The sequence below is a fragment of the Coenobita brevimanus genome, chromosome 62 (assembly GCF_032717465.1).
Source record: "Coenobita brevimanus isolate Jiangsu-jjx chromosome 62, ASM3271746v2, whole genome shotgun sequence".
In the NCBI taxonomy this organism is placed as follows: Eukaryota; Metazoa; Arthropoda; class Malacostraca; order Decapoda; family Coenobitidae; genus Coenobita; species Coenobita brevimanus.
The window spans coordinates 40,892,780-40,964,868 of record NC_137015.1 but is presented as its reverse complement, the minus strand read 5'-3'; the positions used below and the strand labels follow the sequence as shown (position 1 = coordinate 40,964,868).

Here is a 72,089-nt window from a genome sequence, read left to right as displayed (position 1 = left end):
TTACGTCGCCAACACGTTTCGCACAGATATAACAATGATTAGATGGATGTGCAATGCGTCCTTGAATGCGAGGCCTGGAAGGAGAGGGAGTGGGGGCTAGGATTACTATTAAGAGGAGGGATGGGACAAAAGTGTATTGTTGTGATAAGGAGAGAGAGACTGAGATGGTTTGGACATGTGGAGAGGATGGCGGATGACAATTAGGTAAGGAGAGAGAGGTGTGAATGTCGGAGGTAGGGTTGCGAGAGGCAGACGGAAAAAGGCCAGGGACGAGGTCATAGTGTGTGACCTCAGGGATAAGGGAGTGAATAGGGAGGCTGCAAAAGATTGTGCAGTGTGGAGAGCCGCCATTAGGTGACCAAGGCCGACGACGCATGCAAGCATGTTAGATCTTTTATAAAAGATACGATACGAACAATTCGAAGCAGGTAAGGTTCACGGATCACTATTTTATATAATTTATCTCCTGCCACTTTTGCCTTCCATCTCTACAGTATCCCCGGCCATCCTATCGCGTTGACGAGCAGGGGAATTTGGAGGAGGAACACGAACAACAACAGTCTACCCTCCTCCTCCCTGCCTGACTTACCTCATGCCCTCCCCCCCCTTCCCTCTCATGCCTCTCTCTCTCTCTCTCTCTCTCTCTCTCTCTCTCTCTCTCTCTCTCTCTCTCTCTCTCTCTCTTTCTCTCTCTCGCTCTCTCTCTCTATTTCCTATGTCTATCCCCACACTCCGACACGTCAGCTAAATATGACCGATCACCTGTTTAGTGGCTGTGTGTGTGTGTGTGTGTGTGTGTGTGTGTGTGTGTGTGTGTGTGTGTGTGTGTGTGTGTGTGTGTGTGTGTGTGTGTGTGTGTGTGTGTGTGTGTGTGTGTGTGCGCGCGCGCCTACGTGCGTGTGTGCATCAAAATATCCGAGCATCACTGAGTCCAAGCATCTGTGTGTGTGTGTGTGTGTGTGTGTGTGTGTGTGTGTGTGTCAGTATGTGCTTGAACCTGTGTGCGTGTGCATCATTGTGTGCGTGTATCTAAGTGCGTGTATCAGTGCCTGTGTGTATCACTGCCTGTGTGTATCTGTGCGCGTGTATTAGTGTGCGTGCGTGCTCTGATGAGAGCTTGTATCAGTTTCCGTGAATGAATACGTGCGTGCATTAGTGTGTGCCTGCTTCGTGTGCGCGTATACTCGTATACAATAGTGCGTACACGCCGCAGCGTGTGCGTGCATCGGTGTGTGCGTGCATCAGTGTGTACGTACTAAGTGTGTACGTAGTCAAATTGTGCGTGTTCAGTAGTCAAACTGTGCATGTTCAGTGTGTAGGTGTTCAGTGTGTAGGTGTTCAGTGTGTACGTGTTCAGTGCTTGCGTGTTTAGTGCGTGCGTTCTCAGTGTGTGCGTACATCTGTGCGTGCTGTGTGCGTATACCAGTGTGTAACTCAAACTGTATACATGTTTGTAAGAGTGAAGGTATGAAAAAATTTAATGATGATGGTGATGATGACTGAGGCGTCTGGCAGTAGATAGTAGCAGTAGATAGATGATGATGATGATGATGATGATGATGATGATGATGATGATGATGATGACGATGATGATGATGATGATGATGATGATGATGATGACGATGATGATGATGATGGCTATTATACTGGTTGTGGTGGTGAAGGTGGTGGTGGTAGTGGTGATTTTGATGATGATGATGATGATGATGATGATTTTTTCTTGTTCTTTTTAATCTACAAACTTTTATGTTATCAAGGAGGATTCTGTACTCTATTCCTTCCACCTTAACTTGGCCCAAATTTTCGTCCTTTTGCAGCTTTTCTCGTGTCTCAGTTGCGTCTTTGTAACAGCACTTTTTCGTGACTAGCATAATATTCTATTGTTACAACTAAGCATTCGAGATGATGAGATTGCAATTTTAGGCCAAGTAAGTGTAAAATGAGTATAGTGAAGGGGATGGGATGGAGTAGAGTGGTATACGCGAGGGTGTAAGATGGGGGAAGGGCAACGAAATGGCAGTATACGGGGCGACATGGAGACGATTTGTTTGTGGCCACCCCTTACGGGATTAAGGCGTCTGGCTATAGCTAACTAGACAACTAGGACTATAGCTATAGGTGACAAAACACAACTATTAAAATTACATCCATTTCCCTCATTTTCTACAATTTCTTTGGACTACAACGCTTCCTGGCTGACCGTAAGATATCCCCGCGTCCTAATTTAGTTAATGGCAAAAACTGCAAAACCCAACACTTGCAGCAAGAGGAGAAGCCTACACACCATCACTACCCCTTAACCAGCAAAACAACGTCTATTGCCCTCATCTGTTGAATCTGTTTGACCTATGTCACTTCGTGGTTGGTAACAAGATACCTCTGTGTCCTATGTGAATCATCTTAATGGCAAAAACAGCGAAAGTGAACCCCAAAAGAAGACATTTTTAACACTTACAGCAGGAGACGGAGCCAACGCAGCCTCACCCTCTTATCATCCGACGGCAACTAACTAACCAATGGAATGCCATGCTTGTTCAGCCCAGAAACTTGTGTGAAACTTTACCCAACTACTTTTACATTCACTAGAGGGCACGGAGACCCTCTCATCTTCAGGGTAACTCTACTATTTTATTCTAGCTAATACAAGGGACTATTATGCACCTGTGAGCTATTTATAAGTGTCTAAGGTCGTTAATGCTGTAAATATTAACCCTCCAATGATAGTGACAACTCTAGTACTTTTTTTTATTAGACTCCAGACGATTTTAGTCAGCTGGCCTTGGGCCATAGGAGCCTGAGTGCATAAGAGAAAACCGTCGTAGAGGAAGCATCAGGGACCGTAGCAAACAAAGTCAGAAATTATACTTAGATGTTTACCATATTCTATTCACTTTCACTTTGCCTAATATTGCCATTTTCTCACCTTAAATGCTGAGCTGTAAGGATACATTAACACTAGAATATAGAACAATACTCTCTTTTCCCTAAATGGACCTAAAATTACCATCTCTTCATCTTAAATGCTGAGTTGTAGCAACAATTGAACACCAAAATATGATGCTAGTCAGTAGTCACGAAAAAGTGCTATGTAAAGGATGTAGAGCCATACCATTGTCATTTCTTGGCACTGGGCCAAGTAAAATGACCTACACAAGGATGGAAATCTGGCCCGCGTCAGAGAAAGAACGGTATAGTCACGAAAAGGTGATGTGGAATGGATACAGAAATTCTCTTTAATTTGGCCTAAAATTGCCATCTCTCCATCTTGAATGCTGAGCTGTAACAGGAGCCTGACATTAAAATATGATGCTAGTCACGATAAAGTGCTATTGCACTCACGAAAAAGTGCTGTGCGAGGGATGAAGAGCCGTGGTATTGTCTTCCTCAGCCTGTAATCAGCTTTGGGAAATAAGTAGCAAAATGAAGATCTCAGCCATGTTAAGTCTGACAAACTATACATACAGGTTAACGGAACATTCTGATAAAAATTACAGCTATAAACTCATTCTACAACTCCCTAGCTCCTCTTACTTAGCGATTTATTATGCTAATTACACCTTACGCTACTATTGGACTGTAAAAACCCTTCAGACTTTGCCATACCCCGCATAAAAAAATGCACAAAACGATATTAACCAGCTTTATCCAAAAATATATCGTGAAGGAAGTCTTTATGTACGTGTGTGTGTGTGTGTGTGTGTGTGTGTGTGTGTGTGTGTGTGTGTGTGTGCGTGTGCGTGTGTGTGTGTGTGTGCGTGTGCGTGTGTGTGTGTGTGTGTGTGTGTGTGTGTGTGTGTGTGTGTGTGTGTGTGTGTGTGTGCGCGGGGACCAGTGTGTTACCATGGCAACCTCCCCACACCACCAAAGTTACAAACACACATTTCCCCACCACCAACTTCCGTTAGAGAGTATTGTGTGTGTGTGTGTGTGTGTGTGTGTCACCTCCAAAACACAAAACATTATCCGCAGACAATTTGTATTTTTAAGAGTACGAGCATCTTGGCTGTAGATGCTTTGTCAAAATTTAATAAAATTGTTAGAAAAGTGAATTTTAAAAATATAAAGTACATTATCATACTGAAAGGTTTAATGGGTCCAAAGCACAAAAGGTTAAACTTCAGTAGTTTCTTTAAATATATGCTGACTATTGCCAGATTATTTACATCAGCATTATATGAACCTCTAGTGATGAGGTGTCTGAAAGCTGCATTTAAATCCTCCAGTTACGTCTCTTGATATCTTGGCTGAGGTAAAAAATAAAAAAATTAAATATAAACCAATCAGATAGGTATATGTGAAGCTACAGAATGTGGTGAAAGTTTTTTGCCCTATCTGATGGTGCCAATTCTGTGGCCTTGAATGATGGGTGAATGGAGGCCTGGTCTATTGAAGTGGGCAAACTTAGGCTGGTCTACTGAAGTGGGCAAACTTAGGCTGTCTGAACATTGCTACTCCTCACCCTGCCCGGTAGGAAAGGAGGTCCAGATGATGATGATGATGATAAACCAATTAAGACAATTATATAATAATAATAATAATAACATCTTATATCACTCTCATCGTAAATGTCAGGATCAACTTGCCAAGCCCCGGGCTCCTACGCTCCTCATGAGGCAACATAGGATTGGATGATGGATGAATGGATAAAAACTATGCCAAAAATGCCATGCCAGATTTGTCAGTAAGTCCACCTGACAGACTATGCATCATCTAGATATCAGTGGAGTATCTTTACCTCGTGATAAATACACAGATGGGCACATACAAAGGTAATTGCATACACTGACAACAAGCACAAGCAGAAATGACTGAATTACTGGAAGCATTTACCAAGAGACAGTGCTTGTTTGGGTGACATTAAAGGCCTTGTGTGTTGCTGCTGCCCTTCCACAGTAGACAATGGGGAGGCCAGGGGATGAGGGGTGACAGGGTGGAGGAAGCGAGAGGCTCGCTGATCAGTTTCACCTGCCACACTAACAATCTTGCTCACTGGCTCAGATCCAATACTTGCCGAATGCCCTGTGGGATAACAAATAACTTTAACCCCTTTTCTGCAGTTACACAGATTTTCAGTAGTACTGTATAATCCTGCTATATACAGATGACTTTATTCTGCTTGGGTAAATATAACAAACTGGAGAGGTCAGACACACCACTACAACTGCCTGTTCATACATAGCATCCCAATATTTCTCCTCAATTCCTACCCGAGAAAAGGGATAAGGTAGGATCCCTCTTCCTCCCCACCAGAAAAAGAGAGTATAACAACCAAACAGCATACCCTGTGACATATGCCACAGTCATTAACACATCACCTAACAATCTGAAGCAATGGTTCAACCTTGTAAGTACAACCTGGTTAATCATCTGCCCTTTAGCACTTCTTAACTCTTACTGTAACACCTACACTTATAAAGTATCAAAGATACCACCCAACTTTTTCTCTACCATCCACACATACGCTGCTCAAATGGCAATGTGGTTACTCATCCTAAACCCTAATACAAAAGGGCTCCTGATGTCACGAGTAGATACGTTTATGGAAATCTGTTCGTATGAAAGAGAACATAACCTATGGGCAGAAATGGGAACTGTGTGTTTAACCACCAGCAACTTACACCTATTATGCTATACTGTATATACAAGGTAACTTTAAACAAGAGTTAAGGTTATTTAAATCTGAAACACACACACAAAATTAACATACGACTTATAATAATGCATTCTTACTGTAATGGATGTACAAACATACAAAGAAAAGCTATTGGAATTGAAACCACATCCTCAAACTCCTGACTCTGGCTACTGATTGTACACAACAGTTATAAACACGAGTGAGGTAACCCTTAAAGGATTAATGCTGCTGGCAATACATAGGAATAATCTATCTTACTAGTGCCAGAAGCCTTAATCCTGTATGGGGTGACCAGAAACAAACTGCTTCCACATTGCCCTGTCCTTTGACTGCCCTCCCTCCACCTCATATCCTCCTCTCTCATTTATCTTTCCAGTTCATCCTCCCATCTTATTCCCGGTCTCCCCCTCCACCTCATGCACACGCTTTCCTGTCCAGTCTCTTGTTCTTCATCCTCCCCACATGGCTAGTAATTTATGCCCTTGATTAATCCACCAGTTCACATAAAATTATTCCTAACAAGTTACAAAAATCCAGGATACTTGATATCTTAATCTTGTCCCAGTTGTTGTAATGTCTGAGATGATACACTGGCAAGTATTTATAAGGGTCCCTACCCAAATAAGAGCATGAACGAGCCTCCATAAGTTTACTATTAAGAAAAATGGTTTAGTTTCTGTTACTTTGATATTCCATCTAAACAACTTCCATTATGAAGTGTTTGTTAACGGTACCCTGTACGTGAAGACAGATGTAGTACACAAGCCATTTTACAAACAATTTAAGCTTAATAATGTATAATGTACTTCACATGATAAAGAGGGATGCCTTCATGTGGTGTACTGGTCAGCTCCACTGCCAGATTTGACAAACATTCCTCAGCTCCCTCCCTATCCCCAGAAAAGTGGATGGTGAGCTGCAGGAAGAGGGCAGCTTCAGCCCACAGTTCACTGGTTTCACATTTCAGATGTGCTTTAGGACACTACTACATGTGCTGTGTGGTGCTGGTGCAGGATCTGTGCATTACACTGACAAATTATAGTAAACATCACCTGTAGTGCTGCCAACCAGTTGGGTACGGCCTGGGGCATTCCAACAGACAGGTACTTGATTACAATTGTCATAAGTGCTGCAGTGAACCCATTTTCATTGTCCTCCTCTCCATTCATTGCTGCAGTCTTCAGATGACCCCACTGACCTGGATGATGCCGAAGATGGTTTGGCTGATGACGAGGATGATGTATTGGTTGACACTGATGATGATGAAGGTGACGTTCCACCAACTAACACATGCACCAGCTGAGCAGAGCAGCCACTGACCTAACTAAGTACACAGCTCTGGAAGTGTTGGGAATGATATAGTGTATGACAAATAAATGACTAACTACCTCAGCTCATCCCAACTCTTATTCACCCATCAAGTTAAATAAGTAAACTGAAGTGTCAAAGAAAGTGATGCATACAAGTACATAAAGGATTTTCACGTTAGGAAAAAAATGAATAAACACCAAGATTATTAAAATGAATGAACAACATTATTAACATGAATGAACATCACTCATCCACCATATCCCTCCACCTTCTCCTTGGCCCACCTCACCTCCTCCCTCCTTCAAACTCATTCAGATATACCCTTTTCACCACTCTGTTGTTATCGATTCTCTCCACCAGTCTAGCAGCAAACTCTCATCCCTTTTCTGTCCAACTCTCTAATGCGGAAGTTAACCGTTACTCCCAGTCCTTCATTTATGCAACAGGTCAACTCTGAACTGTCTCCCTCTGTCTGTGTTTCCTGCTTCCTATAATCAGTTTTTCAAAAGCAGTGTATCCAGGCATCTCGAAATGATCAGATCTTGAATTTGGCTCTGTCTTGTATTTTGTTTTTCTCTTGGAAGGAACAATAACTGCGGGCCAGTGGCCTGTGGTTCCTTCTTCCTCACATAAAAAAAAAAATAAATAAATAAAATAACCATACCATCTCAGTACACTCTCTTTGATTCTGGTGTTCACAGACTTCCTTACTACTATGGCACATTCTTCCCCCTCTGTGGAACATTATCCATTAGATTTTGGCAGCTTCTCCCATCTTGTCCTACAGTCTTGTCACTCCCTTTGGAACTCAACTATGCAAGTCTTTCCCGTACCACCCTAGGGCATTATAGACAAGATTCCTCCCCCAATTCACAAGCGCGGTCATCATCCCGAGCCTTGGATACTGCTCTAGTGCGTCTGAGAATAGGTCATACAGGTCTGGCATCCCATTTATATAGGATAAATATAGCCCTAAGTCCTAATTCAGTGGTGCCTGAATGTTGAAGACACTATCCACAATTTCCTGTTAGACTGTCCGCGCTTTCACTCCCTGCGATTGAGACTAAAGATGCTTTGGCTTCCATGGATATCACTACCCTCACTCTTCCAGTGTTGTTAGGTGGCTGCAGTCTGGCCACCACGGATCGAGCTGCTGTTATCCACCACACCCTGGAGTTCCTGAAGCAGTCGGGGCGCGTACACCGGCTGTAACATCCGCAAGTTACCATTGGTGCTGTAGCCTGAGATGTCCCTGGCGAGGGTGAATTTGACTACTGCCTACAACTCCCTTTAACTCAAGAAGAAGAAGAATGTCACCCGGACCACCATTCCCACCCCAGGGCAGGGTAAGGAGTAGCAATGTCCAGACAGCCCAAATTTGCCCAATCCAATGGGCCACGCTTCCGTTCACTCATTCAAGCCCCCGGAATCCTGGCTCTATTGGATAAACCAAAAACATTCACCACGTTTTGTAGCTTCACATAAACGTATCCGATAGAGTGAATCTGGATGCTTTCACGTTAAAAAGGGATGCCAAATTCCTGATAATGTGCTTCTCCTCACAACATTCATTCAGCCAGCTCGCTCGTGTCAGTGCCCAAGCCTCACCGACTTCCAAAAACCTCTCTTCCTCACGCACTCATCCACTGTACCTTTCCACCTTCTTGGCCTACCTTGCCTCCTCCTTCAAATTCACTCAGATATACCTTTTTCACCACTCTATTGTTATCCATTCTCTCCCCATGACCATACCAACTCAGTACACTCTCTTCGATTCTGGTGCCTACCAACTTCCCCACTCCACATCTTTCATGAATCACAGTATTTCGTATCCTATCCACCCTCTGTACTCCACAACACATTCCTCAGTAGTCCCATCTCCACTGCTCTTACTTCTGACTTTTCATTTTCATGCCACACTATAGGCTCACATCCATATGTTACAGTTGGCACTAACACTTCTTCATGTATGCCTCATGCAGCTGCAACACGCAAGCCTCTGTTTCTTATCAAGGCCTTCATTGCACCAACTACTTTTCTTGTGTCACTTTACTTTCCACTTCTTTTGCACATTTTCCTCACTTTTCTATCAGTGTACCCAGGTATTTGAACTCTCTCACCAATTCCAGTCTCTCTCCATTCACTGTAACATCACACTGGGAGTCACCTTCTCTCTCAATAACCATCACTTTACTCTTTTCTACATTTACTCTCAAGGCACAACACTCATAGACACCAGCAAAACTCTGCACTAGCCTACCAAGTTCTTTTTGGTATTTGCAAGCAGTACTGCATCATCGGCGTACAACAAATCTGAGATATATATTCCATCCATCACCATTCATTACCAATGCCATCCCTCTCTCCATTACTCGTGTTTTTACTTCTCTCATCACTCCATCCATATATATATATATATATATATATATATATATATATATATATATATATATATATATATATATATATATACTGAACAACCATGAGGACATCACACAACCTTGTCGCACGCCCTCACTGATCGTGAACCATTCACCTAGTTGTCCATTAACCATTACACAGGCATCACTACCATCATAAAAACTCTTGACAGCACCTAGCTGCTCACCATCTACACCGTACATGTGCAAAACTTTCCACAATCCTTCTCTGTCCACTTTTTCATACTCCTTTTCCAGATCCATGAATGCCATAAACACCTTATGGTCCTTCGCAACAACACAACATACTGTAAACTTGAGAGCTCTGTAGGAAAGCCTGGTCTCGGCCGTGGCCTTCCTTAGGGACTCAGGGCTGTTCGGCCAGACTGCCTAGGGAACAACTACCATTACTACCACCTCAGTGTATTTCTCCTAATGCTTTCTGTCACATCCACATCCACACCACAATGCTCCTTCACTTCGTGATGTGTCAGTTTGTTTCTATGTATCATTGTGATACCTGTATACTGTACATATGTCTTCTTTTACCTTACCTAAGAGACCCAACACCATGGTGTCTTTGTGTGCTGGTGTTCCATGTCATCAATGAGTGTTGGCACTAGTGATGGTAGTAGTATGGTGCTGAACACTGGAAGATGCCTGCCTTCTTCATAACTTGATAAGCAATCTCAGACAGTTGAGTCATTATATTTTCATCCTTCCTATTGGTAATGCCAGGAAAAAATATATACTGTATATATATCAATTATATTTTATAAAGTTATGTGCTTTCCTTAGTCAAAGTGTTATTACTGTTGTTGCTATTATAAACATCACTATAGATTAAAATTCTGCCCTAACATAGGGCAAATCAAAGGTCCAAAAAAATCTTGAAAGTTTATCAGCATAAGAAGAGAGAAGGACAACTAGATTTGTGTGGAAAGGGGGATTAATCCCCGAGCTAGACCTCATCGGATCATATAGCCCTGCTAGGGTTACAGGAGAGCGCTACCCCTCCCAGCACGGCAGCCACCAGGCGGGGCGCGAACTCGCAACCTGACGATTACGAGCTCAACACCCTACCACCGAGCTACCGCGCTCCCCTGATTTGTGTGGAATGGAACGTTAAAATAAGAAAGGAAATGGAAGATGGGTCATTAATCTATAACACAATGACAAGTAGTTCCACGGAGGAACCAAGGCAACATACACGATGATCACTGCCATGGCTAATAACAACAAATTTTAAGTACAAAATTGCACTCTGCATTTCATTTTTCCTCTTACCTATACTGCATGTCAAAATTTATCATATTCTTTCTTTCAGATACCATTACTTTCATTCAGAGTATCCATCCATTATCCAATCCTACATTGCCCCATAAGGAGTGTAGGAGCCTGGGGCTAGGCAGTTGGTCCCGACATTTACGATGAGAGTGACCAGCCTCACTCATCCCTGAGTGGCATTGCATGAGCAATCAACCCCAACCATCCCTTGGATATAAACCTTCACCGGCTCAATCCGATTGGAGCGCAATAATTATCCACTAAACCACCAGGCCCCAAAATTTGGTTATATGGTTACCACCCAGCGTAGTAACTCGTTTCCTGGTGCACAGGAAACCATTTGGCTTGTCACTCAGTATAGAGTCACCCACAGGCTGAAGGAAGTGGAAAGAATGAAGGAAAGACAGAAGAGGGAGTGTAAAGTCACCCGTAGGCAGAAGGACAAGGAAAGAATGAAGGAGACAAATGACAATAAAACAAAACTGATGATATCTAGGGCTAGTGGCAGTATTGTCAAAGCAGAGGGAGTGTGCCAGAGTGGCCATGTGCGGTTGCTACAAGAGTGTGGAAAGTAACTCCATCCTATGCAGCATTTGTGATATGCATGTGCTTATGCAGTGATATTAGAGGCAAACTGTGAAAAAATGCTGATTTCGTGAGTTCAGTGTGTTGGGGACAGCATGTACAAGTGCCATGTGTGAAAACATTGATCTTGCTGGAGAGTCTCTTAAATGTGTAGAGTTTGTTTTGTTATTTGGAGGACATGTTATGTGCTGAATATGGGGCTGAAGCTTGCTCTGTGGGAACGGTAAGGAGTGGTTCAAGGAAGTTCAGAGAATGGTTGCCTTTCCTGACACCAAGAGGGCTCTCCCTCTGTGTTAAGGGATCCTTGTATGCAGCTAGAAGTGTAATGTATGATAGTGAGACCTGGGCAGCAAAGGACGAGAATATTCGTAGGCTCAAAGGTAAAGAAATGACAATGATTGGCTGGAATGCAACGTCTAGGTGGAGACAGGATTATGACTGAAGAGTTGAGAAGGATAGAATTGGAGTGTACTGATCATGTGATGAGGAGGTGTTGACTGAGATGGTATGGGCAAGTGGAGAGAATGGAGGATGACAATGGGGTGCTGAAGGTGAGAAGTGTGAACGTAGGGGGAAGTGTTGCAAGAGGCAGACCAAGAAATACCTTGGAAGAGGTCATAGTGTGTGACCTCAGGGATATGGGACTGAACAGGGAGGCTGCCAGAAATCAAGCAGTGTGGGAAGCTGCCATTAGATGAACAAGGATGACACATGCATGCATGTTGGGGCCTTTATAAATGATTCAATACAATACAGCAGTCACATCCAATTTTATTTCTAAGTAAATTCTGTCCCTCAAAAGGAGAATAGTGGATGGCAGGAGGAAAACTTTAGTCCATATGAGAGAGGGTCAAGAAAACTACTCCATTTTCTGCTTCCTTTAATATCTTTTAATATCCTGTCACTATAAAAAGTGCTTCTTATATAAAGCTTAGAGAAAACTTTAACCAATAATGATGTACCAGGCAATAAGAATGACTTCTCTATGGCTCAATCATGTTAACACCACATATCACGACGACAAACCTGCCAAAAGTATTCAAAGATTTGGCAACACTAAAAATTACACGTCCAACTCAAAATGTTCTCTTGAGGATAAATTAATTCTAAAATGATTTAAAACTTATACAGTATTATTATAATACATTATGACTAAGTATATCCAGTAATTAATACCAAACATACACATTTCAAAACTTGGACTCTCCAGATTACAAAGAACTGCCAGACCCATACTAATTCCCATAATGTGTACGGTCTGAGGATTTGAGGGCAGATGACCAGCCTACTTCCCTTGATGGCATTACAGGATTGAAAAGCCTCCAGTCACCTCTTGGGGCCTGAACAAATGCAGCGCTGTCACTTCAACCTGGGGATTCTAACCTCAAGACCATCACTACTACTACAGCCACCATTGGTCAAAGTTAATTCTAGCATCCCTACAAAGTCACCAAGCATATGATCTACACCACACATGTACAAGTTACTTACAAAACACTTACATAAATAATTGCATTGATCAACTCTGTGCCCCCACATAACACAAACACTGCTGTGCAAATCTACCAGCATAACTACAATATATACAGCTGTACAAGGGACCACCACCAATCACTGGGTCAACCTGCCATTACCACCAAGATTGCAGCAAGATGGTTACCATGAACCCTGGAAGTTAGTTAGTACTATAGGAATGAAGTGTGGCAACGAACTTGGTTACTAATCACACAACCATCATTCTTAGGAAGGAGACTCAGCCACATGTTGAGTCAAAGCAGAAACTGACAGTTTTACAGATCTTTGTACACACCTCATATTTCATTTTTTCCCCACAACTATGAAGATTTCAATCACATAAATCCTCTAGCAGAGAAAAGGTTAGTGAAATCAATGCCAAACTCCAAAAGTCTCTCATACGGTGAACAAAAGCTTCTCAATATACCAAGAAAATAATATGGATGGAGGGAGGTGGTAACGCCAATGAGAAAGAACCACCTGTCTACAACTCCAATTTGGTAACGGCTGGTCAACTTGTAGGGGAGTATTCTTGTCAGCTAAGGATGCTACCAGTACATGATGCTTTATGCAAGGCACAGAAAATGTGAGATGGTGAAGTGTGACACACTCACCCAGCATCTCCAACTTTAGAACACCAACTTGGAAAATGGCAAAGGATATGTAACCTCTTCAGTCCTATGACGTATTTCCAAGATTATTTTGGCGACTGTGATTCATTCTAAGGAGAGAGATGTGGTAACTTACATGAAGAGGGAGGGTTAATGGGAATTGTTTCCAACCCTTCACAACATAAAGGTTCCTAACAGCATCTGGTGGTTGCACGTCTACATTAAAAAAAAATGTCACTGGATTCAAGGGGGTTGCCTACCATCACAGCAAGATCAGATAAAATGATGTAAATATAAATTCTAAGTCCTTTACACAGCTACAAGTATTTCTCAGTACTAGTGGTTTGTTTTGAACTACTGTTTTCATCATATCTGAGGGAAGTGTTACAAATTATCAATATTTTTTCATGGTGAACTGGGGAAACTGCCAAGTCCATTCTGGAAGTAGCAATGCCACTTAAATGGACACTAGTTTTTGCAAGTTACTGTGGGCTTGACGTCAGATAATGACATGAAAAAAGCAATAATAATATAATCAGGACTTATTACACTTTTAATTAAAATTTACTGAGAATGTGGGAAATATGGATAAGCAATATGCAGGCCTGTTCCATAAGAGAAAAGTGTATGGTCTAAAAAGCTTCCAATTTTCAAGCAGGAGAAGGAGATAGCTAGGATGGAGGCAGATGAGAAAGAAAGAGGTTGGATTAAGAAGGAAAGATGTGTGCAGAAAGAAGACATATAAAGAAGTAGGGATAGGATTAAACATATATATATATATATATATATATATATATATATATATATATATATATATATATAGTCCTTCCTCCAATTTTGCGAGAATATGGTCGACAAAAACCATCGCAAAATCAAATTTCGCAAAATTGAAACAATTAAATATATGAATTATAAGCAAATTGGTCAACATCACCCAACGGTAAGCACTCTTTCCCACTCTTTCTCTCGACTCTACCTCTTAATTTTACGATGATAAATGAAACAAACATGAACTGATGTACTGTACAGCAATATTAATAAGAAAACATCATAAGCAAGAAACATAAAAAAAAAAAAAATGCATTTACACTGATGTGAAGACTGGCATGGTGTACAGGACTGGTGGCGGGGCGAGGCTTTGGTACAGCTACTGTGGCCCCGCGGGGCCTACGTCATCACTATCATACCATCAAATTGAGCACCTCAGTTCTTTGCTGCTTGCTTGATTTGTTCACTGTTCTTTAAAATCATTCTCACTGTCGATTCACCAACACCAAACCCCCGACCAACAGCAGAGTTACCTTTACCTGCTTTTTTCCTTTCAATCATTTTCAAGTTGGTCTCCAAACTTATTTTCTTGTTCTTTTTACCCATTGGCGCCATAATTACACTCGTGCATGGTTAGACTGCTGGGATATTGCGAGGAGCACCACCAAATTGTGAGGGTCAGTGACCTTGGTTGGGAACAGGTGCAAACAAACGTGGCTGGGCGGCAGACCACTGAACCAGGAGACGCAGTACGCCCAGTGAACCAAGACGTCACTACTCTGCGTGGCAAAGTAGTGCGGTAAGACGACTCTCCCACCACCCGACCTCGCCAAGTGTGTGATTGCTCGCAAAGTTCATAAATGTTAAAAAATACATGACTTTTGAAACTACCTCGCAAAATTGGTGAATCGCAAAGATGAAATTCGCAAAAGTTGAAGGATGTACTATACTGTACAGTATATACACACACACACTACTGGCAGTGTTTTTTAGTACCGCTATTGGTGCCAGCAGTACTTTTTTGGGTTAGTACCGCTACTGGTACCACCGGTGCTTTTTTAGCCATTTCCTTAGTGGTAGCATTAATCAGTACTTTTTGGTGAGAATGTGCAACTTTCAGAAAAAGTGTCCGACAGCGACAGTGAACTCTGGTGGATGCCACCCATGATCAACGAATTGCTGCACAGCATCGTATACCCAAACCAGTTGAAAGACTATAATACTGTATAACTATTCACATCACATACAATTTTGAATAATTAATGCATAAGCAAATATTAGATTAAATTAAATTCAAACTTCATTTACTGCTTCAATAGGTTCAGCCACCTGTTCGATGACATGGAGTACCTGCTTTCCACTGTCCTCAGCCCTATGTTCAAACTGTCATTTTGGCCAGAGTGGCTTATCAACAACACAATGTGAAAGAAATGAAGAGGAAAGTAACAAACCAGTCAGTCAGTTTGTTGGAGAAAGCCAGTAAAAAGAAAGACATGCAGAGTAACAGTGGCAGGAAGCCTGAAGCAGAACAGTCTAAGAGGACAAGGTCAAGGTGGAAGACTATTTCAAAGCACTGTACAACAGCAGGGAATTTGGTGAGAACTTTCCTGGGAGAGGGGCCAGAGAAAGACATAAATGGCTACATGTTCACATGCAAAGCATTGTTGGATTTATTCATTGGGTCCAACACACCAATCCCCTCTACTGCTACAGTAAAACAACTGTTCTCCATGGGAAAAAGACATCCTTAAACCAAAATGACCAGGAATGAGTGATGATCACTTGGAAATGCTTGATTTTTTTCTATCTCCTGCCAGATGTCATAATCCTGTAAGGGATGGCCATTTGACTTTGAGTTGTTTGTTTTATAGGGAGGGGCACTAACCCTCCACCAACCTACTTGCTGACATGTAGGGAGCACCTATGATTTGGTTATATGGTTACCACCCAGCATTGTAAATGGTTTCTTGGCTTACAGGAAACCATTTGGCTTGTCACTCATGTAAAGCCACCTGTAAAGGAAACAAAATACAAAAGTACAAAGGTTGTAAACACGAATATGTGGAAAGTAGTGCACTGGTGAGTGACAAGTTTTATAAGATGTAGTACAGGTCTCCCCCATATTTGCGGGGGTTAGAGGACACAGAACCTCGCAACCGGAGGGGATTGCAAATTTAGAACGTTCCACCCAGAAAATGCCCATACAGTACCATATTTCCCCTTTAACCCCCTAAAAACCATTTTAAGGACCTGAAACCAGCATAAAACATCACAAACATATACTGTAACATTGTATATAATAGTTTAATCATAAAGAAGTTGTTAATGGGTATGGTTATAAGCAACTTAACTTTCTCCTCAAGGCTCATCACTTGCTTCTGGAGCTTAGGGGTGGTGCGCTCAGCACTAGCAGAGGCAAGTCATTTACAGCCCAAAGTTGAGAACAGTACCGCACACGTGGGACCACAAATTATAATACTAAAGGGCTTGAAAAACCAAAAAACAAGGCAGTTATTCACTCAACATTAGAGTACAGCACTGCATTACCAGTTATTGTAACCTCTGCACATGTGGGAGCACTACAAGGCACAATAAGGACAAAATTTGATACCTGCGGAAGGCTGCCATGTCAGTATACTTCTCTCACGAGCCAGCCCTTGATATGACCACCCATCTAAAGCTTGTTATCTGATGCCACTATACAAGATGTAATGCAGCATTAACTACCAAATGTTAACTCCTTTATATCATGCCCCGAATGAAAGAAAATAGTCAAATAATGTGACCACCACTTCGCATTTCACTCTCCCTCCCCTACCTACCCTCCTTCCCCTCTCTCACTCCACCCCTGCACCATCACTTGTCCCCCACCCACCTTCCTTTCTATCTCTGGCCCCTCCCTCTACGGCCTCTTACTCCACTGTGACTTGCCACACATCAAGGAGCCAGCCTGAGGCACAGGGTACCAGAGTATAGGTGATTATTTATGACCACGACAGGGGTACCCTGTCAGGACAACTACAGGGACATCCTCCAAGTGCACCTTGGCACTGTAGCTGCCCTGCCACTGTACACCCACTGACAGGGTAGCCTCCTGGGGTGCTACTCCCAGGTTCAAGCCTCTCTCTATTTGGCAGATGCAGCAATGGGAACAGCAATGCCTTGTACTCTCTGGCAAAGATCCATGCCCCATCCCATCCCGGTCCCAGAACTGAATTGGCTGGGTAGCTTGAACACATGTTATGGAACAATAAGACCATGCCCAGGACACACCCAGCCAACAAAGTCATTAATCCTTCTATAAGTGGAGGGTCAATGTGCTGAGGAGAAAGAGAGAGAGAGACAGACAGACAGACAGACAGAGACAGAGAGAGAGAGACAGAGACAGAGAGAGAGACAGAGAGAGAGACAGAGACAGACAGACAGACAGAATCAGAAGAGAGAGGATAGTCAAGAGAAGTATGTTCAGCCACATCGTTAAAGTAACATAGTTTGGACTACTGGAGTCTCCTTGTGGTAACAGTGAGTAGACTGTGACATGGGAGGATTAGAAAGTGGGAAACAGAAATATTTAAGGAGTCAGGTTTTTATAAGTCAAACAAACAAATATACCGAAGTAAAAAATTATGTTACTCTGGGAAAGAGGACAAAGTGGCAAGAAAGAAGGAGAGAAGGGCACTTTCCACATGAAAATATTTTCAATGTTTTTATAAAATTTTAATGTAATTATATGTCATTGTGAGCTAAACAACTGAGTTTTTTAAAAACATTAATTGCCAGAATTTTGTTGATTTTAGTTGCATATATTACCCTTATGTATTTAATACCATACAGTAGTGTAATACTGTGGAGAAGTGGGTTAGGTAACAGATCATTCGCTGATACTGTGACAAGGGATTAACCTTTACTTTTAGTCAACTTCATGTTTCAGATGATATTGAATTAGATGATGAGTGGAGTGGTTAATAATTGGCTGATAACTGGATAACATTCGAAAAAAGTTTGGGTTAGATACATCAGTTCTGATATTCAGAGACTCCTCATGTGTCACTCTGCTGAAGTTAAGTACTACATCTATTTAGGACTAAGAGAGAGATTATTGAGAAGTAATCCTGTTATACTTGTTTTTACATGCATTGTGGCACACAATCCCACAACTGGTTCATTCTGGCTTCCTTCCTATTATGTTAGCATAGTGACAGTCAGTAAAATACAGGAGGAGACTGACCATAATACAAACAACATGATGATAAAAACAGACTGGTACATTTTTTTGCTTATTACTGTAGTAAAGTGTGAGGTATCCAGCTGGCACCAACTGACATAGCATAAACTTATACACAGAGCCTTGGTATTTCCATCTTCTCTTATTACTGGATTCACACTACTGGATACTGACATACTGGATATTCTTGAGGTCCTTCTGTTTTGAAGTGGATCATGTAAAGAGGACTCATTTACTAGGCTTACAGGTGATTCATGCATTAGGTCATTAAATGGATTTATGTAGTGGAATAGAGTATAGTGGTCTGAGAGAGTCTATGCTGCTTGTTTTGCTTGACACTTATAGAATAACCAGGAATACAGAATGAAAACCCTTTGAGTTCTGCTGACTGTATCCTCAGAATTCCTTCCAAGTAACTCAGGATGCACATTAACTTGTTTTACTTAGTAAGCCTTAACTGGTATAATGATAAAGACTTATATATTTGAAGGTTAATTTGGTCCATGCATTCCTAATGCTATCAAAATTATATTTGAAAGACATGGACTGGAGCAACAATTGACAGCCTTTCCTATCCTGAATAAAACAGCCTGGCAGCAGCAAGAATAAACTTAAAAGAATATTGCCCAAATCCATGGAGTTAACTACTGTAGTCACCAAATCTCTGAAAACAGGAAGACTACCCTTGGCCTGGTCCAGTTTTGAAAGTCATGATAAGCTAAGATACTGGCTTGACCGTAAAGCTCTAACTCCCACTATAGCGCAGCTTTAATGGTTGTATATACAGTACGTTAATTATGTTCCCATCTACTTACTCCCCTTAAACCCACTACCTAGGGTGGAGACTCACAGTTCATATCATTTAACCCACAGGAAAATACCCTTGTCCATAGTAGTGGACTCCATGATCAAACGTCCATCTCTGACCACACACTTCTACTACCACTCCACCCTGGCATCTTGTACCATTAAATAAACTGGCATACTGGTAAACTCTGATCTTCAACCACAAAATAAACCTTCACACTGGTAAACACTGACTACTTAACTAAACTCCAGAGCCCTGCATACTGTTAAATTCTGATAATTCACCTACTCTGTTTCCTGGCTCCATATCCCAGTAATTGTGACTGCCTGAACACACAATTCTCTTGCCCAATAGACCTTTTAAATTCCAAATATTCAATCACTCACCCTAACCCTATCTCTCTCTCTTAATTCTGAATATTCAAGCACTCAATTCCTCAATCTCACATCTTTCTCTTCATTCTGAATGTTTAATTACAATTCTCTAGTTTGGCGTCTTCACACTTCAACATTCCCACCACTGCTCCTCAATCTCCCATCGCTCGAGTGTTGGCTGAGGTGCAATATCGTTCACTAGAAAAACTTCTTGCCTGGATTAGCGGCATGGTCAAGGAGTAGCTGGCAAGGCTCAAAGGTTGAACCATACACGCCTGAAAATTCCCTCATCTTCTCAACCAGCTTCAGGGCTCCATAGGTGTCAACAAAGCGGAATGGTCCACCGCTGAACGGGGGGAAACCCAAACCAAACACCGCTCCAACATCACCCTCCAGCTGTGGATGAAAAAATAACTGAAAACTGCAGAAGACAAACATGATTAACAATGACCACCCTAATTCTTCTTTCACCTCAAAGCCTTAAGACCTCAGGCTAGAATCATCATCATCATCATCTCAGCACTTATTTCTATCTAAAGCCTTAGGAATCCTAGCTATAATTTCTGTAATACTGACAAACTTTGCTTCTTGATCAACTGTTAAACATTCTTAAAATTTTAGACCCCCCCATTTTTTTAATGTATGGTCACTGTTTTCATTTATACAATGGCTAGGGTCCCTACAAAGCCTTGCATGCACTGACCTTAGTCACTTAATGGCAGCTCTCCATGCTGCTCGATCTCTGATTGCCTCCCTATTCTGTCCCATATCCCTGAGGTGACACTGTATGACCTCATCCCAAGTCTTTCTTGGTATGCCTCTTGCAACCCTACCCCTGACATTCACACTTTTCATGCAAGCCTAAAGTTGTCTGCCTGCTTCAAAATGGCCTCTGAACTCTGTCACTCTCGGCCATGTCATGTCAATAACTGAACAACTGTCTGGCAGTGAAGGTAAAGCACCAGGTGAAGTGTAGCACAACTACCCACCGAACTGAAAAGGATGATTATTTCTAAACTTATGTTATTGTTGGGTGGCTGACCTTCCAGACACTTATCTCCACTGAACCCATGATCTAATGCATTTGATTTATGACAGATTGTTATCAGATTAGATTCCCAGCAATGCAGCCCACTAGAATTTGGCTCTTTGTTATCTTGTTTTTATTTTATCTTGGATGGAAAAATCTTCCTTTTGGTTCCTTCTTCCTCGTAAGGAGGGTAAAAAAAAAAAAAAAAAGTTAACTGAGATTTGCCTGCATGCCTATTTCCCAAAAATGAAAGGGGTGAGAAAGAACCTGATACAACAAGTGGAAATCACACAAGTAGCACAGCTGCAGTGAGTCAACTAACCATCATAACCCTGTTTCTTAGTAGCTAATAAATGGGGTCAGTAGCATCTTAAACAGGAAATCACAGAAGTTGGGGCATCACAATCAGGAGAATATTTACAAGCATTCATTGATCCCTCAATGGCTGTGCCTTCAGAAAATTGTGTGCTCCACTGACCAGCCCCGGGAACATTTTTTCAGAGTTCTAAAATCTTTTTTCTTTTTTTTTATACAGATATGAAGAGAATCATCTGGCACACCCGGCAATGTGTTTTTTAGCTTCCTAAACCCACTCTGTGGTTCACTACAATCTATGGAAGAATTCATAATATTCTGGTGCATGTGTCATTAACATGTAAACATATGGGTGAAAACATCCGAGTTGAAGTGACCACCTGAGTGCTTGGGACGGTAGAGAACAGTTGTGTAAACATACCAGCAACCTTCATTCCCTTCCCATAATTGATTACAGTTATTCATAGCTTGCACTAACTCGACGTCACCAGTGCCGGTACGGTAAAGGGTCATTCAATGCCAGTGGCTATTAAGGGGTTGAAGTACCATCATCATAACCCATTCCCCCCCCCCCCACAGAAGGATGGAGTGACAAAGAATTAAGAAATCAAGACAGGAGACTAACTGGAAGGAATTATCAACAGCATTCATGTGAAATGGGCCAGATACTAAACCACCACTCATGATCCGGGAATCCTGCCTCCATCTTACAAGCTAAACTGTGTGTGTGTGTGTGTGTGTGTGTGTGTGTGTGTGTGTTTACACAATTGTATTTACCTTTGTGATATACAGGAAATAAGATACACTCGTGGGGTCCTGTCTCTCTTTCTCAACAAGTCAAATTTAGCTCTCTCTCTTTGTGTGTGTGTGTGTGTGTGTGTGTGTGTGTGTGTGTGTGTGTGTGTGTGTGTGTGTGTGTGTGTGTGTGTGTGTGTGTGTGTGTGTGTGTGTGTGTGTGTGTGTGTGTGTGTGTGTGTGTGTGTGTGTGTGTGTGTGTGTGTGTGTGTGTGTGTGTGTGTGTGTGTGTGTGTGTGTGTGTGTGTGTGTGTGTGTGTGTGTGTGTGTGTGTGTGTGTGTGTGTGTGTGTGTGTGTGTGTGTGTGTGTGTGTGTGTGTGTGTGTGTGTGTGTGTGTGTGTGTGTGTGTGTGTGTGTGTGTGTGTGTGTGTGTGTGTGTGTGTGTGTGTGTGTGTGTGTGTGTGTGTGTGTGTGTGTGTGTGTGTGTGTGTGTGTGTGTGTGTGTGTGTGTGTGTGTGTGTGTGTGTGTGTGTGTGTGTGTGTGTGTGTGTGTGTGTGTGTGTGTGTGTGTGTGTGTGTGTGTGTGTGTGTGTGTGTGTGTGTGTGTGTGTGTGTGTGTGTGTGTGTGTGTGTGTGTGTGTGTGTGTGTGTGTGTGTGTGTGTGTGTGTGTGTGTGTGTGTGTGTGTGTGTGTGTGTGTGTGTGTGTGTGTGTGTGTGTGTGTGTGTGTGTGTGTGTGTGTGTGTGTGTGTGTGTGTGTGTGTGTGTGTGTGTGTGTGTGTGTGTGTGTGTGTGTGTGTGTGTGTGTGTGTGTGTGTGTGTGTGTGTGTGTGTGTGTGTGTGTGTGTGTGTGTGTGTGTGTGTGTGTGTGTGTGTGTGTGTGTGTGTGTGTGTGTGTGTGTGTGTGAGAGAGAGAGAGAGATTAGGAGTGTTTGTGAGTGAGGTGGAGGATGAAAGGGGGAAGAGACATCCAAGGATGAGATGGGGGAATGAGGTGGATGGATATAACAATGGGAAGGGGGAAGGGAGGGGGCTGAGTTGGAGACAGGGCAGTCTGATGACAGAGGACAGGATGATATGGAAGGAAAACAATTTGTTTGTGGCTGGGGACTCAATTAAAAAGGTTGTGAACTGTAAGTGTATTATAAACAAATCTATCCGTCTACTGCCAGACATATTAATCCCATAAGAGGTGGCCACAAACAAATCGCTTCCATGTTGCCCTGTCCCCTCTCATTTCACTGTCCTCTCCCCAGCTTACACCCTTCTCTGCTCCATCCCACAATCATCCTCAGTCACCCACTCCCTCTCCCCCACCCCCCTCCACCTCACTCACATATACTCAACTAATTTCTCTCTCCATCAAAATTCAGTTTTGTATTTTAAAAAATATATAAATAAAAAAATATGGAAATAAAATACAAACTCAGACACCAGGATTAAAACCTCTGGCTACAGCTACATATATATAGACAGCCAACCTGCCAACCTACATAGGCCTACTCTAACATCCACAAATACTTACAGGACTGTTGAGAATGCCCTCCTGCAAACATAAGATGGCTTCATTGATGAATTTGGATGCCAGTCGCATCTGAATGCTTTCATCGGTCAGTGGCAGCTGTCGACAAAAACCAGAAGCTACAGCATCATCATCATTATGTCACCACCATAACTCTCATCACTACTATCATCTCCATTATAATCATCACCAAAACACTGAATTCATAATCCAAACTATTATTCCCACTCATCATTATCATGGTCACCATCATCATTATCATTAGTCACCATCAAAACTCTCATCTATCCATCTACAGCACAATGCCATAACTGTATAGGGGGTGACCGTTTGTCTTCAAGTTAGTCGTTTTATGGGGAGGCGCTCCACCAACCCACTTGCTGACTCGTACGGAACACGTATTGGTTGGTTATATGGTTACCACCCAGCATTGTAAATGGTTTCCTGGTTTACAGGAAACCATTAGGCTTGTCACTCAAAATAAAGCCACCTGAAATGGAAAGAAGAGTAATAGAAAGTGACAGGAATGATGGAAGAAATAGGATAAGAGGAGGGTAGACACAGAAACAGATTGATAAAAGTGAAGGAAGGAGTAGGCAACACAACATAATGGTCACTGCTCCGCTGAACACTCTGCCTGCATCCCTGCATCACTAAGGCAGGCGCGTAGCGTCCGTCTAGCAGCAAACTCTCGTCCCCTTTCTATCCAGCTTTCTAATGCAAGAGTTAACCATTACTACCAGTCCTTCATGTATGCAACAGGTCAACTCTGGAACTGTCTCCCTCTGTCTATTTCCTACCGCCTATGAGCTCCAGTCTTTCAATGCAATGTGTCCTGGCATCTCGAAACGAACAGATCTTGAATTTGGCTTTTTTTTTTTTTTTTTTTCCCCCCCCCCCCCCTTGGAGGGAACAATCTTGCAGGCTCCTGGCCTTTGGTTCCTTCCATCTTCCATAAAAAAAAAAAAAAAAAGTGTATGATGGTCTCCATCACCTACCATCACATTAACTCTCAACACTACTATCATCTCCATCATAATCTTCATCAAATCATTACATCTATAATCCAAATTATTCCCATTCATCATCATCATCATTAGTACCACCATCATAACTCTCATCACTACTATTACCTCGATTATAAACATCATCAATCATCATTAAAAATCATTATCCAAACCATTATTCCCACCTGCAAGACAGAGTGAGGCAAGATCCAAACAGAATAAGAAGAGAAACGAGAGTTATCATGAACTCATTGGCCACTAGTACGACTGTGATCTATAGGACTCCAATTTAGGAAAAAGAAAGCATAAAAGGACAACTAACAAAAAGGTGGCCATCAAAATGAAGCAAACATGCATTCATTTACCATTAAAAACATCCATTCACTCACCACTGACATATTTTTTAAACAAATTCTACTACATTAGATCACAGCATTGTTAGAAACTTACAAAAATTCCTAGCTCAAGTGTAATCAGCCTGTCGATCTGACCAATAACCAAGAAGGTTCATTCCTACTTCTCATCAAATTTCACACAGCCACAACTCAGCATTCAAGTTACAGATGTGGCTCCATTTGTCCAACTGTAAGACACTAATTATAATTTTATAATTTATCCATCCATCCATCCATCATCCACTCCTATGTCACCCAATGAGAAGCGTAAGAGCCTAGGGATAGGCAAGTTGGTCCTAACATTTAAGATGAGTGACCAGCCTCACTCATCCCTGAGTGGCATTATGTGAGCAATAAACTCCAACCACCCCTTGGATATAAACCTGCACCGACTCAATCCGACTGGAGCACATAAATTGCCCACTAAACCACCGGGTGTCATAATTGGCTATATGGTTACCACCCAGCATAGTAAATGGTTTCCTGGTGTAGCTACAAGAAAAACTATTTGGCTTGTCTTTCAGTGTAGTGTCTCCCACTGACAGAAGGAAGAGGAAAGAATGAAGGAAGGAAAGACAGAAGAGGAAGGATGGAAAGAAGGAAGAGAGGAAAGGGCAGGCACCCGAGAGCAGCACAACATCGAGTGAGTGGATGATGAACTCAAGTTCCTTAATCCCAACAGCTTCCAGCAACTGTTAGGGAGTAATCAGCTGGTATTGGCACTTGGTTTACTTTACAGGCCATAGAAAGGGTACAGCAGGAAAGGAAGGTTGTTGGCACACTGAAAGCAGTGATGAGAAACAGGGAGGTGGGTATGGAAGTTAAGAAGTCACTGCCTGATGGTATTGTGATCCCTACCCTGACATAGGGAAGCGAGGCGTGGACCTTGCAAGAGGGGAACAAGTCAAGAGTGAGAGCAGTGGAAATGAGTTACTTGAGAGGAGCATGTGGAGTGACATGGAGGGACAGGTTGACGAATGAAGAAGTGAAGGAACGTTGTGGGGTAGATGTGGATGTGGTTGAAAAGATTAGGAGAAATACACTGAGGTGGTTTGGACACATGGAGAGGATGGAGAATGAAAGACTGACTAAGAGGGTGTATGTAGGTGAGGTGGAGGGAGGGAGAGGGAGGGGTAGACCGAGGATGAGGTGGAGGGATGGAGTTGAGAGGTATATGAGGGAGGGGGGGGTGAGTTGGGGGGAGGGGAGTCAAATGGTGGGTGACAGAGTGACTTGGAGGCGTTTTGTCTGCGGCCACCCTTTGCGGGATTAGGGCGTCGGGCTATAGATAGATAGATAGAAAACATCAGCTGTACCACAACCAACCCAAATATGGGTATGCCTTGAGGGGACACATGATGTCATTTTATGTTGTTTCGTTTAGCAAGGCTCCAACACGCTTCCATACGTCAACCTTAGTCACCTAATGGCAGCTCTCCATGTTACCCAATCTCTGGCAGCCTCCCGATTGAGTCCCTTATCTCTATAACCTCACCCCAGGTCTTTTTTGGTCTGCCTCTCACAACCCTACCTCCAGTGTTCACACCTCTCACCTTTTGCATCCAACTGTCACCCTCCATCCCCTCTCTTACCACATCTAACATGGTAAAGGGGAGAGAGAGAGAGAGAGAGAGGCACAAAGATGCTTACATGGTGTTTACATGGTTATATACGGTCGCGTATGCATAACATCCATTAGCTTGGCGATAATGAACACCAAGCCTTAGAATACACGCTATGGGCGAGTGTGGGTCAGTGTGTGGGTAGCCAGGGACAAGTGAGGGACGAGGGAGTGTTGATCTTGCGGATTTACTAGACAGAGACTCCAAAGGGTGGAGTTCAAGCGCGATGCGTGACTCCACGACCATCCTGTGAAGTGAGTTATTGCTGTGAGGATATTATGCCCGTGAGGGACTAGTGTCGTGTACTTCACACCCCTACCCACACTGATACTGTAAGACGAAGATTGGACCTGCCACAAGTGAGTTGCCCTTGCTTACTTTTAAGAATACTTATTAATCTGCACGTGGTTGATGTTGTGACATAACCCGATTATAATGTAGGAAAGTAAGGACGAGAATTTAAAGCGATATGTGTATGACCAAGTGTTGGTAACAATGACGAGTGATGCCATTATAACATATTGAGTGAGCAAAATTGCGCTTCCAGGTATGACTGAGTAAATAGCAGAGTCCAGCTGGGCGGGTTTCATTAACCCGTTTCCCCCTCCAAGAGTGCAGGTGGCTAAACCCTCAACATGCCCAAACTATCTCAATCTACCCCTCCTCATCACAACACCAAGACACTGAAATCCCTCCTTCCTCCCAACTCTTAAATAGCAATCCTAGCCCCCACAGGCGCCGCATTCAAGGAATGCGTTACAATAAATGGCGACTGTGTTCTGTAAGAGCAGTGTGTGTTAAGAGTGACAGTAATGTGTGTAATAAACTTTACTTTCACATTAACACACACACTACTCTCCTATTACCATATGAAGAGAGTATGTTACCTTAGGTTCAACAGCATATTTCTTCACAATTTGAATGGCTCCTTCATTGACGTTTCGTTCCTTTACACCTGCCTCATAGACGTACACTCCTTTTCCAGATTTGCGGCCTGCAGAATACAATAAAAGAAACTGAAAACAGTATAGGTACCCTGGACATATAAGCGTCATCATCGTCATCATCATCATCGTCATCATCATCATCGTCATCACCATCATTATTGTCGTCCTCATCACCATCATCGTTGTCATCACCATAATCACCACCATCAGTCATCAACACCATGATCATTAGTGTCATCATCATCATCATCATCGTCATCATCATCATATACCATTTCCTGCCTAAAGATGGGCTGCCACAGGTATTAAGAACAAAACCAAGCAAATTATAAATCATCCCCATTACCACTATCATCATCACCACAATGCTCACTACCACCTTCCAACCTGAATTACAGAAGATCGCACACGTTCTTTGGAAATGCTGATGCTTTCAATACCTGTTTTACTTTATTCATGAGATGTAAATAAATGTAAGAGCTTTCTTACTATCTCCAGACATCTTATATGGTTTAAGATTAACTTTTTGAACTGGAGGGATTAGATTAGCCTCTCTTCACTCCTAACCAACTGTAAGTTCTTTATGATGATGATAAATTCATATGGTGATAGAATGAATTTAAAAAGATGTCATCTGCATTCATGTAGTTTAATGGTATCATCATCATCATCATCATCATCATCATCATCATCATCATGTGTGTGAAGATGGTGGTGGTCAAGAGATAGTGATGTAGATGTGCTGTGTTATAATGAGTGCTGTGGTGTGTTATCATGAGTTGTGGTGTGTTATGATGTTGTGATGTGATGTACTGTGGTGAGTTATAATGAGTTGTGGTGTGTTATGATGTAATGATGTGATGTACTGTGGTGTGGTGTAGTGGTGTCGTGTGGTGTGGCATGATGTGATGTGATGTGGTGTGGTGTGATGTAATGTAGTGTGGTGTGTGTAATGTAGTATGATGTAGTGTGGTGTAGTGTGGTGTGGTGTGATGTGGTGTTTGGTGTGCTATACAAGGTGCTATCCAAAATTTTCCGGACTAATGCTGTATGAAACTGAAAACTCACCAAAGTTCCTAAAGGCCATCATCACCCTCGAAAGAGTTCCCATGCGCATTAATATGCCGGTCCCAGCGCTTCCTCCATTGCTGGAATGCTCCCTGGATGTCCTTTTCGACGAGTGTCAAGCACCGCCTCCTATTCCTTCTGGATGTCCTCAGTAGTATCAAAACAACGCCCTTTCAGCTTGATCTTCATTTTTGGGAACAGAAAGAAGTTACAGGGGGCCTGGACAAGAAAGGTTCAACTTCTGAGGCAAGTCCAAGAAGCTCAGTGCAGACATCGACGCATTGCTGCACTTGGTAAGCCATCAGGAGCCTGGGGACAAATTTGGCTGTTGTGCAGAACATGCCTGATTCTTCTGTGAGAATCCTCTGACAAGTCCCATAACCAATTCCCACCTCCTCACAAACATTGTGACTGCTCCGACATCGATCCTAACTGACAAGCTGCTGAATTTTTGCAACATTTTAAGAAGCTGTGCTGGTTAAGGGCCCCCTTGTATGGTAGTCATCGTCAACCGATACCATACTCAACCAGCCTTGAACCGCACAAGCCGCTGAAACACTTGTGTCTGACCAAGAGTTTCCTCATCAAACACTTGTTGAATCATTGTCAGGGTCTCTGTTGCATTTTCCCCGAGATTCAGACAAAGTTTGATGCAAATTTGGTTCCTTTTTTAATATCCAACTCGAAAATCGCCTGACGACACGTGCACAACAGCAAACAAACAAACAAACATCACTACTCCCCATGACCACATAGCTCTGCACCATGTGGCACACTGACTTACAAAGCAAGTTAGTACAGTACTGCCACCCAGAGGCGCATTGCACTACTGCAACCCATTCAGGCATCACAATCCCAGTATGAAAACTTTTGGATAACACCTCGTAGGATGGTGTAATGTGGTGTGCTGTCATGATACAATACTCACCAAGGAATCCACTGGCCACCATGTCCCCAAGAAGCCTTGCATCACCAGTGATGATGCGGGAACCCAATGCTTTACTCATGCTCTCACCCACATGCTGGGCAACATCCACACCTGCAGCCAAAGCAGGGGTGCATACAATCATCAACACTGTACTGTATGAAGATAAAGGCACTGACAATAAAAGTGATTAAAATATTGAATTGCTTCAGGCTCAGTGGAGAACAGCACCTTCTCGCAGTGGCACTGATATACGCAGTTGGTTCCACTGCCCGGTTTTGCAAATGTCCCTCAACTCCCTCCCCATCCCCTGAAAAAAAAAGGTGGTGGACTGCATGATAAGGACAACTTCAGCCTGCAGTCCACCAGGTTCACATTCATATGAACTTAGGGTTACAACTATTACTCAGTTGGAAAAAAAAAAAAAAGTGGTTTTATAATTCAGTATACGGGTAGTGTCGATTTAACATGAGATAGGTTCCTTGAGACCACTTAAAACTGCAAATTGGAAGTGCTACTTTAATTATATTAAACAGTTTGCTACCTGAGAATATCATCATCATCATCATCATCCAGACCTCCTTTCCCACCCTAGAACAGGGTGAGGAGTAGCAACATCCAGACAGCCCAAATTTGCCCAATCCAATGGGCCACGCTTCCATTCACACATCATTCAAGTCCTCCAAATCCTGGCTCAATGTGATACGCCAAAAACATGCACCACATTCTGAAGTTTCACTTAAACGTATCCGACAGAGCCAATTCGGACGCTGTCACATTAAAAAGGGGTACCATATCCCCGATCATGCACTCCCTCTCACAACTGCCAGCTCAATCTCTTGTCAGTCCCACGGCCTCACCGACTTCCATATCTCTCTTCATCACACACTCATCCACCATATCCCTCCACCTTCTCCTTGGCCTACCTCGTCTCCTCCCTCCTTCAAATTTGCTCAGATATACCTTTTCACCACTCTATTGTTATTCATTCTCTCCATATGACTATACCATCTCAGTACACTCTCTTCGATTCCAGTGTCCACAGACTTCTTCACTTCCCACCTTTCATGAATCATATTTCGTATCCTATCCACTCTCTGTACTCCACATACATTCCTCATTAGTCCCATCTCCACTGCTCTTACTCTTGGTTTTCATTTTCATGCCACACTATAGTCACACCCATATGTTAAAGTTGACACTAACACTCCTTTTTGTAAGCCTCTTGCAGCTGCAACACTCAAGCCCTTGCTTCTCATCACAGCCTTCATAGCACCAGCTACCTTCCTTCCTTGTATCACTATAGTTTCCACTTCTTTTACCATTTTTCCTCTCTTTTTTATCACTGTACCCAGGTATTTGAACTCTCTCACCAATTCCAGTCTCTCTCCATTCACTGTTACATTGCACTGGTAGTCACCTTCTCTCTCAATAACCATCACTTAACTCTTTTCTACATTTACTTTCAAGGCATGACACTTACAGACATCAGCAAAACTCTGCACTAGCCTACCAAGTTCTTGTCCGATACCTGCAAGCAGTACTGCATCATCAGCATACAACAAATTTGAGATATTCCATCCATCACCATTCATTACCGTCATCTCTCTCTCCATTACTCGTGTTTTTACTTCTCTCATCACCCCATCCATGTATAATTATACTGAACAACCACGGGGACATCACACAACCTTGATGCACACCCACACCAAGCATGAACCATTCACTTAGATGCCCATTTACCCTTACACATGCTTCACTACCACCATAAAAACTCTTGATGGCACCTAGCAGCTTACCACCTACATCGTACATGCACAAAACTTTCCACAATCCTTCTCTGTCCATTTTGTCATATGCTTTTTCCAGATCCATGAATGCCATAAACACCTTATGGTCCTCCTCACAAGCCTTCTCCGCTATCTGTCTCACTGCAAATATTTGATCCACACTTTCTCTACCACTCCTAAAGCCACCCTGTTCATCACTCACTAGGACTTCTGATATCTCTCTTACTTTCTCTAAAATAATTCTTCCATATACCTTCCCTACCACACTCAATAAACTTATGCCACGATAATTCTTGCACACACTTCGCTCACCTTTATTTTTGTACAAGGGTACAATTACAGCCTTTTTCCACTCGCTGGCACAGTTTCACTCCTCCATGCCTTCTTACATATTTCCAACAAGCACTTCATACCACTCTCTCCACTACACTTAATCATCTCTGCATACACCTCATCAATCCCAGTTGCTTTCCCACTATTCAGCCACTTCACGGCACTCTTTACCTGTGCGAGTGTCACATCTCCTGGAACTGCAGTCCTTCTCTGCACACCCCCAATCCAATCATGATTACAGTCACTCTGTTCTCTCTATTCCTATTCATCAGGCTTTCAAAATATTCTTTCCATCTGTTCCTTACTTCATCCCCATGGGTTAATAATCTACTGCTTACACCCTTCACACCTTCACATTACTTTCCATTGTCATTTTTACATTTCCACATCTCTTTCCATAATAACTTCCTATTTTCAGAGTAGTTTGCATTCACTTTTCTTCCAAGAACATCATTTACCACCTCCTCTTTCCTCTTCACTAGCCTCTTTATGTGCTTCTTGCTATCAATATACTCACTTCTTATTTCAATTGAACCCCTGCCCTATAACCACTTTAGCCACTTCTTCCTCTTTTCCTCCACTGCTCTTTTAATCTCTTCATCCCACCATGCTGTACCTTTCTTCCTTGTTGTTACACTTGCCACAACACACACCAGTTTAGCATTCCTAACTAAGCAATCCTTATATGTATTCCACAGGCTGTCCTGATCCATTTAATTCCAAGTCACTGATTCTAGCTCCCCTACTTTGGTCCTGTATTCATCTGCCATTTCTTTGATCCTCAGTTTCTTGACTTTCAGTTTTTCTCCCTGACTGCTCCTCTCTCTCCTGGTCCACCTCACTCCTCTCAACTTGATCTTGCATACCACAATCATATGATTTTACTGACCTCCACATTGCCCTCTCATGGGGGGGGAGGGGGGGACCAAGGATTAGATGGAGGGACAGAGTGGTGAGGTGTAAGAGAGAGGGGGGTGTGAGCTGGGAGCAGGGCAGTGAAATGGCGGGGGACAGGGCGACATGGAGGCGATTTGTTTCTGGCCACCCCTTACGGGATTAAGTTGTCTGGCAATAGATAGACATTATTCAATACAGACCATAGAGATGATAATATCAGTCCAACCACAACTCTTCTGATGACAATGCACTGAGGCCACTTGTTAAAGTATGAACTATGTAGAAAAAGCCGTAACATTTTGGAGTACACCCATGATTCATAATGAAAACATCCTGTATTACCTCTACGGTCCTTTTCCCTTAACTTGGTCAAGATTTTTGTCCCCGCAGATCTTACTGGACATAACTCAATGGGTGAATAAGACAGCACCGCTCTATCCTTTCCATAACATTTCTTTGTGATTAGCGTCATACTCTCGTGTTAATTTATTGTTGCAACTCAGTATCAGCCTAATGTTAATCTCTGGTTGCAACAGTGTATTCAAGATGAATGGATGATAATTTTACACCAAAGCAGAGTAAAAGGGGATACAGTGTTGTGGATAACATACCAACTTCATCAATCAGTGTGGCAGACCCAACAGGCCATCCAAAGGCGCGAGTGACCTTGTCCATGCGTTTGGGGTCCACACCCTCCTGCAGCAGCCTCATGGCCTGGTCCATCATTACTGCCAGAATCCTTGTGGTGTAGAACCCAGGACCATCACCAACCACAATAACAACCTGAAAAACCATGGTGATGAATGAGGTGGAGATGCAGCAAATAACAATAGCGTGAGGTGGGGAGAAGGCAGCCTGATGCTGTAGGGGAGCGTCATTGTTTCCATTTTTAAAGGCTCGAACATGCTTGAATGTGTCAGCTTTGGTCACCTAATGGCAGCTCTCCATGCTGCTTATCTCTAGCAGCCTCCCTATTCAGTCCCTTATCCCTGAGCTCATGCTCATCCCAGGTCTTTTTCGATATACCTCTCGCAACCCTAACCCCAGCATTAACACCTCTAACCTTCTGCACCCAACTGTCATCCCCCATCCTCTCCATATGCCCAAACCACCTCAATCTATCCCTCCTCACAACACCAATACACTCCAGTCCCATCCTACTTCATAACTCTTCCGCCCAAACCACCTCAATCTATCCCTCCTCACAACACCAATACACTCCAGTCCCATCCTACTTCATAACTCTTCCATCATAAATTTAGACCCCCCCAGGCCTTGCACTAAAGGGCGATATGGTAGAGATTAAATTGTGACCACACTTTCTGAGATTAAGGCATCTGGCTACAAAAAATGACACCATCACACCCTCACACATACATACATAATCATTACAGAAAATGACACCATCACACCCTCACACATAGTGTACATACATAATAATCATCACTACCTGCAAAATGGCACTGTTATATCCTCACACATACAGGCAGGACCCAATTTCTGGTGTCCCATTTTACAGTTTTCCAGTTTAACAATAATCCATTTTTAACACCTTGTTCCAATAAAGAATAAAAATATATAAATAAATAAATAAATAAAAATAATCACAGTAGGTGGGGACGCTCACCATCCACTCAATCCATGTAATGCTGCTCATGGATGGCTCCCCTTTCCTCTCTTCCTTCTTTCTTTCCTTCCTTCCTCTTATGTCTTTCTTTCCTTCTTTCCCCTTATGTCCTTCTTTCCTCCTCCTTTCCCCTTCCTTCTGTCTACAGGTGATTCTACACTCAGTGACAAGCAAAATGGTTTCCTGTACACCAGGAAACCATTTACTGTACTATGTTGGGTGGTAACCATATAATCAAACTATGGCACCTGGTGGTTTAGTGGGTAATTAACTCTGAGACTCCAATGACTATTTCAATCGTCATTTAAAATCCAACCTCTGAGATTCCGATGACATTTTTAATCTTCATTTTAAGAAACTTTTGTAAAGTATTCACCATAAATCGCATTTACGCATCAAAACAAAGAGGCTCGAGCATGATGTCACGGAATGGTTGCTCTGTGTGTGGCGGTACTGCACAGCTGGTCTGACTCATGGCTTTGTTTCTTTATAACTTTATTCTTGGTTAAAATTTTTCTACAGCAAGGTATAAAATTTTTGGTTTTTGCACAACTTCAGCTCGTCGCTTTGACTTTTTATTTTCTTTGTCGTCCTTTTATGAACATATTACAATAAAGTACAACTATTCAGCATCAAAATAACACCACAATCAGCATCCTATCATAAAAAGTGTATTTACACTAACCGATCAAAGAAAAACATCGCGAAGCGAATATGTGGCCGAGACTACAATAAAATTGTGCATCTTTTTCCTTTTGCTTTACTGCACAATGAAATGCAAAAATTACCATAATCTATATATCAATGTAAAGGTAATTTATTGTGTTTTTGCATGGTTTAAACCAAATTTACATTCCTTTACTCTTTATTTTTTGCCGAATATTTTGCTAAGGCAAGGTATAAAATTTTTGCTTTTCACCTAACGTCAATCGTCATTTTGACATTTTATTTTCTTAGTTCTTTTTTAGAACATACCAAGATAAAGTACAATTATGCAACTCTAAAATGACACCAGACCCAACATTCTATCATGAAAAGTGTACTTACACAGAGTGATCAAAGTAAAATATTGGGATGTGAATATGTGGGTCAGCGTGAGTGGCTGACTCCAGTACAGATATAATCTGCTTTGGCCTAGAAACCTGATAGGGTTAAGGTGCTCCAACCGGACTGAGCCTGTGTTGGATTGTATCCAAGAGGTAGTTGGGGTTTACTGTTCACATAATGCCACTCAGGGATGAGTGAGGCTGGTCACTCTCATCTTAAATGTCAAGACCAACTTGCCTAGCCCTGGGCTCTTACCCTCCTCTTGGGGCAACACAGGATTAGATGATGATGATGATGATGAATAAAAATAAAACAATAAAAAAGTGGAATGGGTATAAAAATACAGATATTACGGATGTCACAAACCCTAAATAGGTTGCACTGTAGCTTATTCGATCTGCTCGCTAAGAGATGAGCCTTAAGCTTTTGAAAGCTGGCAGCTGGTTGGTTGTCCTAGTTCATTTGTTATTAACAATGTTTTTAAATTATTTTTATTATAAGAGCCATAACAATAGTTTAATATGAGTCTGCCCAATTACATATTATACATAGTTATTTGCACAGATTAATTTAAAAACAGGGCCTTACAAAGTTTATCAGATGGCCTAGACACATGTGAAATTTTAAATTCTGAGGAAATCAAAACAGGTAAAGTTTTACAATTACTGTACCCTGATTTTTTCCCCATGTTTATCCCATGGACTGCGACATACATTGTGTAGGAGTGTCTCGTAAAGCTGTGACATATCTCTAAAGAACGAGATTTTCATCAACACACCACAAAGGTTCTACAAGGATCAGTGTGACACAAAATTTATGGGGTAGTAGGGTAACTTGCAGCTCTCATTTCCACTCCCTATCTTGAACCCAGTTGCTAAGTTGCACCAGCAACGATGACCTAAAAATACGCACTTCGTAATGCATTTTCCGCAATATTATCATCCCACGAAAGGCAGTCATGGGTCAAAATTGTTTAGAATAACGAAATCAAATGTAAGGTCAATAAGAGGTATTGGAACAGGAGCAGGGTGGTAAATAATGGGTATAAAAGTAGTGCCCTAAGCTCATACTGAAGTGTGCGGAGCGAGCTGGCAACCCACCTGGCGAGCAGGGAGACTGGCAAAAGCCTGTTTACAGCCTGTCTCGTCGGCCTCAATACAAATCATGGTTCTCTCTCTCTCTCTCTCAAAGCATAGTTTTCATGTTCCTGCCAGAAATGCAAATTCTGACAATTATTTCTCCAAAACTACACCAGTTTCAATAGGAAAAAAAATTTTGTGGGTAGCGGCACGATGTAACCTCCTAGCCACTGATATACATTTCATGGAAATCTGTAAGAGTGCCCAAAATTGACATTTTGCTGCATCACGGGGGATGTTTTGATGATCCCTTGCTGCACCCCACGGGTTAACCAAATTAAGGTAAATTAGGCCATTACTGGTAAATTATGTAAAATCTAACTTAGTAAAATATCAGACCTGCAATGAAAAATGACTGGTAGTCATGGGTGATGAAGCTGTATGCTACCATCACTTTTAAATATCCAGCAGTCCATACCTTGTCACAGCTCTGTTTTAAGTTGAAACTGGATATTCAAAAGTAAAAGGACAGAAAACTTACTGATGATGCAAAAGTACAAAGCATGATATAAATTGATGCAACAGCAAAACGCACTCCAGTAAATTTGAACATTACTTTGCTTAGTCAAGTGGGACATCCCACAAGCAGCCTATCCCCACCCCCCTCTCCATGTCTACCATTTTTCAAAATTCAGGGAATGTTATTTTTCACTGCACATCTGATGTTTTACTAGGTTAGATTATAAATAATTATGCAGTAATGACATAATTTACCTTAATTTGCCTAAATATTTGGAAAAATCAAAGTACTCGTAAAACTTTACATGTACTGTACATGTTTTGATTTCTCCTGAGAATTCAAAATTTCACACATATCTAGGCCATTTGATAAACTTTGTAAAGCCCCATTTTTAAATTAATCTATGCAAATAACTACAATATATATATTATTTTATTTGGGCAAACTTATCGTCAAACTGATATCACCATTACCATCATCCGGACCTCCTGTCCCACCCTAGGGCTGGGTGAGGAGTAGCAACGTTCAGACAGCCTAAATTTGTCCAATCCAGTGGGCCACGCTTTCATTTACTCATCATTCAACCCTCAAAATCCCAGTTCCATCAGATAGGACAAAAAAAATTTCACTACATTCTGTAGCTTCACACATATATCTATCTGAAGGAGCCAATCCGAACGCTGTCAAGTTAAAAAGAGGTGCCAAATCCCTGGCTATGCACTTCTCCACACAAAATTCACCCATCCAGCTTGGTCTACTGTCAATCTCTTAGCCTCACCAACTTCCATAACTCTCTTTCTCACATACTCATCCAACATACCACTCCACCTTCTTCTTGGCCTACCTCACCTCCTCACTCCTTCAAATTCACTCATATATACCTTTCTCTCCACTCTATTGTTATCCATTCTCTCCACATGACCATACTATCTCAATACACTCTCTTCGACCCTGGAGTCCAGAGACAACCTCGCAACTTTCATGTTATCACATTTTTCCGTATACTATCCACTCTCTGCACTCCACATACATTCCTCAGCAGTCCCATTTCCACTACTCTTACCCCTGACTTTTCGTTTTCATGCCACACCATAGTCTCACATCCGTATGTTAAAGTTGACAGCCTCGTGCAGCTGCAGCATTTAAGCCTCTGTTTCTTATCAAGGCCTTCATAGCACCAGCTACTTTCCTTCCTTGTGTCACCCTACTATCCACTTTTTTTGAACATTTTCCTCTCTTTTCTATTACTGTACCAAGGTATCTGAACTCTCTCACCAATTCCAGTCTCTCTCCATTCACTGTAACAACACACTGGGGGCCACCTTCTCTCTCCATAATCATCACTTTACTCTTTTCTACATTTACTCTCAAGGCACAACACTCACAGACATCAGCAAAACTCTGCACTAGCCTACCGAGTTCTTGTCTGGTATTTGCAAGTAGCACTGCATCATCAGCATTCAACAAATCTGAGATATTCCATCCATCACCATTCAATACCAACGCCATCCCTTTCTCCATTAAGCGTGTTTTAACTTCTCTCATCACCTTATCCATATATATACTGAACAACCATGGGGACATTACGCAACCTTGTCGAACGCCTACACAAATCTGGAACCATTCACTTAGATGCTCATTTACCCTTACACATGCCTCACTTCCATCATAAAAACTCTTGACAGCACCTAGCAGCTTACCATCCACACCTTACATGCACAAAACCTTCCACACTCCTTCTCTGTCTACTTTGTCGTATGCATTTTCCAGATCCATAATGCCATAAACACATTATTGTCCTTTTCACAAGCCTTCTCCACTACCTGTCTCACTGCAAATATTTGATCCATACATCCTCTGCCACTCCTACAGCCACCCTGTTCATCACTCACTAAGACTTCTGATATCTCTCTTACATTCTCTAAAATAATTCTTCCATATACCTTCCCTACCACACTCAATAAACTTATGCCACGAGAATTCTTGCACTCGCTTCGCTCACCTTTATTTTTGTACAGGGATACAATCACAGCCTTCTTCCACTCTACCGGCACAGTTTCACTCATCCATGCCTTCTTACATATCTCCAACAATTACTTCATTCCACTCTCCCCATTACACTTAATCATCTCAGCATACATCTCATCAATTCTTTTAATAAAAATAATTGAAAATACAGGACATCATTCACAACAAATGCACTTGGACAACCAATCAGCTGCAAGTTTTCAAAAGCTTAAGGCCATTCTCTTCACAGAGTAGATCGAATAAGCTATAGGACTGTCTCTATCTTGACATTGTTGTTGTTGCTCATCAACTCCAGTCTGTCTGGCTAGGCAGACCAATCAACCACAAGTAAGCAACTTCCCCTGCAGGGCCATCCCATGCTGTGTGGTAAAGATATGCTATCAGCAGTGAATTATTAATGTGGTCCAATACTACCACCAAGATCCCCATTACATACAGCCTGGACTCATCACCATGGCCCAATACTGTTGTCAGCTGAGGGGGTTTTCAGGCACCTCTCTCTTACCAATTTATTTTGGTTATTACACTTCAGTACTCTCTCATGCTGCTTTTATCTTCTTTGTATTCATGCAGATTACATAAATAACCTACAAAAATATATCAATGTCCCAGACACAGAAGTCAGCTGGTTAAGAGGAGGTGCCAGACAGCCTCCTTAACCAATCAGAATATGAACTCAGTAATCTGCAGACTCAAGTTCCCCTTCACCTGTAGTCTGCTATCTTCTTTTTTCTGGGGCTGGGAGAGTACTGAGGGACACTTCTATACAATCAATAACAAAGAAAGGTCAGTAAAATAAACTGGTAAAACAAAGGAGACAGACACGAATGTAGCCAAATTCAAACAGCACGCTCTGTGAAACTGGCCACGCATCATTCAAGCATTCTGAATCCCGGCTCTACCTTATAAACAAAGCTATCCATACTCTCTCTCTCTCTCTGTAGATGCACTTGACAGTCAAATGGTAGTAGTAGTAGTAGTAGTAGTAGCAGCTGTTTCCTAGGCAGTCTGGTCGAACAGCCCTGAGTCTCTAACAATGAACATGACCGAAACTGGACTTTCCCACAGAGCTCTCAAGGAATTAATGTTGTGTTGTTGGCACGGACAATTGTGTGCAATGCAGTCTTCCATAATAGTATGGGGTGCTACGTTGCAACCTGAAAAGGCATCAGTGACAAAGTCATCCAGCCTCTTCTAATAACTCAAGAGGGATGGATGATGCCCACATCTCAGCCTGACCAGGTGGACCCTGTCCTCACGAGGGAGGTAGAATTCAGAAGAGTGGTTATCAAGAGTTCATGCATGTAGCTGTATGTCAAGTGACTGAATGGAGTGGCGAGTGATCTGAGCATGGATATTCTTCTGGAAGCTGGTTTGAAGAAGGTGAGGGTGGAGAGATGACAGTATTTGTGAATGATATCATGTGCTGGGAGTTGTTTTGATGTTCCCTGGTGTGTGTGGATGTGCTGCCATGTAGTATAATGGATGGTGTGGGTTTGTGGAGGCTGCAGCAAGAATCTGTGTGCCTCTCATGTCTAGATGATCCTTGACTTTAAGGACTTTGGTTTCTTGGTGTAGGTGGTCTGTAGGTGTAGTAGCTGTGCAGCCTGTGATTATTTTTAGGGCCTTGTTCTCTATGGTCTGTAGAGTGTTGTAGTGTGTTGTAGTGATATTAGAAGCCCAAGCAGGGCTTGCGTAATTCATCACCGAACATACAGTATACACTGTTTGTATACTGCAGTGGTGGTTTCTTTGTTGTGTCCAAATGTTGTATGGGCAAGTGACCTTAATGCATTGAGTCTCGGTGTTATTTTTAAATGTTTGTGATGTGTTGTTTAAATGACACTGATGCACTGTATGTTACACCAAGGAGTGAGTGAGTGAGTTTGTATTGTATGTTACTACCTTCACCAAGTGTGTGTGTGTGTGTGTGTGTGTGTGTGTGTGTGTGGTAGGGAAGTGTTGTTTATGGTGACATGTGGAATGTGACTACTGTATATTCTGCTGTCCAGTGTGTGAGAAGTGTCATTGTAGATTTGGCTGGGGCTATTATGAGTCCGTTCATGGTGAACCATTTGCGAAGTGAGTTGAGGTAAGGTTGGAGGATGTGTGCAGCTGTGTTTGCGATTTGGTGTGTACATATAAGTGTTATGTCGTCTATAGGAAGCAATATGTATTTGTGGTGTGTAGGTATGTTGTGAATGTATAGGTTAAAGAGTGTAGGGGACAAAACAGATCCTTGGGGGATGCTGTTTGTCAAGTTTCTGATGTTCAATGACTGACCGGCAAATATTACATATGCATATCTGCCTGCTAAATAATTTGCCAGCCAACTTTTTGTGTTATTGCACTTGTTTGCGCTGAATATTTTGTTTATGAGGCTGTGGCAGGGGATGGCATCAAAAGCTTTACTAATGTTTAGTGTGACTAGGAGTATTCTGTTTGGTGGTCTAGATGAATTGATGCCATCAAAAACTCTTTGTGTAAGGTCTGTAAGAAGAGTGTTTGTGGAGTGTGGAGGCCTAAAACCATGTTGTGATGGGGCTAGGGGGATGTAAGGCTAACTAACTGTAATAACAGTCGTTCAGTGACTTTGGAGGGGGAGCAGAGGACTGTGATGGGGCGATGTGAGGAAGGTAACATTGGGTCTTTGTTGGGTTTGGGAATGGTGATGTTAGTACCAAGCTTCCAGATGTTGGGTATTATGCTGTGTGAGTAGCTGTAGTTTGATATGTTGGTTAATGCTCGAATGCCTTGTGGTCCTAGGTGTTTAAGGTGTATGTTGCTTATGTTGTCTGGGCCATAGGCAGATGCATGCTTAAGGTTGCTCACGATGTGCTTCACCTGGCTTTAAGTGAATGGTGCGAAGTCTGGGTCTGTGGGGAACTGTCTCTTGCATCGGATGACATGTTGGTTTAGGTGGCTGACATGTGAAAAGTGACTGATGAGAGTGTTAGCTTGTTGTTTGTTTGAGGGTATGGTGTCTGTTGTTGTGATGGCAACGTGTGATTGTGTGGTGTTTCTGTTAGAGTGTGATGCTGTCTAGTGTTTTGTAGAGTTTGCTGGCGTTTGTTTTGTGATCAAGTGTTAGGAGATAATTATTCCAATTTAGTGTTTGCTGCTCTGATATTTTATTGTTTATATGTGTGTTGAGTTCTTGTATTTGTTATACAGTGTCTTGTGTATGGGGTGTTGGGGAGTGTTGTAGTGTGTCGCGTTGACTGATGAGGCCTTGAATTTCTAGTATGAAGTTAGGCTTGTGTCTCTTCTGTGGCCTCAGGGATGTGTCTTTTGTCTGCGTTATGAATAATTGTATTGAAAGTGTGCACAGCAGTGTTGATGTTTGTGAACTGAGTAATCTGTTTAATGTTTCAAAGTGTTGTTCTACGTCAGTTGTGAAGGTCTCCCAGCTGGCTCTCTTATAATTAGTGTATGTATGTCTGTGGCCAACTGGGTTGATTCTGGTTTTGGTAGTGATGACGACTGGGAGGTGGTCAGAGCTAAGGTTTTGACTGCTCTCCAAGATGTTGTAGGGGCGAGGTTTGGGGAGCAGAAGGTGATGTCTGGGGATGATGGGAGGAAGAGGGCTTGGTGTGGGATATGGGTATGTTGATGGAGACTGCTGAGAATGAAAAGATTATCTGTTTGGGATTGCAGTACCAGCCCTCTGTCTGTGTCAGGCTTGTTGACATGCCAGGCCGATGCTTTGGCACTGAAATCATCACCCAGGACGATGTTGAGTATGTTAGTGATGTGTGGTGTATTTGATGAAAGTAATTGGGTGGTACCGTGGGGGATGATTGGGGGGAATGTATGAATTGGCGACTTATGTGTGATTTGCTGCCGGTGCATATTTTAATTGACTGTATTTCTGTTGTGGTGTCATGTGCAGGGAGAAGTGATTTTGTGAGTGCACCAGTATTTGAAAAGTTGACAGATTGGTGTACCAGGGTGATGAGTCCATCGCCACCGCCGTTGGCCCAGTCTTGTCTGATGGTGGTGAAATTATGAAATTAGGTGTTATTTATGTTCTGCATGGTTTTGTTTCTTGTAAGATGGCAATGTGTATGTTTTTTTTGTTTGATGAATTGTGAGAGTTCTTTTTTCTTGGTGTTTATGCCATCTATGTTTATTTGAAGAATGTTAATGTTGTGTGTACGATGTGTGTTGGGTGCTGCAGCACAGGGGGGAGGTAGGGTGTGGGAGGAGGAGAAGTGGTAGAAGACTGCGATTAACATAAGGGTTGGGGTGGATTAGATTTGGATGGAATGGGAGGGGTTGGGGATTGGATGGTGTGGTAACGATTGATGGGTTAGGCTGAGGAGGTGTGAAGGAAGTAGGAGAGTGGCTGGTGGTGGGGTTTGAAGGTGAAGGGAAGGAGCATAAGGAGCAGGTCCAGGTGTTTGTGTATTGTTCTTTGGATGCAAGTGTTGTGCAGGTGAAATGGGTCCACTTCTTGCAAGAACTGCACTGAACTGAACTCGTTGTCTGTCCACTCAAAGTGATGGGTTTTGAGCATGTTGGACATAAGTATTTCTTGATGGGTGTGGACTGGTCTCAATGTCACTGGCTAGAAGAAGTCTTTGAGAAATGACTGCCAGGAGAGTCATTTCTCAGTGTAGAAAAAACAGTGTTGTTGTGTGTGTTGTGTTGAGAGATGTGGTACTTGCCCAGGCAACCAAAGTTGCTCCCAGGTTCTCGGGACCCGTGATGGGCAGGGGGGTCTGCGGTGGTTTGGCCCCCATGCTGTCCTCCTCCTCCACCTCTTCAACAGCCTCTTGGGGGTGGACCCACGAAAAGATGCCACCGCTCCAGGTCCTGGTTAACTGCACAGGTTTGATCCCCAAGAGGTGAGTGGAGGTTTTCAATCTGGTAACAAGATCAAGAGAAGTTGGCTGGCCATCTACCCTTTTATGTACTGGACTATACCTGAGGCACCATAGGATTGGCTTATTACCATTCTTAGAAGATGCAGCTCATGTGGAGGTGAGTGATATGTAGGAGGACTGCTGGGCCTTGGAAGCAGGCTGCAAAGCCTATGCCGTGTCGGACACATTAAAAGAAAGAAAGAAAAAAAAAAAAGTAACATCCTCATCATCGTCATCATCACCATTCATCCTCATCATCCTGGTCTTCTTTCCCACCTACAAATGGGGTGCAGCAGGGTTCAGAGAGCATTCTGCCACACAACAAAACATCTAAGTTCCATGGAAACTGAGCACTTTGAACTCCTGTACCAGAGTGCAAACCTTCAACCCAGGGACAATCTTTATCTATCTATCTACTGCCAGACATCTTAATCCTGTAAGTGGTGGCCACAAACAAATCGCCTCAATGTCGCCCTGTCCCCCGCTATTTCACTGTCCTGCTCCCAGCTCACACCCCCTTCTCTCTCGTATACCTCTCCATTCCATCCCTCCATCTCATCCTTGGCCTCCCCCTGCCTCTCCCCCTTTCCACCTCACTCACATACACTCTCCTTGTCAGTCTCTCACTCTCCATCCTCACCACATGGACAAACCACCTCCATGTGTTTCTCCTTACGTTTCCTATCACATCCACATCCACACCACAAATGCTCCTTCGCTTCCTCATTTGTCAGTCTCTCTCTCCATGTGACTCCAAAGGATCCTCTTAAATAACTCATTTCCACTGCTCTCAATCTTGACTTGTGTCCCTCCAACAACGGCCAAGCTTCACTTCCATACATTAGAGTTGGTATCACAATACTGTCATTCTGCAACTTTATCACCTCCATGCTCGCTTCCCTGTTTCTCATCACTGCATTCAAGGAATCAGCAACCTTTCTTCCTTGTTGCACCCTTTCAAGCACTTCACCCTCTAAACTTCCATCCTTACTCATCATACTACCCAAGTACCTAAAAGCACACACATTTTCCATTTCCTCCTCATCCAACCTCTCTGTACATTCACTGACTTCATTTCTCTCGAAGACCATCACTTTACTCTTCCCTACATTCACCTTTATATTCCATTTCTTAAGTAGGATTGGATGAAGGATGGATGGATGCACACTCTCCCAAACTCACCCACCAAGCCTTGCAAATCCCCTTCATCTTCACTTAACAACACAGTATCATCTGCAAACAACAGTACAGGGAGTTTCCAAACATTACCCTCTCTCATTAGGGCTGCTCCAACGTCCATTGCGCTAACTTGTATCTCTTTTATAACCCCATCCATATACAGACTAAACAACCATGGAGACATAACACATCCCTGTTTCAATCCAACCTTCTAACAGAAAAATTCATTCAGTTCACTATCCACATGCACTGCAGCCTTAGCACCCTCATACATACTCTTCATGACATTCAGCAACTTTCAATTTACTCCACATATTCTTAATACTTTCAACAATCCTTGTCTATCCACTCTGTCATATGCTTTCTCCAAATCCATGAAGGCCACATACAACTTCTTTCCCTTCTCTAGAAACTCTTCCACAAGATCTAAGAATATCTGATCTAAACAACTTCCTGCCTTCCTAAAACCTCCCTGTTCTTCTCCAACTAATTCTTCTGTTACTTCCCAAATTCTATCAATGAGTATCCTACTACATACTTTTCCTAGTACAAAAAGAATACAAATGCCCCTATGATTGTCACACACTTCTTTTTCCCCTTTTCCTTCATACAGGGGAATAATTATACTCGACGTCCAATCCTCGGGTACTCTACCTTCCTCCCAGGCCAATCTCCACATCTTCCACATCCATTTAACTACAGTACCCTTGCATCCACTACGGTATTTTTGTCAGACAGTACTACCGTATTGGACTAATTCCGTACTGGACAAACAACAGATCTTGTAGGAAAAATGAATAATGTCAGACAAGCCTTGAAGAAGTCCCCCCAAAATTCAACTTAACTAACATTTTGACACAACTAAGATTTTACCAACCTTTAAGGTGAGTGGTGATGGGCTTGGGGGGGAAGGGACAGGGGTTTCAGAGGCTGTAGGAAGTCCTACTGACCCTCTGGAGGGTGGCCCTCAGGATCCTGAGGAGGCCTCTCTGCCTGAACCTCCCTCATAGTCACACACTGACACATCATCGTCTTCATCATCAGGGGGAAGTGCAATACTGCAATTTGACTGGCACACGTCACGAGTCACGAGGAAGACGTACTGGACTGGCACGCAGTACTAGGGAAACGTTCCTCAATGTTGGCCATCTTCCTGCGCATGCGCGGGTAGTAGTACTGAAGGCAGCACATCGGTACTAGAGAAGAACTCCGCGGACTTGGCCCACTTTGCATGGCCAATCCGTACTAGCCCAGCAAATCCGTACTACAGTAATAAATTATTTAATTTTTTTGCCAACCGTACTGGATGAGAATAGTACTGGACAAACGCGTACTGGACGCGAGGGTACTGTACTCTCTCTCCCCCATGCTTCAGCATTTCACCACACACTCCATCAATTCCTGGGGCTTTCCCCACTTTGGCTTTCTTCAATGCTTCCACAACTTCCATCCTACTGATTTCTTCCCCTCTTCTCACATCCCTCCTTCTCTCAGCCATTCCCCAGCCACTTATACTCGTATTACTTTCATTCTCTATGTTCAACAATTCCTTAAAGTGTTCTCTCCATCTGCTCACTTTTTCTCCCTTCTCCATGAGTAATATACCACTCTTATCTTTCACTCCCCGACTAACTTCTTTGATGCCCTGTCTAACTCTCTTTACCACTTTCCAGAACATTTTTTTACATTCCCTCCACTTTACACTCAAATTCCTTCCAAATTTCTCATCCACTCTCTTCTTACTCTCTCTTACTAATCTTTTCACCTCTCTCTTTGTTTCTATGTATAATTCTCTCTTCCGTCTCTCAACTTCTTCCACACCTGTTTCTCATCCACTCATTATATGCTTTCTTCTTCTATGCCACAGCCTGTTACCTCTTCATTCCACCATGCTGTTCCTAGCATCCCCTTTTGTCTTCTCTTCACCCCACACCCCACCTCACATGCTGCACAGATTCCTTCTGTGAATATAAAGCACATACCTTCTACATCCCCCACCTGCTCCAATCCATATTTACCCAATCACTCCTCCACTTCTCTCTTATGTTCTGCCTTTTTTCCATCCTCCTGTAACATTTCCACCCTCCTTGTATGACCAACTATCTCGTGTCCTTCCCTTCTATTCCTCCATTTCATTTGGACCTTGATTCTCACCACCACTCAGAAAGTCCACTCCCCAACCTCTATATGCTCTTGCATCCATTACACACCATCTCATCCTTTCATCCACACACACATAATTAATCAATGCCTTCCATTTATTCAGTTCACCACCCACGCTTCTCATCACTCGCCACGTATACCTGTGGATCATCTTTATATATTCTTGCCATTTCCAAAATATTTATTCTTCTTAAGCAATATTTTCACACTGGAGGCTGCCTCATGAGGACATTTCTACTAGTTTATGATGGAAAATATGTGGCATAATCATTATAATAGCCGTGTTGCTCTCTCTCTCTCTCTCTCTCTCTCACCTTGCCCTGCTTGAGTCCAACATCTACAGCCTTAGCAGTGGTGTCCTTTGAGGTCTGAGGTGTGGCAATAATCTCCAGGAGCTGCATCTTGTCCACGGGGGAGAAATAGTGCATCCCAATTACCTGTTGTGGTAAAGAAAATGACAATAATAATAACATGCCGGCCAAAGTACCACTGATGCCATATTCATTGTTCGACAGCTTCAGGAAAAATACACAGGAAAGAAAAGGGATCTCATTTCATTTCATTTATAAAGATTCCAACATGCTGGAACGCATCAGCCTTGATCACCTAATGGTGGCTCTCCATGTTGCTTATCTCTGGCAGCCTCCCTATTCAGTCCCTTATCCCTGAGGTCACACACCATGACCTTGTCCCAGGTCTGTTTCGGTCTGCCTATCACAACCCTACTAGCCCTATCATTCACACTTCTCACTTTCTGCATCCAATTGTCATTCCCCATCCTCTCCACAAGCCCAAACCATCTCAGTCTGCCTTTCATCACAACACCAATGCACTACAGTCTCATCCTTCCTCTTAACTCTTCCATCGTAAACCCAGCCCAACCCCAGGCCACGCATTCAAGGACGCACTGCACATCCACCTAATCACTGTCATTTCTGTACATTTGAGCCTGTGAATATTCACTTCCTTTACTGCCCAGGTCTCACTACCATACAGCAATACAATCCTATCACATGCTGCATACAAAAATCCCTTAGCACAGAGGGAGAGCCCTCTCAATGTCAGGAGTGACAACAGTTCCCTGAACTCCTTCCAACCACTCCTCACTCTAGCCACAGAGCTAGCTCCAGTTCTACCTCCAGCACATAACATGTCTCCGAAGTAAAAAAAACTTTTTCCACACACTTGAAAGACTCACCAGCAAGATCAATCCTTTCACACCCAACAATCTCCACATGCTCTCACCGACACAACACACACAAAATCAGCACTATCTCACAGTCTACCTCTAGTACCACTACATCTCCTATGCACCCACTTATCACAAACACTGCACGAGATGAAATTACTTCCCATGCCTTTGTGATAAACCGCAGATGGCGACACTTCTTCTTCTCTGACAGTACTGCCACCAACCTGATACCATCACCTTTGTTTTATCTGCACTTACTCTCACGCCCTTGTGTCCCATACTATCTCTCCACTTTCTAAATCTTTCCTATGCCTCCCTTTCATGCTCTGCAATCAACACCAAATCATCAGAATACAACATCTCCCACAAGGGCCCATCTCTGAAGTCATGTGAGAGGGTTTCCAGCACCATGATAAACAATAAGGCACTCAAGACTGACTCCTGATGCATACCAACATTCATGGACAACTCATCACTCAAATTTCCATTCACTCACCTGGGTTCAAGCACCCAAATACATAGCCATAACCACTATATATAACCAGCCACTCCTCAATCCCAAGCTTTCTCATTGCCCACTGTACCACCACCTCCCTAAGGACTATTTCAAAAGCCTTCTCCAAATCAACATTATTACTATTAACATTTGTTTCATTTATAAAGACTCCACCATGCTTGCAGGCATCAGCCTTTGTCACCTAACAATGGCTCTCCATGCTGCTCAATCTCTGGCAGCGTCCCTATGCAGTCCCTTATCCCTGAGGTGAAACACTATGACCATGTCAAAGGTCCTTCTTTTTCTGCCTTGCGCAACCCTGCCCTCGACGTTCACATCTCTCACCTTCCGCACCCAACTGTCATCTTTAATCCTCTCAACATGCTGCTGCTTCCACCTAATGGAGAGCGGCCCAAATCTTGGAGTAATACCCCAGGAGGCTGCCTTATCACTGGGTGTACAATGGCGGGGCAGCTACAGTCCTATGGCACGCTTGGAGGATGTCCCTGTTGATGCCCTGGCAAGGTGCCCCGAGGCCACTGCCACAGACACTGGTCATGGCTGGTGGGCTTTGGGTCCCTGATCCTCTGCCTGGACTTGGAACTGTTCAGGCAAGCAGGGCCTGTGGTCCGTCTCCTCCTCTATTTACCCACCGACATGACATGTGCACATTATCAAAGACTTTGAAATTCTATGCTCCACTTGACTGGCAATGAACTATATATACCAGATTCACAGGGTAAATGATGCTCATGCAAAATCTGAGGTGAAACTGCAGTATTCCCATAACCGCTAAATTAAAAATGGACTGCAACTGCTGTCATATGCATCTCCATACATAATTCATCCATCCATTTCTGTTCATCAGTTCTGTTTCCTTAACTTCCACTTCTGCCTTATCTCATTCAATCACCATATGCAGTCATCATCCTGGCCTTCCACACACCTTGCCATCCTAAATTCACTCAAATACATCCCATCCACCAACCTATTTATATCTAATCTCCATATGACCACTCCATTTAAGCACAATCTGGTACCCACTGAATCACCTAGACATGAGAGGCACCCAGTTTCTTGCTGCAGCCTCCACAAACCCACAACATCCACTACAGTACATGGCAGCACATCCACCCACACCAAGGAATATCAAAACAACACCCAACACACGATACCATACACAAATACTGTCATCTCTCCCCCATCGCCCACTCAGACCAGCTTCCAGAAGCATATCCACACTCAGATCACTCGCCGCTCCATTCAGTCACTTAAAGACAACACACAGCTGCTTGCACAGCCTCCTGACATCCACCCTTCTGAATCCTATCTTACTCATGAGGACAGGGTCCACTTGGCCAGGCTGAGATGTGGGCACCATCCAGCCCTCTTAAGCTACCAAAAGAGGCTGGATGACTCCGTCGCTGATGCCTGTCCAAGATGCAACACAGCACCCCATGCTATTAAGCACATTATGGAAGACTGCATTGCACACAATCACCTACGCCAACAACACAATATACACTCTTTGAGAGCTCTGTGGGAAAACCCGGTCTTGGCCATGGCCTTCATAAGGGACTCGGGGCTGTTCGGCCAGACTGCCTAGGGAACAACTACTACTACTACCCACTGAATCAAGACAACTTACTCAACATCTTTCATGAACTTCAACCTATCCAATCCTTCTTATGCATCCCAAACACATTCTTCAACCTCATCAATCTGGCAATGTACTTTTATTTTATTCTATTTTATCCTTGCTACATAATTATGATTTGCTTCTTACTAAGTAGGGCTCTTGCTAACTGCCGATGGTTGCGAGCCATTTGGCTCCTAAGGTTTCAGGTTTAAAAGCGAAATAATTTTTAGTAGCCAAACTGACTCCGAGGCGAAATATTTTACGAGCAATAAATATTTTTCTACACACTGTGATGATTAGAATCATATAATGACATTTTAAATATTCACAATGGCAACAAGGAAAGACTTAATAATTGATCACAACGTGCTTTTTTTGTTCATTCAAGTGAGAGTTACTTATTTTGTAGCTTACTGGGTTTAGAAGAGGATGTATTTTCTCCTCGCCTAAAGGCGACTTAAATGTAAAATCTGTTCGCCGAAGGGAGAAAATACTGGCATTTGCAAGCTGTGGCTCGCCAGACAAGAGCCCTGCTAAGGAAAGTTTTTTGTGGTTCAGCATGTCCCTAGTTAACTTCTTCGCCATAGCAACTAAATTTACTTGCTGAATATAATCATCTGGTGATAGTTTGAATTAAAAAATAAATAAATAAAAAATGATAATAATAACAATAACAATAATAATAATGATAATAATAATGGGCCCTCTGAGGCTCTCCAAAACGTTTGCCATAATTAAGTGATTTAGATAGGGGTATCTGGGGGACACTTAACCTTGCCAGAAACCCCAGTTATATAGTTCCCACCCAGCTGAATCATCTTACCCTATATTCAAAGAATAGTTCCTATGTTAACACTTAGTATAATCACATTTATTGTTATTATCAAAGAGCCTTCTTTCCTCTGTTTTTTAATATTGGCCTTGTAACAAAAGGCAATCACTGGTGCCTGACTTGATCAAGATCAGTACAGGAAAAATACAGGCCAAGCAGACTTGATGCATCTGTACAATACACATCCATCACAATCTCTGTCTTCTTCATTTTTATTGTATGTATATAAAAAATAATCCATTTTGCTTTAAATCATGATTTTTTCACTCTGATTTAAATCATAACAACCCTGCTGCACCAAGGTGCTTAAGCTCTCACACCAATTTAAGTCTCTCAATTTACGAGCACCTACATAACCTTCTCTTCAACAATGATCACCACTCTATCTATATATCTGCAGCCACACACCTTAAGCCTGTACAGGGTGGCCACAAACAAATTGCCTCTCTGTTGCCTGTCCCCTGCCATTTTGCTACCCTACCCCCCAAACTTACACCCCCTTCTCTCATAAACCTCTCAACTCCATCCCTCCATCTCATTCTCAGTCTCCCCCTCAGTCTCCCCCCCCTCCACCTCACACATACTCTCCTAGTTAGCCTCTCGCTCTCTATTCTCTCCACACTGCTGTGCTCCTGCTCGCATTTATTTTCAAACCATGCTACTCAAAGACATCCACAAAACTCTGAACCAGATTGAAATGGTCCTGTTCACTAAACATATCAGCACAGTCTACATATACTGTATATCATACATTCTACATTGTGCACCAAACTCATTAACCTGACCTTTTTCCCCACCTAATGATCAGGAGAGGTGGGAGGTAAGATCCAAAAAATCAATCATTTCCTGTGGCACCCTCGGGGATGCATAGGGCCTCGATGAACTCACACCACCACATCCTATCTTGTGCTAACTCCTCAAGATCTCCCCAACACTCATCTCCAGCTTCCCGTCTCATTGTCCTCACCCACGTCTCTTTTGGCCTTCCTCTACCTCTCCTACCAAGTGCCACCCACCCTGGTGTACCTCATACTATTCCCTGTCTCCTATACACATGTCCTAGCCACTTTCATCATGAGAATCTAACATATTCATCGACCGGCTGCACTCCAGTTATTTCTCTAATTCTACTATTTGGTATCCTTTCCCACCACTTAACTCCTAATATTCTTTTAAGTGCTTTGTTTTCAAACACCAAGAATTTATTTTCCATAGTCACTGTGCTGTACCAAGACTCGTGTCCATAAATTAAGATACTCCTAACCATTACCTTATAAAGTTTGATTTTTGTATGCACAGAAAAATTGTTATTATTCCAAATATTTTTAAGCATTCCCATTGCCTGATTAGCCTTCTTTAACCTTTCCTCGAATTCAAAGTTCAAAGAACTATCCTTGGCTAAATAAGTACCTAAATATTTAAACCTATCAACTTGCTTTACAACCATACCTCCAATTACACATTCCTGCGCATTTTCCATATTCATATTGATTATTTCAGTTTTTCCACAATTAATAACCAAACCCACCTTGCGACCTTCACTCACCAAACAGTCCAACACTCTCTGCATCTCTTCTGGCCCATCACAAATCAAAACTCTATCATCTGCATAATCTAAATCCAAAAGTTTCCTGTTCTCTCCCTAAAGTATACCTGCATCGGTTTCTGTTCCAACACATTTCATAATGTAATCAATGACCAATATAAACAGTAAAGGTGATAGAACACCACCTTGAATTACTCCGGACTTGACTTCAAACGAATCACTCAGACAACCATCAACCATCACTTTACAAAATGTGTCCTCATGCATGTTCATAATGACCCTCACAAACTCCTCTGGTATTCCATAATGTCTCATGATCTTCCCCATAGTCTCTCTCGAAACACTATCAAAAGCCTTTTCAAAATCAACAAAACAAAGACTTAACGGTACTCTCATTTCATTAACTTGCTGCACCAAATGCCTAACTATAAAGATCTGATCATTGCAACCACGTCCCTTTCTAAAACCAGCCTGTTCATCCCTCAGAATACCCTCAACCACCGGCTCCAACCTATTTAACAACACTCTACTGAAAACTTTCAAAGTTATCGGTGACAAAGAGATTCCCCTCCAATTACCACATTCACTCAGGTCTCCCTTCTTCGGAACTTTAACAATTACACCGTTCTTCCAAACTGATGGTAGTAACCCCGTAACCCATATCTTATTGAATGGCTTGGTCAAGATCATTATTAATCTATCCCCCTCCACTTTAAACATTTCCGGAAATAAACCATCCTCCCCTGGTGCCTTATTATTCTTTAACTGTTTTACTGCTTTCTCCACTTCTGCAAGCCTCAACTCTCCTGTTTCTAAATTTAAATCTTCCTGAGCAGACGGTATATCCAGAAAATAATGGAAAAAAAATTATAGAAGAACTATAAACATTATTTCTAGTGGAAAGGCCTAGGCACTCATCTGCACATTATTCACATCCCTGAAATCCTGGCTCTCCCTCACAGACCTAACCACTCACTGCAGATATATTTTGAGGGAATATTTTTCTTTAAAGATGCATTTCACACTGGAAGTATTTTTTCTCTACAGATGCACTGCATATTACCTGCCCAACAGTAAATCTATGAACTATAAAGTTAAATAAAAAATGAACCAAACTCTTTTGTCAGGTGTTTCTCTGAACAATATTCATCCAATCAAATCATTCTCTATTTCAGTTCCCTAGCCACATCAACTTCCATAACAACTAGCGAATACTGTCCTATGCATGTGACAAACCTTGTCGGGTCGAGTGCTGGCCTTGGCAATGTCAGCGATGGGCAGTGCTGATGTATTTGTTGCAAATACACAGTGTTCTGGCAGCAGTGGCTCCACTTCCTTGATGACCCGGTGTTTGAGGCCCAGGTCCTCAAACACAGCCTCAATAACAACATCAACATTCTTGAAGTCCTTGTATGACACTGTTGGCTCCAGGTTGGACATGTACTGGTCTGCCACAAACTTGCTGAATTTCTTGCGCTTGACAGCTTTGTCCAGTCCAGTCTGCACCTGGTTGATGCCCCGAGCCAGTCCAGCCTGACTCACGTCCTTGATGATGGTGCGATAACCCTTGTCAATGGACACCTGGGCAATGCCAGCACCCATCAGGCCAGCACCCAGGATGGCCAGGGTCTTGGGTGGGTCTGCTGGCTTGCTGAATCGGTTCTTCTTACATTCAGTCTGGCCGTGAAACAGTCCAATTAGGCCTTTGGATTCAGGAGTCATGGCCAACTCTCCAAACAACTTGCGCTCTGTGGCCTCCCCCTCAACTTTACCTTTGTCCAAGCCGGTGCGGATGGCTTCAAGAATCTTGAGTGGTGCAGGGTAGAGGCCATTGGTCTGCTTCATGACTGTGGCACGTGCCTTCTTGAACACCTGGTCTTTAACAAAGTTATATTGCAGGGCCGTGGCCAAAGCCTTCTCCATCAGGTTCTTGGGGCCACGCTTGGGCCGCAGGTCTCCACTGGCCAAGTCCTTGGCTGTCTTGATGGCCACCTGCTCCAGGTACTCCAGTGTGGATTCATCTGGGGCGGTGACCCCCGGTCCAAGGGGATTGACAATGTGATCCACCAGGCCCATCTTCTTAGCCTTGTCAGCCTTGACAGTCTTACCAGTGAGTGTCATGTCCAGTGCATTGGGTACCCCAACCAGTTTGTGGAGGCGCTGAGTGCCGCTCCCACCCGGCAGCAGCCCCAGCAACACTTCTGGCAACCCCAGGCCGGCTTTGTCCTTCACTGCCAGCCGGTAATGGCAAGCCATGGCCACCTCCAGCCCACCACCCAAGCATGACCCCATGATGGCTGCCACAACTGGCTTCTTGCTCTTCTCAACGCAGTTCAGGATCTCTTGACAGGCACGAGACAACTCCTCCACCTCGGCTGCCGTCTTGCAACTCTCAATCATGCTGATATCTGCACCTGGTAATACATCATCATCATGAGTTTTTCTAACCTCAGGATGGGGTGAGTTAAGGTCCAAGGAATGAGAAAGCACAAAAGGGGGACAACAGTCAACAACATCCCGGTGAAACAGGCATGACACTCACGCACCATTCAGCTATACAGAATCCTGGCTCAATTTTACTTGCTTAACCTGAGAAAAAAAAAAAAAAGGGGGTGTGTGAGGAAGAGAGGAATGGAAGTCGGTGAGGCTAGGGAACTGACGAGATAAAGCTGACTGGATGAAAATTATGAGAGGTGCATGATCAGGGATTTGGCACCCCTTTTAATGTGACAGCGTTCAGAGTGACTCTATCGGACATGTTTATGTGAAGCTACAGAATGTGGTGAAAGTTTCTAGTGTATCAAACAAAGCCAGGATTCCGGGGGCTTGAATGATGAGTGAATGGCTGCATGGCCCATTGGATCAAGCAAACTTAGGCTGTCTGGACACTGTTACTCCTCACCCTGCCCTAGGGTGGGAAAGGAGGTCCAGATGATGATGATGATGATGACGATAAATGGTAGCTGCAATGGGAAGGCAGGCCCATTCTAAGCAGCTGCTATCTCAAGGTATCAATTTCAATTTAACAGTAAATCAAGGACAGCATAAAGGAAGGACATCCACCCGCTCACCATGCCTTCTGAAACTGGCAGTCAAATCAAAACACACACACACACACACACACACACACACACACACACACAGACTGTAATAACACAGGTCATAAGGAAATACATACAGCTGTGCTAGAACTGAAAGAATAAAATAGAGTAATGACATCAGACTTATGTTATGACTGCTTTAGACCTTTACACTGTTGAACAAATATAAATACTGAGCAATTAACCCTGCCAGACATGGGCCTGTGTTTCCAGTGTAATAAGTATGGTATGGATAAATATTCCATGACAAAATGTATGACTCAATGCCAGTACCTACAGTGAAAATTTAATATTCTGAATATATTTAGTTGGCAGAGTGCTTTTACTAGATTCAAAGTTCTTCATCAACATCATCATCATCATCATCATCAGCCATTGTATGTCCACTGCTGAACAAAAGCCTTCCCCAACCTTTTCCACAAATTCCTTAACTGAGCCAAGCTCTGCCACATTTTGTCTGCAAACTTCTCCATCTCATCTCTCCACCTCCTGTCTGGCCTTTTTCTGCTATGCTTACAGTCTCTTGGACTCCAGTCAGTCAGCCTCTTGCTCAAGCAGATTTACCTTATTCTTGCTATGTGACCTGCCCACCTCTATTTCTTTTCTTTTATAACTTCTGTTACATCTTTGAATTTAGTCTGCTCTCTCACCCAAGTTGATCTTTTCCTATCTCTTAAAGATATTCCCAACACTGACCTTTCCATTGCTCTCTGAGAATGGATTAGTTGATTTTCCTTTGATTTTGTCAGTTTCCATGTCTCACAACTGTACGTCATAGCTTGGATTATGCATTCGTTAAACTGTATACAGGAAGTCCCCGATAAACGAAACCCCAACATACGAAAATTCAAAGGTATGAAAGTGAAAAATTTAGGAAAAATTCCCCTATACGAAAGGCATATGCTTCGATGGTATAAAAACACTGGACATCGGATGAGTGGAGAAAAGTCATGTTTTCCGATGAAAGCACATTTCAAGCGTTCCAGGTGTGTTCTGCCAAGGTTCGTCACCATGCCTCCCATAGTCGATATGACCCTGCTTACACGGTGCTGACTGTTAAGCACCCACAATCAGTAATGGTATGGGGGTGTTTCTCAAGTGAAATGGGAAGGGGAGGCCTCCACTTTCTTCCCAAGAACTTGATGATGAATGGTGGCTGGTACATTCAAGTTCTGAAAGATCATTTGTTAAACTTTTTCCTACTCATGGGTGAGACTTTTGCTCCATGTCGCAAGTCAAGAAAAGTGACAAAATGGCTTCAGGATAATTGGGTTGAGGTCCTCGACTGGCCTGGCACAGTCCGGATCTAAATCCAAAAGAAAACTGCTAGACAAAGATGAAGAAAATTATGGCAGAGAAAAAGACACCCAATCTGAAATATTTCAAGACTGAACTGACAAATGTTTGATGCAAAGAAATGTCCTTAGATTACTTTAGAGATCTAAGTGATTCCATGCCAAAATGCATCCAACTGGTCCTGAAAAACAAGGGAAACATGATTTCACATTAATTAATGGCATTTCATGAAAAAACAATGTGATATATTATGATTTCTGTGTTTTTTAATACCTTGTGGGGGAGGTCCTAAGTCAATTTGCGGCAGCTGTAGTGCCAACTTTAACATAAGGATGTGAGACTATAGTGTGGCATAAAAATGAAAAGTCAAGAGTATGAGTAGTGGAGATGGGACTGCTGAGGAATGTATGCAGAGTACAGCAAGTGGACAGGATAATGAATAATGAGATACATGAGAGATGTGGAGTGAGGAAATCTGTGAACACCAGAATCGAAGAGAGTGTACTGAGATGGTCTGGTCTTGTGGAGAGAATGGATGACAATAGAGTGGTGAAAAAGGTATACCTGGGTGAATTTGAAGGAGGAAAGAGACAAGGTGGGCCAAGAAGGTGGAGGGATATGGTGGACGAGTGTGTGGGGAAGAGAGGTATGGAAGTTGGTAAGGCTAAGGGACGGACAATAGACCAAGCTGGATGGATGAATTTTATGCGGAGAAGCGCATAACCAGGGATTTGGCACCCCATTTTAACGTGACAGCGTTCAGATTGCCTTTATCACATAGAAACATGTGAAGCTACAGCACGTGGTGCAATTTTTTTGGCCTATCTGATGAGCCACAATTTCGAGAGCTTGAATGATGAGTGAATGGAAGCGTGCCCCACTGAACTGGGCAAACTTTAGCCATCTAGACATTGCTACTCCTCACCCTGCCCTAGGGTGGGAAAGGAAGTCCAGATAATAATGATGATGATGATGATGATGATATGTATCTCCCTGATACATGCCCTTCTCAATCTTAATTTTTTCTGAGTCTTTATGTAATTTAACTGTAGCAGTTCCCTCTTTATACATGTTTTCCAGCAGTTTTACAATGTTCTCATTTACTCCTTGTTCCCACAATGAATTTATAATTGCTACATACTCTACTGAATCAAAAGCCTTTTTGTAATCAATAAAACCTAGCCACAGTGGTTTATTATACTCTGTAGTTTTCTCAATTAGCTGATTCTTTGTAGGTAGATGCTCAGTTGTCGAATACCTGCTTTGGAATTCTGCCTGCTCACAAGGTTGGTTTTCTTCCAAATTTGTTGTTGTTTTGTTTGTAAGGTCTATAGTGAAGAGTTTGTAAATCACTGGTAAGAAACTAATGGGTCAACAGTTACAAAGATCTTTTCGGTTGCCTTATTTGTAAAGCAAAACAACTATTGCATTTACACCATGTTTTGGGAATTTCTTCTTCTTTACACAATGAATAAATTAATGGGCGAGCCTGTTATGTACTTTTACTCCTGCATTCGACAGTAAATCTGCTACTATTTAATTTTCTCCTGGGGCCTTCCCTCTTTTCATATTTTTAAGAGAGGATGGGGGATGATAATTGGGTGAGGAAGGTGAGAAGTGTTAATATTGGGGGTGGGGTTATGAGGGGTAGACTGAGAAAGACATGGGACGAGGTCATTAAGTGTGACCTTAGGGTTAAGGGACTGAACAGGGAGGCTGCAATGGATCGTGCAGCGTGGAGAGCCGCCATTAGGTGACCAAGGCCGACACATGCAAGCATGTTGGAGCCTTTAAAAACAAAACGAAACAAAAACAAAACTAAATGTTTACTTTGTCTGGTGTTACTACGGGTATTTCACTTCTGTCAACTGAAAAGTTAGCTATGGGTTCTATTGTCTTTGTTCTACTGTTTTTCTTTGTAAAATTCATAAACCCTCTTCACCATGCTATCTCTGCTATTAATGACCACCATTTTTGTTTTTCAGCAATGTACTTTGCTGCTTTCTTAGGGACATTTTACGTCACATCTGTTTCAGATTTTTCCCTGCTCTGATGGTTTCTTTGATCTGATCCATGTTTCCCTTCCTTTTTTCTTCTCTCTGTCCCCTGTTGATATGCTTACTTAATTCTGCTCATCTACTTCATCATTGTTTTTATTTTCATCTCAAGGGCCTTTTTGGGATACTTGGAGGCTCAAGATATCTCAAAATTAAAAAAATGAAAGGCTTTAAGTACAGAGAGTATCAAACTTACTGTAATTGGGAATTACAGTTCTATAGGCTACATGCACAGAGTCAAAATATCTGAATGGGTTAGGAAGGAGGCTGGTGTTCCTGTCATTAGAGACAATTAAAGGTCTTAAGAATAAGGGATACTCCCAGCTGCCATACACAGTCAAGACGGTATTAAACAGGGTCACTCACATGCCTCAACTCCCTCCCTAATTCCCCAAAGGGAGATGGCAGACTGCAGGGAAAGGACAGCTATAACCTGCAGTTCACCAAGCTCATATTCCTATAAGCCTGGGGTCACAAGTACTATTACATACACATACCAAAAAGTCAATCCATCTGCACAATCTGGAAGTACCCTTCTCCCTTCCTGCAGGCAGATGCTCTAATTTCAGAGGGAGTGGCCACAAACTGTATCTATGTCATTCTGTTCTCTGTCATTAACCTGTCCTTGCTCCAACTCACACCACCCTCATGCCACAGTAAACGACTCACCTGCAATAAAACATCCAGGCTTGCCTGAGATAAGTACACCAGCCTTGATCTCCGGATTGTCCTCCACTTGCTTGAGTACTGTTTCCACCTCTGCCATGACAGCCTGGTTCAGCACGTTGACCTTGCCAGGGGAGTTAAGTGTTATCACCCCCACACCATCCTTCACTGCCATATTAGTGTGAACACCCAGTGCCCTCGTTGTCGTCGACAAGAAATGCTGGCCTCCCATCGCTCCTGAGGGGTAAAATATAAGTATGGCTAGGTTACTATAAAACTGGTTAGGTAAAGTGGAGGGACTGTAAGAAAATGTTCTGGGGAAAGGTGAAAAGAGTAAGACAGGGTGGAAGTGAAGTTAGCAGGGGAGTGAAAGATAAAAATGGTAGATTACTAGTGGAGAAGGGAGAAAAAGTGAGCAGATGGAGAGAACACTTTAAGGAATTGTTGAACGTGGAGGATGGAAGTAATGCGAGTATAAGTGGCTGGGGAATGACTGGGAGAAGGAGGGAGGTGAGAAGACAGGAAGAAATCAGTAGGATACAAGTTGTGGAAGCAATGAAGAAAGTTAAATCAGGGAAAGCCCCAGGAATTGATGGAGTGTGTGGTGAAATGCTGAAGCATGGGGGAGAGATAGTAGTAGAATGGATGTGGAAGATGTGCAGATTGGCCTGGGAGGAAGGTAGAGTCCCGGAGGATTGGAAGTCAGGTATAATTATTCCCTTGTACAAAGGAAAAGGGGAAAAAGAAGTGTGTGGTAATCATAGGGGCATTTGTCTTCTTAGTACAATAGGAAAAGTGTATGGTAGGATACTTATTGACAGAGTTAGAGAAAGAACAGAGGAATTAGTTGGAGAAGAACAGGGAGGCTTTAGGAAGGGAAAAGGTTGTGTAGATCAGATATTCATTCTCAGATCTTTAGTGGAAAAGTTTCTAGAGAAGGGAAAGAAGTTGTATGCGGCTTTCATGGATTTGGAGAAAGCATATGACAGGGTGGATAGACTGGGATTGTGGAAAGTGTTAAGAATATGTGGAGTAGATGGGAAGTTGTTGAATGCTGTGAAGAGTATGTACGATGGTGCGAAGGCTGCAGTGCGTGTGGATGGTGAACTAAGTGAATTTTTCTCTTTGAAAGTTGGGTTGAAACAGGGATGTGTCATGTCTCCATGGTTGTTCAATCTGTACATGGATGGGGTAATAAAAGAGGTACAAGGTAGGGTAGTGGATGTTGGAGTGGCCCTGGTGAGAGAGGATAGTGTTTGGAAACTCCCTGTGCTGTTGTTTGCAGATGATACTGTGTTGTTGAGTGAAGACGAAGGGGAGCTGCAAGGCTTGGTGGATGAGTTTGGGAGAATGTGTAAGAAACGGAATCTAAAGGTGAATGTAGGGAAGAGTAAAGTGATGGTCTTTGAGAGAGGTGAAGTCAGTGAATGTACAGCGAGGTTGGATGGTGAGGAATTGGAAAATGTGAGTACGTTTAAGTACTTGGGTAGTGTGATGAGTAAGGATGGAGGTTTGGAGGGTGAAGTGCTTGAAAGGGTACAGCAGGGAAGAAAGGTTGCTGGTTCTTTGAAAGCAGTGAAAAGAAACAGGGAAGTGAGCATGGAAGTTACTACATGACAGCATTGTGATACCAACTCTAACGTACGGAAGTGAAGCTTGGACATTGTTGGAAGGACACAAGTCAAGAGTGAGAGCAGTGGAAATGAGTTATTTAAGAGGAGCCTGTGGAGTCACATGGAGAGACAGGCTGACGAATGAGGATATAAAGGAGCGTTGTGGTGTTGATGTGGATGTGATAGGAAGCGTTATGAGGAACATACTGAGGTGGTTTGGCCATGTGGAGAGGATGGAGGGTGAAAGACTGACGAAGAGAGTGTATGTGAGTGAGGTGGAGGGGGAAAGAGGGAGGGGGAGGCCGAGGATGAGATGGAGGGATGGGGTGGAGAGGTATATGAGAGAGGGGGGTGTGAGTTGGGAGCAGGGGAGTGAAATGGCGGGGAACAGGGCGACTTGGAGGCGATTTGTTTGTGGCCACCCCAAACGGGACCGAGGCATCTGGCAATAGATAGATAGAGATAGAATAGTTACATTAGCATAAAATTGATTAGGTTATGTCAGCATAATACTGGTTAGGTTTGGTTAGAAAAAATAAGCCTGGGATATCAAAACTTAGGTTAGGTCTGAATAAAGGGGCAATGATAAGGGCAGTTTTAAAAATGGCACTCTAATATGGTGTTAGTCTGTCTTCACACACCACAGGATGGCGCCTATTTGTAAACAAACACCACTTTTTAAAATGCTTTTCACCACTAAAATAAAAAATAAAAGCACTGAAACTTGAAAGTGCACTCAGAAATTACTAGACTCCCCTGAAGAGCTTAGGTATGGAAAAAAACAGAAGAGAATTTCAAAATAAGGTTGTCCTATGACTCTTTATGGACTACCAAAGTTTGTGTGGATTTCAAATCTTACTATGCTTTCAATTCTATACGCATTTTTCATAATTTCATAATGAATTCCCTACGTGTCAAAATGTAGGCTGAAGGAAGGGTTAGTGCCCTCCCTGTAAAACAACTATATCAAAAGACAAACAGCCAACCCACACACGACTGTGTCATCTGGCTATTGAGAGATACCGGTACTTAAATCGACATTTCAAAACTAAGAGATCCCTTGACTACATTTAAAAAACAGAGCTGGTTCAGATTTGCATTTTAGGTTTTAGGCCTATTCATTTTACTGTAAATATAAAAGGTACAAGTGGGGGCAGACACCATGAGCCACTTAGCCATAGTGCTCATTACTGTAACTCAGCTTTTCAGACTGTGATGGGTTTTAACCCAATGGGATATAGGGTCACTGCATCATGCAGGACTGCATAGTTACCTTCCCTACAGTAGGTGTTACACTAGGTATATACAGTACTTGTTTTACCTGTCTATCTCTAGCCAGGCACCTTAACTCCACACAGGGCGGCCAAAAACAAATTCTCTCCATGTTACCTTGACCCCTGCCATTTCATTGCCCTCCCCCCCAAACTTACACCCATTTTTTACCTACCAAACCATAAAGGGTGGATGGACACCAAAGTTGGGACACCAGCTGCTTGCACCTGAATTTGAACACTGGTATTTTGATAACTTTCCTTCAAGGTAAATGTTCAGTCAACAGGAAATTTGAAAAGCAGACATCACAGCTATTAATACAAGTAAAAAGGTTTTAACTGAGGTATAACACTGACCATCATTACAGGTCAGCCTAAAGGCAAAATGTTTTTTTTTTTTTTTTTTTACTTTCACTCAGGCACTTATTTTTTCATTTTTTTCTGATGAGTCCATGTGTTTTTAATGTTTCTGGTGCTTGTTTCTGTCAGAAATACCCTATTCCGCCATTCTCACCCCCTTCCCCCACCGTTACCACAGCAAAAAAAAGTTATTTCCAACAAAAACTGAGCATCACAAACCAATCAAAGCACATGAAAAGCAGTCAGAAAAAACAGGGCACCTTACTGGGAGAGGCAATGCTTCCCACACCCTATCCCCATGATATTAACTGGGAAAGGCAATGCTTCCCACACCCTATCCCCATGATATTAACTGGGAGAGGTAATGGTTCCCACACCCCATCCCCATGATATTAACTGGGAGAGGCAATGCTTCCCACACCCCATCCCCATGATATTAACTGGGAGAGGCAATGCTACCTGCATCCCATCCCCATGTTATTAACTGGGAGAGGCAATACTTCCCACACCCCATCCCCATGTTATTAATACATTACCCGCGTTTGCGCAATATGAGTTCTTTCCCAGGCCGCGTTTCACTTCAGAACACTCTCCCACTAGTCTGCATCGAGCTATCACAGCGAGAGGATTTATGATGCTTTACTGAGTACCAGTGAGGTATATGCCTTCATAAAAGTAGTGCATCTCTGGTGGCACAACACGTGGTATCCTGATATTTTCTTCCTGCATCGCGTGATGCACCACTGGTGGATCACTGAGGTAGTGTACTATTTTGACCCAGGTAGCGCAGTCTCCACTCACCATTACCTGGTGCTTCTGTTCTCTCTGGTTTGTTACCATCCCATTCTCTGTCATGACATTCCAGGTGGCACCTGGCTATTTAGGTAGTTGAAGGAAATCCAAGCAAAAGGTCCAACACTACCTTTTTTTATTATTATCTTCTTTCGTCTTCCCTTTTCCTCCTTCTAATCTCTTCACCGGCCTTCTAAAGGTTTTCTGCATCGATGAAGGCATTGTTTTTTACAACCAAGCATCGTGACAGCTGCGTATGTTGAATGCCGTAATAGTAATTGGCAATATCCAGCTATGGATAATTATAAGTACCATAATTAATTATTGATTATAATTAATCAGAACAGCCATGCCACGTTGAGTACACCGCTTCCCGTCCGATCAGCGAAGTTAAGCAACGTTGGGTCTGGTTAGTACTTGGATGGGTGACCGCCTGGGAACACCAGATGCTGTTGGCATGCCTACGTGTCAAGTGGGGTTGGTGGTGGATTAGTGCCCCTCCCTGTAAAACAATTAACTCTAAGCCCTTGACCACCCCATTTGGGATACATGGCGTCTGGCAATGGATGGACGGATGGAATTATAAAAAATTTCTAATAACCATAAACATCCAGCACTTATCTTTCTTTTTTTTTGTCTGTTTCCTAACAAAGTAAATGCAGAACCGTTCAAAACAAGAGTGATTACTCCATTTTCTCTTCCAGTAAAAAATCACAAATATTTATCATTAGTGTATGTAGTTTTTTTTTTTTTTTTCCCCAAGAAAAGTGTATTTGCATCTCATGGCCCTAGTTTTGCAACATGGGGTTGTTTTTTCAATGTTTTTGTGCAATTAATAGTATTGTTTGACATTTAAATGAAATGTAATAGTCACTACTGGAAGTCTGATAAATGTTCTCTAAAAAAAAATAGGCATTTCTCTAATCTTATATCATTACCCTATTCAATATGTTTTCTACTGTAGAAAAAGCAACAAAAAATCTGCCCAGTCAATATTCGTGAAGATGAAATAGGTGAAAAAGTGAAAACAAATTATTACTCATAATTGTACCTTCAGTGTACCAACGTGCTAGGTAAGAAGACATCAAATGGTACAGAAGTGGCTCAACACGCATGTAACGTGTTAACTGGGAGAGACAATGTTTCCCACATCCCATCCCCACAATATTAACCGGGAGAGGCAATGCTTCCCACACCCCATCCCCATGATATTAACTGAGAGAGGCAATGCTTCCCACACCCCATCCCCATGATATTAACCGGGAGAGGCAATGCTTCCCACACCCCATCTCCATGATATTAACTGGGAGAGGCAATGCTTCCCACACCCCATCCCCATGATATTAACTGGGAGAGGCAATGCTTCCCACACCCCATCCCCATGATATTAACTGGGAGAGGCAATGCTTCCCACACCCCATCCCCATGATAAAAACAATCAGGACCACTTTCTTTGCTTGTTTTATTCTAATGGTTTTGTCACACTCTTATCGCAGTTGCCTAGATTGGGCCAAGTGGACTACTGCAGTTACCCTCTCTTGTTCTAAACCTAACCTAGAAAGCTACTCATACTTTCCATGTCTTTACCATCTCAGACCTGACTCCCCCCACAAAGATGCATTTACAGTACCAGTACTATGGAAATTTTGGTAAATTTTCTTAAATGCACCCAACTCCTTAAGAAGATTAAAACAACATTTTTCTGAAAGTTTTTTGTGTGTTTTGTTTGAATCTGATATGTTTCTGTCAGAAATCACTCGTTTTTTAGTTATGCCCCCCCAATGGTAACGAGGGACCTGTGGGAAACTGGGGTTTTTGGGTGAGGGAAACACAAAAATGAGGGATTTATGGTAGAAATACAAATCAGAATCAAATAAATCATGCTGAAAACATTACAAAAAGAAAAAGAAAAATAAGCTTCATTATTAAACTAACCAAAAGCCCATCCTAACCTAACCAAAAACCTAACCTAACCTTCCAGTAACCAATCTCTGCCTATACAAAATAGACCTATCCAGTCTAGACCAGAGTATAAAGGGAAGGATCTCTCTGGTCCTGGGGAATAACTATATTATAAATTTAATAACACAGTAACAAGTGATTTGCAACATAGGTCCTGTACAGGAAAAAAGCTTAAACTGCCTAAAGTATGAGTAAACCCAACTGACTGTCATTTACTTGGGTGCATTTCCGACATAACACCGAAATTTCTTGGCATACACTGAAAATACCGTAGGAGCATAATGAGTTAGGCTTTATAGAAAAAAATAAATAAACAGGCCTAAAAGGCTGACCTGTACTTCATGACCTAATTACAGCCATAATCCACACTAACTTATTAAGGTTCCAACATGCTCAGTATGATGATGAAGCAACTAAATGAGTCGCAAAGGTAATAGCTGGTATGGTTGTGTAATTAGTACCGCAATTACTACACTCAGTATTATCTGTGAGGAGGCCGGCTACAGTAAGAGTGTCAGCTGATGCCCATCACACCTCTGCTCTCAACATCATATCTCACACTCCACCTTATCTAATCACAAAACTCGTGCTACCTCTCAGTGTGGTCAGTCTGGGTAAGTTGAGCCGGCACAGGGCCCCGACAGCACGAATGCTAGCCATTTTCCCACAACTATATCAACTTTGTCCTGTCGCGGCCACTTGCCGACTGAGTTCAATTACGACGTTCAACTGCCCTCAAAATACACACTAACAAAAGTTAAATATTGATCTTCACCTATTTTAATCAACCCAAAATCAATAGCTTATTACTTATTAACTAATGTGAATACCTTCCCATTGATGTGGTGATCTATTGTATTTTTGGAAACAAGTTGAACTATCATACAGCACTATCGCGGCGATCTTACGAAAACCTGTTGCCGCGGTCATTGTATTTATTTTTCAGCAAGTGCCTCTCAATTAGCTGTCCTTTGCTACGTCATTGGTCTCTCTAATTGGTCCCCAGACACTATGTTCAAAATGTTGGGTGGTGATAGGGAGGGAGAAAGGGAGAAGTTACCTCTAATCATTTTTTTCTGCCTGCCATCTTTCAGCTAATACACTATTTCGTTCCCTTCTTAGTTCTACGTTTACTGCCTTTTCTGGTATTGAAAGCTTCTTGTGACATCTATTATTTTTGTAACTTTTCCGTTCACGCAGTGATACCAACCCCTCCAAAAACTATTTACTTTCGTGGGTGATAGGCTAGACAAATACTTATCCCTTTCCCCCCGATGACGCTCCTTTCACTCTATCCTCCTTCAAAGGGTTTTGAGACCATGAAGAGAAACAACGTCCATTAACCACTTCACTACGAAGACTTTTTTTCGTTGCCACCAAATGTTTTTATTTCTGTTCAGTATGGACCTTTTTTTAGTGAACGGGTTAGAACTGCCTTATTAACTGCATGTTTTCAGTATTCTTGGGAGGCCATTCAGTGATCCAGAGGAAGTACCTCAGCTTCACCCATAGCCCCCTTCTTTTCAACATAATTCTTCATGTCCCAAGCATTTCCCTCTTAGTCCACAAGAACGACGTTTCCTTCCTCTGCGACGTGAATGCACTATAGGTTGCTCAGGTCAGCTTCTAACAAGCATCTGACATCCTTGTTGCCTGAGCCTCAGTGTGCACATAAGAATCTCCTAATGTGTTTCACTAAGTCAAAGCTCCCTTTGCTCCCATAGGTTCGCATCATTGGCACCCCTTTCACTCCAGACCAGTCATGCCTTTCTCGGTCTAACCTGGCCACCATATTGATTACATTGGGTCCTCCTGCCTCTCTTGACTGGATATCGTATGCATCACTGTGTTGGGGAGCTAAGCTAAAGGGGGACGCTTCTTCGCCTTTACTCAGAGTTCATCCTGAGTTGAATCTCTCATGGGTCCTCCATGTAGCCTACAGCTCTGCCTCCTCCTGTCAGGTGCAGAAGCTCGAAGTTATCCAGAATATGGCCCTCCGTATCGCCCCTGGGGACCTTTAAGTCCTCCGTGGTTGTGTCCCTTCATGCGAAGTCTGGGGTGGCACACCATCCTGCTTCTAGGACTCAACAGTCAGCTTGTACACCATCTCTTCAGCTACTTCATCACCCCTCCCAGTCCTGTACTCCCATGCCCCATAGTATGTCACCCCCACAGTAACCTCAGGCAAGTCAGTCTTTTCCATCCTGTTCTTTTCTTCTTTCATTGACCCCACTCTTCCCTACCACCCATGGTTTGACCTGTCCCCCATAATATCCATTGACCTCCCTGTTCCATTCTGGAAGTGTGTGTGTGTGTGTGTGTGTGTCCCTTTCTGGAAGTGTGTGGCACTGTTCCACCACTTGTAGACCTACTGTACCTTGACATGGATACCTCTCTTTAGGGTGACTTCTGAGTCTTCATCCAAGGTTCCTACTTTCCACCCACCCTTTTAGCCTCCACGGTGTATTTGGAGAACTTTCCCTTTGCCGAACTATGACCTTGTTTGGCCCCCCCATTCTGTTATCACAGAACTCAGTGCCATAAAATTCAGTGGTCTTAGTTGTGTGGCCGGCATGAGTCCTTGTTGCTACTCAGATCAGTCCTTTGGTATGACAACATCTGGCCAGCAACTGAGCAGGAAGGTGTTAGATTTTTGTCATGTGAATTAAACTGACAAAACCAATCCTTTCCTGCATACAGCACCAAACCACTGTCTAATCTCCACCAGTGAACTCGTCCACCACACTGACCATGAATTTTTCTTCACATTTACTCTGACTGTATACCACATCCCTCCACTTTCTTACTTTTTCCACAGCACCCTCCCTGATATCAGCAGCCAGTACCAAATCAGCAGCAGCAACAGCAGCAGTAGTAGTGACAGTTACAACTCCAGGCTCATCTGAATGTGAACTCACTGGACTGCATACCGAGATTGCCCTTCTTTTGCTGTCCACTCTCTTCATTCTGTGGGATAAGGAAGAGATTTATAGACATTTGTACAACCCAGCAGAGCCACCAGCCAGCCCTGTTGGTGCCACCATGTGAACATGTCCCTTCCAGTTACCCCACAGTAACCCAGTGTCTGTCTGACAGTTACACTCAGCATGAGAGAGACCTTGCATACTGGTCAGAAAATATTACCATTAATCCCCTCTGTACAATTGCATCATTTTATTTTATTCTTGTAATCAGAAATTTTCATCCATGTTCAGGGAGATCTCTCATAGTGGTCAGAAACTATTACAGTTATCCTAGGCAATACTAAACTGTGCATTTACCTAAAGCCAGATGCCCTCGTCTCAGAAGGGGTGGCCACAAATGAAATAATTCCATATCACCTTACTCTCTCCCCAGCTCACACACTCATCCTTAAATATACCTCCCCACTCCATCCTTCCATCTCACCCTTGGTTTAATCCTGCCCCACCTCCACTTCAGTCATATACACTGTCCTAATCAGTCTTTCATTGTCCATTCTCTTCACATCCCCATCTATTTTTTCCTCTTACAACTGCTACACAATTTTTTTCCACTTAAGCTGGAGTCATTAAAGTGAAGGAAGAAATAAAATCTTAGGCTCACTAAGGGCTGAAAAACAAACTAGCTCTCAATATTTTCCATTTTAATTGCAAATGTCTTACAGTTACAAGGTGGTGTTGCACTATACACATACAGACAGGAAGGGATCTCATACACTAAAAAGTCATTGTACATTGTTCGCGCATCACTCCAACTGTCTGCACATATGTCGGTTTTGGTGGCAGCACTTTTTCGAAATCATCATCATCATCATCATCACTATGCTTTCCCTGTTCCCAGTAATAAATGGGGTGGGTAGGAGCCAGAAATATGAATTGGAAAGCACAACACTGAAGAAATGTCAATGAACTTCAGACTGTATTTTGGAGCTTCTCTAAATTGTGGGAGCATTTTTGGTACTTAAAAAATATCACAAAGTTAGTTAATGCTACCCATGCCATTTATTACTGGGAAATAGGGTTAGGATAAATAATAATAATAATAATAATAATAATAATAATAATAATAATGCCCACAGTAAAAACTTTCAAAATACTCCCGAGGTAGTCAGCATTATACTGTACGAGAAGGAGGTTGAGTGTCTCTGCCCGAGCCTGTTGTCCCATCTAATATAGGTGAGAATCATACAGGTTTGTGTGTGGGGCGACCTCTCTGATTATCTGTCTGTCATTCTGTTTACTGTCCAGTCCCAGAGTTTATCCAGGGTTTTTACAACTTGACTGTCTTCAAGCCACTCTGTCGTCATCCATCACTACTCCCAACATTCCGAGTCTTCCTCTGTAAAGCCATTCCCTGTCTTTCCATTTCTTTGTCAGTCTTCTTCCTCTTATTCTTCAATCAGCCATCTATTTTTCTACTGCATGAGAAAAGGCTTTCATTTCCTGCTAATTAAAAATGCAGTTCCTCACCCCACATCTTCCTGCATAAACCCCTCCAGCCCATATATTCATCGCTTCTCATTTTCATACTTCCTTTCTATTTCCTTCTCAGTTATCTACTACCATATTCCTACTTCACACTCATTACAGTACAATCAATTCTCTTTAAGTTGTGGATGTGTACCAATCAAATGATACTGTACACTGGGAGAAATGGGCAAATCTCATTTTTCAGATAGCAACTGAAATTTAACAGGTAACTCTTATACAGTACCCTCGCGTCCAGTACGCATTTGTCCAGTACTATTCTCACCCAGTACGGTCGGCAAAAAATTAAATAATTTATTACTGTAGTACGGATTTGCTGGGCTACTACGGATCGGACACGCAAAATGGGCCAAGTCCATGGAGTTCTTCTCTAGTACTGATGTGCTGCCTTCAGTACTACTACCCACGTGAGCAGGAAGATGACCAACACCGAGGAACATTTCCCTAGTACTGCTGCGTCAGTTCAGTACACCTTCCTTGTGACTTGTGATGTGTGCCAGTCAAATTGCAGTATTGCACTTCCCCCTGATGACAAAGACGACGATGTGTCAGTGCGTGACTATGAGGGATTTATGAGGGAGGTTGAAGCAATGAGGCCTCAGGATCCTGAAGCTAGAGAGACCTCCTCAGGATCCTGAAGGCCCTCCTCCAGGGGGTCAATAGGACCTCCTACAGCCTTGGAAACCCCTCCCCCTTCCCCCCCCCTAGCCCATCACCACTCACCTTAAAGGTTGGTAAAATCTTAGTTGTGTTAAATTTGTTATTAAGTTGAATTTGGGGGGAACTTTTTCAAGGCTTGTCTGACATTATTCATTTTTCCCATAAGGTTTGTTGTTTGTCCAATACGGATTTAGTCCAGTACGGTAGTACTGTCTGACAAAAATACCTTACTGGACGCGAGGGTACTGTTTAACTTACAGCGGATTTAACTGCAAATACAGTAAGACCTCACTATAACGAACTAATTGGGGCCCAAGCCATTTCAAAAAACGCGAAATTCCAATAAAAGCGACATCTGGACTTCCCCCTGCTAACCCAGACTTTTTCCGATATATCAGACATTAGTCCGGATCTCATAAACAGTTTATAAACTGTTTTGACTACCACTGCAGTACTGTACTGTATATAACTTCACTACATTTATCAAATGGAATAGTATATATAATAATACTGTACTGTACAGTGATAAACATGTCTTTTATTTACCTTATTGTGGTGAACATACCTGAAATGGTCAGGCAGTCTGGACTGCTTCTGGTTTTATTGGACTTTTTCCGATATAAGGAATTTAGTCTGGTAGCTCCTCGAGTCCGATAAAAGCGAATTCCGGTCTATTGAAGTCCGTTATATTGAGGTTTTACTGTACATATAAAATATGGTAACTCATAGTCAAAACTTACTGTAGTTAATTTTTCATGTGTCTAGACAATATACCAAAGACAGGATCATAATTCCTTATCACAATACTGTGTCCATAACTAATTCAGCATAAATATTCCACTATTATACAGTCTTAAATCTCACATTTTAATGATCACACAGTATTAATACAACCATTTCATATTTACAAATATCAGGACTTACCACATCACAACTATACAGTCTAAAGAACTGGCCATTTCACTAGACATTGCCACAGCTTTCAGTTTAACACTCTGGGTGGGGAAAAAAAAATATATTTTATACTAACATTAGTTGAGTTTATTGTCCCCCAAGAGATATCAATGAAAAAAAAAAAAGTCAGAAATTAGCACAATTAATGTTTTGGTTGAGAATAAAACTGTGTTTAAGTCCAGCTTACAACAAACTCACCAACCACAACCAAAGTGTTAATTTGCCTATGCTAACCACCCACCCACAGCCCCATTTTGAGTGCTTCTCATAGCATTCTTGCTCACTCCTTCACTCACACAACTCATCTTATTTCTGCTCTGCCTGTACTCCTCATGCTCCTAGTTTTAATCCTTGCCATAACCACCACCACCATGACTTTACACACATGCACAGTACACACACCTAGCAGCACCCAACCCTATGAGTAGGAGACGGTGCCTCTTTTATTTTTCCTGCAGTGACCGAAAGGTTAGGAGGGGAGGAGATAGGGATGCAATAGAGTAAAGGCCTGTATTTTAGCCCTGCCCTTCCATGCTTATGGGTCAGG

At 42.6% G+C, this 72,089-nt stretch overlaps 1 protein-coding gene and 1 non-coding gene across 2 annotated transcripts; one reads left to right on the top strand and one right to left on the bottom strand.

Annotated features, from left to right (window-relative positions):
• Positions 1-17,018: 17,018 nt before the first annotated feature.
• On the bottom strand, positions 17,019-66,156 carry LOC145404141 (trifunctional enzyme subunit alpha, mitochondrial-like). The gene is made up of 9 exons (XM_080275770.1): positions 66,053-66,156; positions 59,465-59,698; positions 53,578-54,755; positions 46,951-47,073; positions 32,737-32,908; positions 29,109-29,219; positions 27,053-27,159; positions 23,145-23,240; positions 17,019-19,935 (listed from the first exon to the last, which is right to left on the bottom strand). Exons 1-9 carry the CDS (start codon positions 66,117-66,119, stop codon positions 19,738-19,740), a joined length of 2,286 nt encoding a protein of 761 aa, XP_080131896.1. The 5' UTR covers positions 66,120-66,156; the 3' UTR covers positions 17,019-19,737.
• Positions 63,837-63,955, top strand: LOC145404235 (5S ribosomal RNA). The gene has a single exon (XR_013898165.1). It is a non-coding gene; the product is annotated as a 5S ribosomal RNA (ribosomal RNA).
• Positions 66,157-72,089: the final 5,933 nt, after the last annotated feature.

What these genes read in the sequence shown, in the direction of transcription:
- LOC145404141 (XM_080275770.1), bottom strand. Translation starts at nt 66,119, where the DNA reads ATGGCTAGCATTCGTGCTGTCGGGGCCCTGTGCCGGCTCAACTTACCC. An exon ending in CAGACTGACCACACTGAGAG is followed by an intron (nt 59,699 to 66,052) that starts GTAGCACGAGTT and finishes TTTACCCCTCAG; the next exon opens with GAGCGATGGGAGGCCAGCAT. An exon ending in CCAGCACTCGACCCGACAAG is followed by an intron (nt 47,074 to 53,577) that starts GTTTGTCACATG and finishes TTACCACAACAG; the next exon opens with GTAATTGGGATGCACTATTT.